At 34.5% G+C, this 72,089-nt stretch overlaps 1 protein-coding gene and 1 non-coding gene across 3 annotated transcripts; one reads left to right on the top strand and one right to left on the bottom strand.

The window, feature by feature from the left end:
- The first annotated feature begins 24,834 nt into the window (after positions 1 to 24,834).
- On the top strand, positions 24,835 to 45,380 carry LOC142342461 (uncharacterized). 2 transcript variants are annotated; one of them, XM_075393799.1, is made up of 6 exons: positions 24,835 to 25,065; positions 36,067 to 36,946; positions 39,490 to 39,662; positions 40,098 to 40,244; positions 42,951 to 43,146; positions 45,019 to 45,380. In XM_075393799.1, exons 2-6 carry the CDS (start codon positions 36,908 to 36,910, stop codon positions 45,283 to 45,285), a joined length of 822 nt encoding a protein of 273 aa, XP_075249914.1. In that variant the 5' UTR covers positions 24,835 to 25,065; positions 36,067 to 36,907; the 3' UTR covers positions 45,286 to 45,380. The 2 variants fall into 2 exon arrangements, with proteins under 2 accessions (XP_075249914.1, XP_075249913.1); XM_075393798.1 differs by lacking the exon at positions 24,835 to 25,065 and having other exon boundaries at positions 36,035 to 36,946.
- An 8,771-nt stretch (positions 45,381 to 54,151) lies between these two features.
- Trnam-cau (transfer RNA methionine (anticodon CAU)) lies at positions 54,152 to 54,223 on the bottom strand. The gene has a single exon. It is a non-coding gene; the product is annotated as a tRNA-Met (tRNA).
- Between the last annotated feature and the right edge of the window lie 17,866 nt (positions 54,224 to 72,089).

A 72,089-nucleotide genomic window follows, 5' to 3' on the forward strand; every position in this document is an offset into this window, starting at 1 on the left:
CAAAATAATTTATCCAACAAGATTTTGCAAGAAATTCCAGAACTTTGTCAGATATTTTTTTCCAACTAGGGCGGTTTCGGAAGAAAGGACTCGCGCAAAAGACCACTTAATTTTAAATAAGAGATAAACCCCTCAACGAGAAAAATATTCCCACAAATAAAGCCACACTTAGATTTGTAAGAGCTGCGCATTTATCGTGTTTTGCATGCATGAAATTCAATTTTGAAATGGGGGTTCAATTTTGTGAACATTTTTTCCTTAGGGCTTTTTTCCTGTATGAAATTAGGTGGATTTGGTTTATTTTTTATTTCAATACGAAAAGTCATTTTCGGAGTGAATCAAATAGGTCGAAGTAAATTTTATGAACGTATTTACAGATATCAGTTTTAAAATTATTATTTGCTAGAAAGTGGGTTCTTTTCCCTCGTTTTTTAAATATAAAAAGTCATTTTCGAAGTGAATCAAGTAGGTTTATGTACATTTTATGGACGTCTTTTAAGTATACATCAAACAGATATCAGTTTATGCAAATATTAGTCCCTAAAAAGCAGGTTTATTAATATTTTTTGATTTGATATTTGATTTTAAATTGACGTTAGGACACCATACTGTTTTCCTTTGCAACGGTAAAAATGAACTGTCGACTTTTATTTTTATTATCTAAACAAACTCAACCTGTAATGATTTTGTTTGTGATAATTCTGTTGGAGTCAACACCTGTTGCCCTGGGAGCTTCTGGAGTGTCTGGTTCTAACTGGATGAGTCATATTAGCGGAACCCAATATCTGTCTCAGGTAAGTTACACCAAGTTGGGATTTAGGGTCTTCCCATTATAGCCCTCCATGAAAATATAGCCCCCATTATGGTGTATTTACCATGATGGGGGGGGGGCTATAGATTATCTTACCACTAAGCTGGGGGGGGGGGCTATAATGGGAAAGGCCCGGGATTTATTTATAATCCGCAAGTTTAAAACTATCTCTGATTTTGAAAGCCGAACGAAAATAGCCATTTTTTTTTTGGAGAAAACTTAGTTATCTTGGGTTTCACATGCAAAAGAAAGATAGATATGATCAGTTTATTCGGAATTTTTGGGTCTTTCCCATTATAGCTTAGTGGTCAGATAACCTATAGCCCCCCCCCCCGTTATGGTAATTATACCATAATGGGAGCTATAATTTCATTGTGGGGGGGGTATAATGGGAAAGACCCGGATTTTTTGCGTCAAGGACAAAAAATAGATTGATCGCTATCAAAAAATTTGAAAACCACCGGTACATGCAGTTTTGCACAAAAAAAAACGTTTTTCCGTTTCCCGTTTTTGCCCCGTTTTTCGTTGTTTTACTTAGGATTGCGTGTGTTTAAAATCAGAAGTTTCTGAATTAAACGATGGTGTAAAATGAAAATTTACATGCAATTATATGGAAGGCTCTAAAAAAACGTTGTACAATAACTCTTACGATTAAACTATTTGCAGTTGATACAAAGATTCGCTCTTAAAAAACTGACTTAATGAAAGATTTGAACTGTTTTGTGAACAACCTGAACACAAAAAGTAGAGAAGTTTTATAAGTTAACACGTGATGAACATATTTTAGTTTTATTAGTTCTCAGAATGGCTGCATAAACTGTTAATAAATTTAATTTATAAAAAAATGTTTCGCAATTTTTTGCGAGTTTGTGATTTAATTACATCATTCAATTAAACAAAGTTTTATCATAATTGTGATTCAATTACAATTATAGCGAATAATTGTGTAAAAAATGTAAAATTATGGATGCCACTTGCGTCTGGGGATCGCAAATATTATGCTCCATTACGCTGTCCTCCAATATTATGCTCCAAGATTCAATAAACTTTTCTGAAAAAATTTAATTAGATGCGTTTCAGTTGTTTCCATGTAATAAAAACTAGATGAAGTGAATTTTTCGTTTCGTACTGATAACATAGTCAATTTTGAAATGCTATTGTACAGGAAATAACCAAATCATAATTAATTTTTTCAAAGGGAACTTTTTTAAGTATTGCATTTATTGCCATTGCAATATTTGACCCTCAAATTGCAGTTTGCATGCTGAGTTGTTTGTTTTTCAGGATCATTTGCGTTTGTGCCCCCCAGATTAGTGGGCGCATATTATTCGCACCCCCCAGACGCACGTGCCATATTTTTACATGATGATTTATGGTGTAATGGCACGTGCTCTGTAACTGGGGGCGCATAACGTACTGGGGGGCACAAACGGAAAAGATCCCATTTTCTGTACAAGTCCGCTTTCAATTGTTTCGAGTTCTGTAGGAATCTCCTAATAAAATAACTCATTTTGATTTTGACTCCTTTAAATCGTAGAAAAACTGCCAGATATGAACTTGTAATTTCAGAAGTTGGAATATTGCATCTGATTTTATTTGTTTGTTGGACGTTATATGCATGCAAAAAAAACAATTAATTACAAACAACGCCCAACAGAAGGCTGCGTAAGACTTTTGACAGGAGCCCCTATGAAAACCTAAAGCAAGGCTTGTGCAATCTTTGGGCTTTAATAGAACTTTTAAAATATCCAACTTATCTTGAATGTAGAGCGAATAAAGTTTTTTTACTAAACAAACCTAGAATTTTGTAATTACACTCGGTTTTATCTGATAATAGATTGTTTACGGACAACCAAGTGAGCATCGACTCAATTTGATAAATTAATGACATTCTCATGATATAGGTTGGTGTTTTTGTCTTTGTGATCATCCCTCTATCTTTAGATCTCGTCAATGGTGGGCGTTCTTCATTCGAGCGGATAATTGATTATTCCAGTGAGATTCGGGAATTCTATTGATTCAAAGTTTCATAGTTTAGTTGACTGGAGAATATACCATATGATTGTTCAATTTTTATCAAGATATTAAAAAGTCAGCTATTTTTATAGCTTTTTGGAAAGAAAATAGTCCACAAAATTTTTTTGCAATTTCGAAAAAACTTATTTAATTTGACTTTCGACGTGCTACTTTAAGCAAGCAAAGCAATTAATGGGAATGGGATTATCGTATGATGAATAAAGTTTCATGTTAATATCGTTTTGAGTTATTTGCAATTTTCATCAAATGAAAGATTCTGCTTCTAGCAGTTTCAGAAAGCTTCGCACTAAAATTTATGTGAAAGGGATTAAACACTTTAAATTCAACTGAAAATGTGAATTACGTAGTTTCACCGACGAATTTTTTAAACATTAAAAAATCTTTGATTCTGATCATTCCCAGATTTATTTATTTCCCAGATATTTATTTTGTTGTCAATTTATTTCTGTTTGGATTTTTTTAACTTCACTTGTGACTGGATTACGTAAACGCCTGTAGTTGTCCTTAATTTTCACATCACTCTTTTCAACCTATCGTTTTCTCATTTTCTCTCAAACCTCCATAACATAGTGATCACCGGAGTTTTGAGGACTATTCTATTTTTTTTCCAGTAACTGTCTTTGTTTTCAAGTGTGCAGAGATAGCGCCGATAATCCCTTAGCATGGCATTTGACGAGCCATATTCACCATCTGAGAAGCATATTTCAAATTTTGATTTTCCCATGTTCAAATGGTTTCCAGGACAGTAAAAAAATAACAGGAGATTACAATTTACTGCTTTGGTTACAGCCCTGTTTACACCTTATATATGTAGAAAATAATTTGCTCCAGTGACTCCGTGATAATGCATCAGCTTGTTTTGATAGAAGAACTAATTAGTACGAGGGTCCACGAGTTTTTTAAGACTACCACATACTTCGAGTGTTCTCTGTAGATTTTTCAACACGGACTGCTTTCAATAAACCAATACATCCCCTAAAGTATGATTCAGTGTTGTGTTCAACGAAATCAATCCTATCAACAAGTTGTGAAATCAGTCAATGCTGAAACTTAAAGTTTTAATGTATTGTACTTTACGAAGTTTTTTATACGGATATAAATGAACTTATAAAAATAACTCTTAATGTTAAGCTTCAATTTTTATTGTTCTTGTAAACACACATCACTCGACAGCTCCACTCTAATGTACTCGACAGGTGTTTGCAAAGTCAAATCTGATGTAATCTAGCAATGACGTTTCTTCGCTAAGGTGAAAATGTGGTGACAAAAAACATTATCACTACAATCCGAATGTTGAAAGCCGTAGTAGCTAAGAAAGTTGTAATGGCCGAGAAGGTTTTTAGCCGACCATCAAAAAATGAGAAATTTAGTAGACAATTCACATAAAATAAGCAGACAGAATATCACAGTTTGTCATGTGAGAAAGAATGGTGTATAACTGAGATAGGCAACGCATCAACTTGTTTTGACAAAAAGAACTAATTATTACGACGGTCCACGGGTTTAGAAATAAATTTATTGTTTTCAAGAGTACCGCATACTTCTAGTGTTTTCTATGCATTTTTCAACACGGACTGCTTTCAAGAAATTAATGCCCCCCAAAGTATGAGTCACTGTTGTATTCAACGAAAACAAATCCAGTCAACCATTTATTGGTTGCTAATTTAAGTTAATTTTTAAGTGCGTTGTCGGAAAGTTGTGGAGAAAAGAAGACAACGTTCAGAGAACCATTCCAACGTCATTGTGTCAATTTTTCTGCTCCATATCGTATTGCAAAAAAGCAAAAATATAGTTTCAGCAGGAGTCAAATTTTAAATTACTCATTTAGACGAAATGTACAAAAACTGGAAAAAATCTATTTTAAAAGTCTTATCTGGTCTTGGAAACTTCAGCTCAGCACTTTCTAGGATTTAAATCAGTTGTTTTCGAGCTATGATAATTTTCATTTTCAAAGGAATTGTCATAAAACTTTCTTAAAAAAATTAAAGTTTCTTAACAAAATTTTTTCATAGTTTTCCTTTTAAAAATTTTGAAAAGTTTTTTTTAAAGTTGTTCGGTGTGGATAAAAATCGTAGTACAATTAACCGAAGGGCATAATTACCCAGTATCAGTTGCGCGACTAAATCCAGACCAAATTGAGTTGCGCACTTGGGGTGTCAGACCAAATTGGGTCGCGCACTGGGGGGGGGGGGGGGAGTGCCAGACCAAATTGAGTCGCGCACTGGGGGTACTAGACCAAATTGAGTCGCGCACTGGGGGTACTAGACCAAATTGAGTCGCCCACTGGGGTACCAGACTGACTTCGGGGGGGGGGGGGGTGGGTCTTGCACTAGGGGTAACGCTGATCTTCAGTTTGTCCTTCAATAAAAAAAAGAGCGCCGATTAATTCAAAGGTTAAGCATTGTATCAACTATAACTAATCAAAAGTTAATCTAGTCTTTCAATAAATTAAGGAACTGAGTGATTGAATAACGTTTGGAAAAGTTTTGAGAAAGTATCACTTTTGAAATTGTCGTTTTTCTTTTCATGTCCAGTAGGCTTCAGTGTTCATTGTTCCTGTTCAAGTTTCTTTTTTCGGATGTTTTCCGTTTGCCCCCCCCCCCCTTACTGGGTGCATACTATTTGCACCCCCAAATGCACGTGTCATATTTTTACATAATGATTTAAAATGTAAATGACACGTGCTCTGTAACTGGGGGGAGCATAGCGTATTGGGGGGGGGGAACAAACGGAAAAGATCCCTTTTTTTCTTTTGGTATTTAGGTGACTATACTCTGGGGCATGGTGGGAACCTTTAAAATCCTTTTTCTGTGGACTTGGGTACTGTGCCTGCCAGAAGCTGACAATTGACAGCCAGCTCAAGGCCGGAGTTCGGTTTCTAGACATCCGTCTCCACCATCGGAACGACGAATTCAGAATTAATCATGGAATTGTTGACCTTGGCCTTAATTTTGATGACGTCATTCAATCAATGAAAAAATTTTTGAAGTCAAATGACAAAGAAGCAATATTGATGCATTATAGAGAGGAAGAAAAAGCTGATAATGTGACTCGAAGTTTCGTAGACACGTTAAAGGGAGGGCTGCTTTCTTTTTAACTTAAAGTAGATCTGAAATTCTAAACCAAAAATTGAGGTATGATCTCTGTAGAAAATTGATAAAACCATTAATATTTGGTTCTAGATATCTAAATGGTCGGAATACATAGATATTTCACACTTAAATTACCCCTAAATGGTAGGCTTATGGTAAATAAATGACATTTGAGGTATACTGTCTTGCATATATGAGTTTCCAATGTATTAAAAACTGATCGTAAAATTTGAAACGTAGGTCTTTGCTGTGTATTATTACACGATAGACCGGTATAATGGCACACGGCCAACCCGGAGAGTTTCGACAAACAATATAATCGGGCGATGGAAAAAAATCCTGCCGGAGATAGCACTGATGGCAGAGCACTTCAGCAACATCTCGCCCAATTGATTTATACAAACGAGGGTAATGATTATCTTGTCAATGCTGAAGAATTAAAGAGGAGCACTCAAGAAAAAAAATATCTACCAGCGACAAGAAAGCTTCATGGCTGTAGTTGAAAAAAAAACGTGCCCCAGATAAAAAATCTGTGTCCTTGACGGGTCAGTTTTGGGACCAATTTTTTCATGCTAATGATCTTCCGCTTTTGCACGCAAAGAACAAAAAAATCCCATTTGCCTTCGATAGGCTAAAAAACTGTTCTCTAAAATAAAGAAACCAGATATAGAGTTTGCGTCTATCCAGATATCCGTAGAGTTTGCGTCTGCATAGAGGAAAAATAGCTGTTTAACAATCCTGACAAACAAAAGTTTTTAGAAATCAATTATAAAAACCCTGAAGCGTCTGTGAAACTCTAAATTTTTCTATGACAAATACAGAAACGAAGCAATATTTAGGTGTTTCTTTTAACAATTTTTTATTTTGCAAAATATATAGAAGAGTTGACAGAGCAATTGAAACGGATGAAAATTTGTTTCTATTTTTTGCAAATTGCAAATTTTTTTAGTCGTGTAACTCCTGAAGTCCTGTAAGAAAACATATGTTAAGTCAATGCTGAAATCTGGAGTTTTAATATATCGCACTGCGGATATAACTAAACTTATGAAAATGAATCGAACACAAAATCAAGCCTTATTTTTGATCGTTGAAAATTTTAAAGCATATCAAGATCAAAGAAAACCTGAGAATTTTAAAAGCAATTAAATTTCACCTCTATGGACTAAATAAACTGTTTTCTAAGGATCTTAGACAAGACTCTCTACAGTTTTGTATTGTATAAGGCGATTAACAAAATTGAAATAGGAAAAATTTTATGTCCCGAAAAATGGAAAACGTGAACTCAAACTTTCATCGAAATTGACAAAGAAAATAAAACGGTTGCTAACGCAATTGCTTGAGTTATTCACGCGTTTTGGAGAACTGGACATTAACATAAATGCAAATATAAAAACGTTATCTGAAACAGAACGTCCAACTCTTTTAAATAAACTTACGGATTATTAGCGGACCATCAAAAAATGAGAAATTTAGTAGACAATTCACATAAAATAAGCAGACAGAATATCACAGTTTGTCATGTGAGAAAGAATGGTGTATAACTGAGATAGGCAACGCATCAACTTGTTTTGACAAAAAGAACTAATTATTACGACGGTCCACGGGTTTAGAAATAAATTTATTGTTTTCAAGAGTACCGCATACTTCTAGTGTTTTCTATGCATTTTTCAACACGGACTGCTTTCAAAAAATTAATGCCCCCAAAGCATGAGTCACTGTTGTATTCAACGAAAACAAATCCAGCCAACCATTTATTGGTTGCTAATTTAAGTTAATTTTTAAGTGCGTTGTCGGAAAGTTGTGGATAAAAGAAGACAACGTTCAGAGAACCATTCCAACTTCATTATGTCAATTTTTCTGCTCCATATCGTATTGCAAAAAAGCAAAAATATATAATTTCAGCAGGAGTCAAATTTTAAATTACTCATTTGGACAAAATGTACAAAAACTGAAAAAAATCTGTTTTAAAAGTCTTATCTGGTCTTGGAAACTTCAGCTCAGCACTTTCTAGGATTTAAGTCAGTTGTTTTGGAGCTATGATAATTTTCATTTTCGAAGGAATTGTCATAAAACTTTCTTAAAAAAATTAAAGTTTCATAACAAAATTTTTTCATAGTTTTCCTTTTAAAAATTTTGAAAAGTTTTTTTTAAAGTAGTTCGGATGATCCCGATCATGGGTGTGGATAAAAATCGTAGTATAATTAACCGAAGGGCATAATTACCCAGTATCAGGTGCGCGACTAAATCCAGACCAAATTGAGTTGCGGTTGCGCACTTGGGGTGTCAGACCAAATTGGGTCGCGCACTGGGGGGGGGGAGTGCCAGACCAAATTGAGTCGCGCACTGGGGGTACTAGACCAAATTGAGTCGCCCACTGGGGTACCAGACTGACTTCGGGGGGGTGGGGGGGGGGGGTGGGTAACGCTGATCTTCAATTTGTCCTTCAATAAAAAAGAGCGCCGATTAATTCAAAGGTTAAGCATTGTATCAACTATAACTAATCAAAAGTTAATCTAATCTTTCAATAAATTAAGGAACTGAGTGATTGAATAACGTTTGGAAAAGTTTTGAGAAAGTATCACTTTTGAAATTGTCGTTTTTCTTTTCATCTCCAGTATGCTTCAGTGTTCATTGTTCTCGTTCAAGTTTCTTTTTTCGGATGTTTTCCGTTTGCCCCCCCCCTTACTGGGTGCATACTATTTGCACCCCCAAATGCACGTGTCATATTTTTACATAATGATTTAAAATGTAAATGACACGTGCTCTGTAACTGGGGGGGAGCATAGCGTATGGGGGGCACAAACGGAAAAGATCCCTTTTTTTCTTTTGGTATTTAGTTGACTATACTCTGGGGCATGGTGGGAACCTTTAAAATCCTTTTTCTGTGGACTTGGGTTCTGTGCCTGCCAGAAGCTGACAATTGACAGCCAGCTCAAGGCCGGAGTTCGGTTTCTAGACATCCGTCTCCACCATCGGAACGACGAATTCAGAATTAATCATGGAATTGTTGACCTTGGCCTTAATTTTGATGACGTCATTCAATCAATGAAAAAAATTTTGAAGTCAAATGACAAAGAAGCAATAGTGATGCATTATAGAGAGGAAGAAAAAGCTGATAATGTGACGCGAAGTTTCGTAGACACGTTAAAAGGGAGGGCTGCTTTCTTTTTAACTTAAAGTAGATCTGAAATTCTAAACAAAAAATTGAGGTATGATCTCTGTAGAAAATTGATAAAACCATTAATATTTGGTTCTAGATATATAAATGGTCGGAATACATAGATATTTCATACTTAAGATGTCCATAAATGGTAGGCTTATGGTAAATAAATGACATTTGAGGTATACTGTCTTGCATATATGAGTTTCCAATGTATTAAAAACTGATCGTAAAAATTGAAACGTAGGTCTTTGATGTGTATTGTTACACGATAAACCGGTATAATGGCACACGGCCAACCCGGAGAGTTTCGACAAATAATATAATCGGGCGATAGAAAAAAATCCGGTCGGAGATAACAGTGATGGCAGAGCACTGCCGCAACATCTCGCCCAAAAAATTTTTAAACAAACGAGGGTAATGATTATCTTGTCAATGCTGAAGAATTAAAGAGGAGCACTCAAGAAACAAAAAGATCTGCCAGCGACAAGAAGGCTTCATGGCAGTACTTGAGAAAAACCGTGCCCGAGATGAAAAAAAGCTGCGTCCCTGACGGGTCAGTACTGGGACCAATTTTTTCATGCTAATGATCTTCCGCTTCGGCACGCAACGAACAAAAAAATCCTATTTGTCGACGATAGGCCGAAAAACTGTTCTCTAAAAGAAAGAAAGCAGATATAGAACAAAATATCCATAGAGTTTGCGTCTGCATGGAGGAAACCAGCTGAATAAAAACCATGACAAACAAAAGTTTTTGGAAATCAATTATAAAAATCCTGAAACGTCTGTAAAACTCTAAATTTTTATGTGACAAATACAGAAACGAAGCAATATCTAGGTGTTTCTTTGCAACATTTTTTATTTTGCAAAACATATAGAAGAGTTGACAGAGGAATTGAAACGGATGAAAATTTGTTTCTATCTTTTTGCAAATTGCAAATTTTTTTAGTCGTGTAACTCCTGAAGTCCTGTAAGAAAACATATGTTAAGTCAATGCTGAAATCTGGAGTTTTAATCTATCGCACTGCGGATATAACTAAATTTATGAAAATCAATCGAACACAAAATCAGGCCTTATTTTTGATCAATTAAAATTTTAAAGCATATCAAGATCAAGGAAAACCTGAGAATGTTAAAAGCAATTATATTTCACCCCTTTGGACTAAATAAACTGTTTTCCAAGGATCTTAGACAACTCTTCACAGTTTTGTGTTGTATAAGGCGAGTAACAAAATTGAAATAGGAAGACTTTAATGTGAAGAAAGTTTATAAATTGTATACTCAAAATTTCATCGAAATTAACAAAGAAAATAAAACGGTTGTTAACGCACTTGATTTTTTTATTCACGAGTCTTTGAAAATTGATCTAACCAATAATATTTGGTTCTAGATATCTAAATGGTCGGAATAGATAGATCTTTCATACTTAAGATGTCCCTAAATGTTAGGCTTATGGTAAATAAATGACATTTTGAGGTACATTGTCTTGCATATATGAGTTTCCAATGTATTAAAAACTGACCGTAAAATTTGAAACGTAGGTCTTTGTTGTGTATTGTTACACGATAGACCGGTATAATGGCACACGTCCAACCCGGAGAGTTTCGACAAATAATATAATCGGGCGAAGGAAAAAAAACCTGCCGGAGATAGCACTGATGGCTGAGCACTGCAGCAACATCTCGCCCAAATAATTTTTAAACAAACGGGGGTAATGATTATCTTGTCAATGCTGAAGAGTTAAAGAGGAACACTCAAGAAACAAAAAGATCTGCCAGCGACAAGAAGGCTTCATGGCAGTACTTGAAAAAAACCGTGCCCGAGATGAAAAAAAGCTGCGTCCCTGACGGGTCAGTACTGGGACCAATTTTTTCATGCTAATGATCTTCCGCTTTGCACGCAAAGAACAAAAAAATTCTATTTGCCGACGATAGGCCAAAAAACTGTTCTCAAAAAAACCAGATATAGAACAAAATATCCTTAGAGTTTGCGTCTGCATGGAGGAAAATCAGCTGAATAACAATCATGACAAACAAAGCTTTTAGAAAACAATTATAAAACCCTGAAGCGTCTGTGAAACTCTAAATTTTTCTATGACAAATACAGAAATGAAGCAATATTTAGGTGTTTCTTTGCAACAATTTTTTATTTTGCAAACCATATAGAAGAGATGATAGAGGAATTGAAACGGATGAAAATTTGTTTCTATCTTTTTGCAAATTGTAAAAATTTTAATCGTGTAACTCCTGAAGTCCTGAAGAAAACATATGTTAAAACAATGCTGAAATCTGGAGTTTCAATATATCGCACTTCAGATATAACTAAATTTATGAAAATCAATCAATCACAAAATCAAGCCTTATTTTTGATCAATTAAAGTTTTAAAGCATATCAAGATCAAAGAAAAGCTCAGAAATTTAAAAGCAATTAATTATCATCTCTATGGACAAAATAAATTGTTTTCCAAGGATCTTAGACGAGACTCTCCACAGTTTTGTGTTGTATAAAGCGATTAACAAAATTGAAATAGGAAGACTTTAAGGTCAAGAAAATTTATAAAAAGTATACTCAAAATTTCATCGAAATTGACAAAGAAAATAAAACGGTTGTTAACGCAATTGATTTATTTATTCACGCGTCTTTGAAAATTGATCTAACCATTAATATTTGTTTCTAGATATCTAAATAGTCGGCATACAAAGATCTTTCATACTTAAGATGTCCCTAAATGGTAGGCTTATGGTAAATAAATGACATTTTGAGGTACATTGTCTTGCATATATGAGTTTCCAATGTATTAAAACTGACCGTAAAATTTGAAACGTAGGTCTTTGCTGTGTATTGTTACACGATAGACCAGTATAATGGCACGCGGCCAACCCGGAGAGTTTCGACAAATAATATAATCGTGCGATGGAAAAAAAACCTTCCGGAGATAGCAGTGATGGCAGAGCACTTCAGCAACATCTCACCCAATTAATTTTTAAACAAACGAGGGTAATGATTATCTTGTCAGTGCTGAAGAATTAAAGAGGCACACTTAAGAAACAAAAAGATCTGCCAGCGACAAGAAGGCTTCATGGCTGTACTTGAGAAAAACCGTGCCCAAGATGACAAAATGCTACGTCCCTGACGGGTCAGTACTGGGACCAATTTTTTCATGCTAATGATCTTTCGCTTTGCACGCAAAGAACAAAAAAATCCTATTTGCCGACGATAGGCCAAAAACTGTTCTCTAAAAAACCAGATATAGAACAAAATATCCGTAGAGTTTGCGTCTGCATGGAGGAAAACCAGCTGAATAAATTTCATGACAAACAAAAGTTTTTGGAAATCAATTATAAAAACCCTAAAACGTCAGTGAAACTCTGAATTTTTCTATGACAAATACAGAAACAAAGCAATATTTAGGTGTTTCTTTGCAAGAATTTTTTATTTTGCAAAACATATAGAATAGTTGACGGAGGGATTGAAACGGATGAAAATTTGTTTCTATCTTTTTGCAAATTGCAAATTTTTTTAGTCGTGTAACTCCTGAAGTCCTGTAAGAAAACATATGTTCAGTCAATGCTGAAATATGGAGTTTTAATATATCGCACTGCGGATATAACTAAACTTATGAAAATGAATCGAACACAAAATCAAGCCTTTTTTTTGATCGTTGAAAATTTTAAAGCATATCAAGATCAAAGAAAACCTGAGAATTTTAAAAGCAATTAAATTTCACCTCTATGGACTAAATAAACTGTTTTCCAAGGATCTTAGACAAGACTCTCTACAGTTTTGTGTTGCATAAGGCGATTAACAAAATTTAAATAGGAAAAACTTTATGTCCCGAAAAATGGAAAACGTGAACTCAAACTTTCATCGAAATTGGCAAAGAAAATAAAACGGTTGTTAACGCAATTGCTTGAGTTATTCACGCGTTTTGGAGAACTGGACATTAACATTAACATAAATGCAAATATAAAAACGTTATCTGAAACAGAACGTCCAACTCTTTTAAATAAACTTAGGGATTATTGCATACAAGAAAACTATTTAAAAAAACAATTCTGGCAGGTTTAAGTCAAAGAGTTTTTTAAGGTTAAGCTTCTCTTTTTCAATGTTCATGTAAAGAGACATCACTCAACAAGTTCACTCAAGCGATGATCGTACCAATGTGTTGTACATTTTATACAGCATTGCAAAGTCAAATCTTATGTAATCTAACAAAGACGTTTTTTCGCTAAGATGAAAATGTGGCAACGAAATGAATTATAGGTACACTCCGCATGTTGGAAGCCGTATTGGCCGAAAGAGAGCTTAGCCGACCACCAAAAAATGAGAAATTTAATAGACAATTCACGTAAAATAAGCAGATAAAATTGCACCCTTTTCCATGTGAGAAAGAAGGGTGTATAAATAAACTAGGCAATCCAAAAGCAAATATTAGACTGAGATATTTTTTCACATTTGCTAAAATTTACCTAGTTGATTTGTTGCTGTTTTAATTGCTTTATGAGTCTTAGATCCATATATTGATCAACAGGTTAAGAATTGGGTTGAGTTTTTTGAAATTGAGGACGCAATTTTTGTTTATAGGTTTAAAGTGAAAACGGAGCTTGTGCTTCAAGTTCTGCGTTTTTTTTAAAAAATGAAAATACCGAAACAAGGATATAAGAAAAGAAAGCAGTTTGTCATTTAAAGACATACATTGACAAAATCAAAGATCTGTTCTACTCGAACATGACCATTTCTCGATTAGACGAGGCACGAGGAAAAGTTGTGCTTATCAATGGGAAGGGGAAGGGTTGTGAAGATGCGGAACTAGGACTGTGCAAAAAGAATGGAGCCTGGTCCAAAAAGACAGAGGAGAATAACTGGAAGCCAGACTGCGATCCAGACGAAGAGGGAGGAACTATTTCTGCATATTTTACTCCAATCAATAGTTTCCGATCGGCACTGTATTCTCTCTGAATATTTTCAAGTAACGTTCGTTTTTTGTCCCGACCCAAGTTAGTGTGTTTGTGTGTGTGTGTTTGTGTGTGTGTGTGTGTGTGTGTTTGTGTGTGTGTGTTTGTGTGTGTGTGTTTGTGTGTGTGTGTGTGTGTTTGTGTGTGTGTTCGTATGAGTGTGTGTGTGTGTGGGGGTATATATATATATATATATATATACTCAAATGTTTTTCTTTGATCAGTGAATTTTGGACGATCTATATATTCATCCTAAAGATTTGGGATTAACATCAGTAGAAAGCAGGTAGAGCGTAGAATACAGCCCAGGTTTTGGTCCAGACCCAAATTGAGCTATGATCAGACCCAACCGAGCGCACACCCCTGTGTTCCCAGACCGAAATTACAGGGTCTGGAAAGCGGTTCGAGCGCACAATAGTCTGGACCATGGTCTGATTTCGGTCTGATCAGAGGTCAATTCGGTCTGGACGGTATGATCATAGTCTTTATAGTCTGGACCATGGTCTGGGTTCGGTCTGATCAGAGCTCAATTCGGTCTGGAAGGTCTGATCACAGTCTTTATAGTCTGGACCATGGTCTGGGTTCAGTATGATCAGATGTCAAATCGGTCTGGAAGGTCTGATTTCGAGTGCATTATTTTTTCACTTTTTGTTTTTTTATTGAGGGATGTTGGTTCTGCCAAGAGGCAAGAATAAAGCAGCGTTCCGATCAGAGACTCATCTAAAGTCCGATGACTCTGATCAGAAACAAGGAGTCCAGCTGAGAGCAAATGCCGGTCCCCTCAAGAGGAAATTTTGATTAACTGAAGACCACGACGTTTCTTGTGGAAAGCTGTCTAAATTCATCCATTGAGTCAGAAATATGAACTTAGGAGTATGGTAAATAATATTTTTTAACAGATAGGTTTTGTTTTCATTAGCAATATTTTCAGAATTGGCTTTTCCTTAGATAATTTTAAAATGCAAACACCAGTTTTTATGAAATGAATATATTAGAGCAAAAATTAAGAGATTTGTTCATAATTTAAGTCTTTCTCTGATCAGACTATTTTGAGCTTACTTGAGTCTGATCATAGTCTGATTAAGGTCTGGGCAATGGTCTGAAATTGAGTCTGGACCATGGTCTGAAGATGGTCTGATCATAGTCTGTTTATAGTCTGGACAATGATCTTAATTTGGGTCTGATCATAAGCGCACTATAGTCTGGACAGTGGTCTAGTTTCGGTCTGATCAGAGGACATTTTGGTCTGGAAAGTCTGATGAGAGATCATTTTGGTCTGGAAGGTCTGATCAGAGGTAACTTCGGTCTGGAAAATCTGATCAGAGGTCATTTCAGTCTGCATAGTCTGATCATAGCTCAATTTGGGTCTGGACCTAAACCTGGGAGAAAAGAAAAGATTTTTCAAATATATTTCTTATTTCCTAGGAAGCTATCAAGCGTGAAAGATTTGTGAACATTGAAATAATATCCGTTGTCTTTGTTTACATTTTACGGGATTTTTGTCCCATTTTTCGTTAACATTTGCTAATTTTGTCAACAATAGTGCTATTGATTACGCCTAAAAACACAGAGAAATTTTTTTAGCGTTTGAACAATTGACAATTTTGGAAAATGTTTCTGTTGCCTCGTCCGATTTTCACTTAATTAAAAATTCACATGACGTTTGATTGAAAAAACAATTGCACATATAAAATATTTTTAGTGAACAGCGTTTGGCTTTAACGGCTTGGTAATAATTTTGTTGCAAAATTTAACAAAAACATTTGTTTTGGCACGTACCTGTCTGTCTTTTTTGAATTGCTGACCCATGTTTTGGATAATGATGCTTCTCCATGGCTTCCTCTTGAGACATAAATTATCATAGTTTGTGATTTTTTTTATTGGTTATGGTATTAATGACCACAAAGTATTTTTTTTTAAAAGTTCGATCGAATTTATGAAATCTGACCACTTCGGCTTGTCTTTTGAACAACCTTGTATCTGACTCATGGCAATTAATTTCCCAAATACTTTTGGCGGAGCCAAAAAATCATTTAATTGTTTTTGTTGGAGTTGAACTTTTATGGCCGTGAAATTATGTGGTTTCAGAATTTTAGAGAAACATTTAACACCTGTCATTGCTAGTGGTCTTTTTCGATGTCTTCTTCAGATTTACCATTTGCAACGAGGGCTCACTGATGTCCACTTTGATGTCGAGGAAGTTGCAGTTCTGTATGTACTCTGTGGTGCAATGGAAATCCACTAAAGTTGAATTTTCTTGATTTTTGATGGGTGAACACTTACGCTTGTTAAGGTTTTGAAAATTTTTGGTTTGCGAAAAAATCCAAATATTTTGAATTTCAGTGATGATTTCAATCTTATTTCTGACAATTCTCTACACAGACACTTATATGGAAACAGGTTACATATTCTTTCTAGTACAAAAACTTCATCTTTTAATTTTTTTGCCCTTAGTGATTTCGTGGCTCCAATATTTTGAGTTTTCCAATACTTTTTAGGTATCGGGAAATTCATTAATTTTTTTTATTGGTTTTTTGTCATATTGCTACCTTGATGACGGTATCCATCAGCTTTGATAATGGAGCATTTACTCATAGAAAATGGTTTTAATGAGTTTTTATGGTCTGATGACCTTTGCCACCGTTTTCGCCCAGAATTTAAATGATTTTTTGACTCTTATTTGTATCTGTTTGCTCTCGTAGTCTTGATGGAGGGAGATAGTCTTTTCTGGATAGTGGGAGATCCCAATTGGTCTCTCTGTGGATGTATGTATACCTTATGCAGTTTTTTCATTTGAGAGCTAATGGCTTTTTACCCTTCAAGGTAATCTGTAGCTAGTCTCATTACGAAGCGGTCCCTTATGTTAGCCGGAGACATAAAAGTCTTTTATCAGAGTTAAATGTTAACCGATGGTTTAATTGTTAGTACTTAGATATTTGTCTCGTATTTTCTACTGCCATTCTGACTTTTTGGTCGTAATAATAGCTATTTTTAGTAATTGGTTTTGTTGTTTATCGTGTCTCCTAATCTCAGCAATGGCAAGTATCAAAGGTTCTTCAAGGTGGCATTATTTTATCCACTGTCTCACCAATGACTGCTCCCATTGTCATTGTCTCCGACGATGTTACATAAGACTCTATCTAGTATTGTTAGTTGACAGCTCTTAGTTTCTAGGACTTTGCATCCTTTTATGTTTGTTCTCCTTCACTTGTTACAAAGTTTCGTTGAAGACAGTTCAGATCTGCTTTGAGGTGAAGTACAAGTTGAATTTTTAGTTGAGGCTTTAACTGATGCTATTTTGACCTTCTTTTTTAAAAAAGAAAAGAAATAGGTTTTGGGTTTGACATGAATTGATGTTTGGTTGTTTTTGTTGATTATCGTAATTTTTAAACGAACGGTAAAGATCCCAACAAAATTCGCTGAAATGGTGGCAATACCTCGACCTGTGTCTGAATAAACGCGGAAACACGCCTCCCTCAAAGAATTCCTGTCAAAAATACGTGGATAGTTTGATCAACAACATGGAAGAAACAAACAAGGACAGCAACTCCTCCGACCCGTCATTTTATTTCACATACACGAGTTCGAATCAATTTCTGAAATTTGGTGGCATTAAGAGTTACTCTAATTTTGTCAATCCAAAAATTGTAAAATTCCTGGCAAGGGCCGGAACATTTGGGCTGTATCGTTGTTAGGATCACAGAAGACTACACCCAATTGATTTATGCGCTCAACTTCGCCAACAGCAGAGACATGACATCTGATATTCGCAATCGGACAACTGCAAAAATTTTAAGAATGTGGAACTTCGCATTATAATAATCTTGAGACTTGCAAATTTGATCATTAGTCATTTTGGATCCTTTACGTTTGTGCCCCCCCCCCCCAAAAGGTTAGTGAGTACATATTATTTGCACCCCCAGAAGCACGTGCCATATTTTTACATAATGAATTACTATGTAATGACACGTTCTCTGTAACTTGAACGCGCATAACGTTTTGCGGCGGGCACAAACGGAAAAGATCCCTTATTTTTATATATAAATTTATGTAGATTTTATTCTCAACAAAAAAACCAAGTAACGAATACTCGACGATTAATTTAACTACTCTACAAAAAACTGATTTTTCTCAGCGACGTTTTTCAGTGCCAGCCAAAAATGGAGTATTTTTTCAGTTGTTGTACCGTTTATCCGATTTAGCGCCCGTTTAATTGTTCACACGTTTTAAAGATGTAACTTTTAAGCTTCGACAATTATGCGCATTTTTCGCTTGAGGGCATCTCGATCCAATATGTTTTATAGACTTAATCAGAGCAATTGAGTGCAGCTCTTAGAGTTCAAATTAATTCCCTCATTCCCTCGAAATGGGTGACTGACTTGCTTTTCCTCTGATTCAGAAAAATTCAGAGGATATGGACTCTGAATTATGCTCTGACTCTGATAGTATTCATAATCAATACAGAAACTTCTAAAAATTTTCTGAATCAGTACTGAGAGTTGATGTTACAATGAAATTGTTCTGAATCAGTTCTGATGCTGATGGAATGTTAGGCACGGGTTACTTGCTTACTAAGAAAGATGGCACTGACGACACTATTTTTTGAGAGCTGATTTCGTAAAAAAAACTGAACATTCTTTCATGAATGAGTATGCTAGCACATAAAAATCAATTAAATACCTTAATTTTTAAACCAGTTAAAGTAGAATTTCCGTACCTGTACTCTACCTGAACTTACCTTTACTTGCCTTTACTCCAGTAATTTTTACCTCCACTTTACCTGAACTTTACCTGAAAACTTAAGGCCTCGCTTCCTTAAGAAAGACCTTAATTTTCCCCTAACTTCCCTTAAAAATACCTTAAGTTATTACCCTAACTACGGCGGTAAATTTTTCAAAACTTAATTTTCCTGCCTTATTTTTCCTGTATTGTTTTCCCTAACTCTCCCTAATTTTAAGGTAAATTTCTGGTTTGGTTAAAACAAAATTAAGGGAATTTTTATTGTAATGTTAAGGTAATTATTTAGGGTAATTTTAAGTCAAGTTAGAGTAAAGTTTAAGGTATTTTTTAATGTAGTGAGGCCTTAACTTTTCAGGTAAAGTTCAGGTAAAGTTAGGGTTAGTTAAGGTGAGTAAAGGAAAGGCATATCTACCCTGACAGTTAAGGTGAGTTAGGAAGTTTTTTAGTTTAAAATACATTAACTTTATTTAGTGTGTAGAATTTTAGTGGTGCACAATAATGCGCCGGCCGCAAATTTTTGTTTTTATCTTATTCTTTCAAGTTTACTAATAACATGGCAAAAATTGGGAAACTCATTTTAGTATCAAAAACGGGAAATCATTTTTTTTTGTTGTTACACAGAAAGAAAAAAATGTTCATGGTAAATCATATGCACAAGTTCGACCTGAAAATTGATATTTTTTAACAACTTTTTTTAAGCACATCAGATAGTTTTTTATCTATTTTGTTTCTATTTATCAGTGAATAGTTAGATTTAAATTAAAGAGTAGTATTTTCTCAAACTCTGCATTTCCCTGGCAAAGAGATAGCCTGATCGAGAAATATGGAAATGAGGGGGAAAATCGCTTGACAAATGAGTTGAGTAAATTAAACTGCCGTAGAGGAATCAATTGATCTTTACAACTGTCTCCTAGTTAAACGCACAAATCAAATCTCACTGACATCAATTATTGGTTTTGCTTATTGCGCTCCTTTAGAAGCACATTAGCGGTTCTGAAACTCGGATCCAAACTTCGGATCCAAACTTCGGATCCAAACTTCGGATCCAGACTCCCGATCCAAACTTCGGAGTCCCGAAAACGGACTTTGCTAACTATGCGAAATATGCTTTCGATAATTTTTGGCTTTGTTTCTGCTGTTTTGAAGCAGATTGCCCGTGCATCCAATTCGGCAACATTTTTTTTGAGTGATTTGACGTGAGGAAAGCCTTCAATTTAGTACCCCATCATCATCATCTTACCTGTGCAACAATATAGAATTGACTAAAGTTTTATCAACCTCGTGGTCTCATTTAAATGAAAGATATCTTTTAAAAACTTTTTTATCTTAATTTAAATGAAAGTATTTAGAAGTTAATGATAAATTCTCCTCTTTTTAATGGCTCGTTTTCCTCAGGGAACATTTTCAGGGCCGTTGTTATTTAATATATTTGACAATGACCTCCTCGAATCAATTTCCAGCAACAATACAGAGGTCAGCCAGTTGCATTACGCCATTGCGTCGTAGATTTCATTATAACTGTGAAATATTTTCTTTTCAGAATTCAAAATTACAATTGAAAAATCTTGGTTCATAAACGATTCTTGTTATTATCAAAAGTTCAGCCCGAATCACCAATAGAATCACAATCCTTTCTTGACAAAGTTGTTGGAGGTAAAACTTCCTGTTCTTGCTTTCAGATTTTTTCCGCCACTGAATTAAAACTCATAGGATAAAGCATAATATTCCCACTTATTGAGTGAGTCGTCAAAAACTTATCAGTATACACTGTCCCCGCTCATGGGTGATACAGTTCTGAACGTCAACTCACCTCTTTACTGGTGGGATAAGAATTCAAGGATTTGCTTGCATTTCATATGTGTCTATAATCTCGCATCCCTTGCAAAGAGCATGATTGCTGACGCCCCAGTTGCTGTAACAGAGAGTTAACTGAGATAACCGCGACGGGTGAAAACTTCAGTTATCAGCCACAGTAATGATTAATTTGAGGGTTTTAGGAACTGTCTCTGAAAAGCTTCCAAACGACTCGAAAACTGGAGGGATTAGTTGAATTCCGTTTTCAAAACAATTCTGGGCGAGATGTTCGTACTACATGTCCTCAGCAGCTGACAGGGCACAACCACTCGTCTGCAATGCTTTTATAAGAAGGCATATATAAACTGTCGCCCGGTCTGGAGTTATTGTCAGGCTGCAAACTCTTCTGTTTACAGATGGTAGACAAAAGAGCTCCAAGCAGGCTGATATAAATTTGTCTTGCGTACGATCACGACGAGAAATGAAATCACCCCGATCTTGGCATGACCCGGCATGATTGCCCATTACGTCCGGATCCCCAGATTTACAGATAGGACAATTTCTCCTTTCTCGTACAATTTAACACCCAGGTATTTAAGGTAACACGGTACTTATTGGGAGACAGGTGTAGTCCCAGAAATAGAATGGGGGCTGCTGATAACCAAGCACCAGACTGCGGTATGGAAATATTTTGCTAATGAGCTCTTTCTCTAGTGAACATTTTTTCACAACAATTTGTCGTAAGCTGAGTTATCAAGTTCTTCCTTAAATTTTCTTCAAGATGGATGTGTCGTCGCAATTTTGCCCAATTCTCCAATTGCTTTAATAAATGGGATGTGTTCAGTTAGAGTATGACCCGCTAGTTACTCTACAAGAATAGAAGATTGAAAGACGTAGCCATCGGCTGCAGCTTGAACTTTATCTGCTGATTGTCCTATTCCTACAACGGGTTTTGTTGATTGGGAGGCATGCTTGGTCCCAAGAAGTGTATGGCATCAACCTTTCTAGTTTTCTTTCAAAAATTGTACGCTTAACAGAAGCAATTTTTTTTGTTGGATTTTCTTGGATTCGTCCTAAAGAGAAATGAGTAAAGAGTAGACCATTTTTGGGGGCTACAAGGCGAAATTGCAAATAACCAAGGGTACCCTGTGAATTGTCCACATATGCTCAATTTCTCCAGTTTTTTAACAGTTTTTTGGAAACAAGAGGAAACAAATGCATCAGATTCTACAGCAGCTCCTATAACTTCAATTCCATCTGCACAGTTCCGCCTGATCAAATTATCGACTTTCGTCATGTCTTCGACTGACCATAGCTCGCACCTATCCTTCCTGAGTTCCGAACCCTAATTTTCTTCTGACCCTTTGACAATTTCCAACGCTTCATAAAGTTTGGTTTTAGTAACAGCAAAAACTCATTCATCAAGATACAGAAATGTTGCGTGAAATTTGGTAATTTGCTTTAAATTTCTTCAATAATAGACCAGATGGTCAGTGAAAACAAAATTGGGCACAGTGGGTCTCTTTATTGCACTCCTGACTGACTGTTAACAGCTGAGCTGTTGATAAATATATCCCTATGTTTCGAGTGAAGAAATGATGCAAAAGACATTATTCTAGGCATCCAAGCGATTGTTGAGCCCAGCAAATGACTGCACTTTACCAAAATAAACGCATTTCTGAAATCAATTTGGAGTATGCCACCAAACTGTGTTCTGTTCACTTTTTCTAAGGTATATTTTCCGGCATGCACTATGCTCTCGGCTCCTCCTCTGAGAGCAATTCCCAACAGTTTTGCTCGAAACAACTGAGCCGCCTCGAAGATTGCTTCTTATGCAATGCATTTGGCAACTAGGCGCCAAATAACTTTACCCACAGCAATAAGTCTAATACCAATGCTGGCTAAGTTCAATAATTTGGTTACAGAATTAATTACTCGCTTGGAGTGATCAGAATTTGCTTAGTTGATTGCATGGATAGGATTCTTCCGCTGCTTCCGCTTTTCCTGATGTTTTTCATCCCCTTTCTTGGAAACACGCAATAAACAATTGCTAACAGCAAAAAACTTCTTCCAGATATCAACACAATCAAGATTTGAGGTGCAGTACTCTATGATTAACTAATAATCCCGGACAATGGCATACGAAATTTCAAGGAGTGCGAAACTTCGAAACCGAAGTGTTGAAATAATTTTGACTGCAAATAGTTCTCAAATCTGTTAGCTCATTTGAATTGTCACTCCGGTCTGGTGAATTCATTCCGAGTGTGTTGCAGTTTCAACCAACTCGTCTATGTGGGCAGATAGGACTTTCCGCATCTTTTTCACTTTCACAAAAATTGAGCGATTTTTGAATATGACCCATATGATTTCGAGCACATCCACTCATCGTAGTGTGAACACCATTTCAAGTACTCGCAATAGTGCCCCAGGATGGTGACTTTTTATAGATTTACATTTTGTCGGGATAAAAAGGATAGTTCCAACTGGAATCAGGAAACGAGATATGTCATCGTTAATTGTCAATTCACTTATCTGCTGTGGTACACCGATTGAGGGGTCTGACAGAGTAATTCTTTCTACACTGATAATAGTTTGTTCCTGTGATTTATTTTTGACGGGAGATAACGCAACTGGCACTTTTTCACTGTTATTCGGAGAACCTTGAATAGGGGAGTTGAATTATCGATTATTTCGTGGATTGCTGCAGACTGAACCAGATGAACCGAATGTTTTTTAGCTCTTAGTTTGAAGTTCATAGTCAAAACGGGAGAACGATTCAATAAGCAGACCGCTCCTTGAGTCGTAAGTTTCGATATCTGAAAGGTGAAAGGGACGAGGAGGGGGGCTGAGGGGGAGCCGTAAAGTTCGGATCCAACCGGTTTTGACAAGCTTCCACGGCCTCAACTCGATAATCCGACACATGCACCACAGAATGTAAATTCCAAAGACAAAAAAGAAAAAGGTTTTATGAAGGGTTCTAAAGTTGCAAAACTTAGATTGAAAATTTTTTTTTTCAAAGATGGTCTACTCAAAAAGTTGCGAATAGATCCCGAACACTTGCAAATTTTAAATTTTGATAACTGTGTATTATTATAACTCTGGAATCTTGTTTTAAACAGTTCTGGTGAGCTGTGACAGCTTTGTGCAGTGATTAGGGGTATTCTTAAGGAAAAATTTCAAATGCAGATATTAGCTTGCATCTACTAAATCATTAAGGTGGCCCGTAACTAGGGAAGAGATTGGTAAACTAATTGTGGAATCTTACACTTCAACAGGCAAACCGCTCCATGAATCGTAAGTTTCGATTTCTGAAAGGTGAAAGGAACGAGGAGGGGGCTGAGGGTGGGCAATAACGTTCGGATCCAACCGGTCTTGAAGAGCTTCAATGGCCTGAACTCGATATTATGCCTTCACACATCCACCACAGAATGGAAAAATTTAATTTAAGAATTTGGTTTTCAAAGATCGTCTATTCAAAAAGTTGCAAATACATCCAGAACACGTGCAAATTTTAATTTTTTATAACTGTGATAATATTATAACTCTGCAATCTTGTTTTAAACAGTTCTGGTGAGCGTTGTGCAATGATTAGGTGAGCGTTGTGCAATGATTGTTCTGGTGAGCGTTGTGAAACAGTTCTGGTGGCGTTGTGCAATGATTAGAGTTATTTTAAAGGAAAGATGTCATCTGCAGATTTTAGCTTGCATCTACTAAATCATTAAGGTGACGCTTAATTAAGGAAGAAATTGGTCCCCAACTTTTTATTTTGAGAGGTTTGCAAGAATACGACCGTTGGACTGTGTGGCGTTAAAATCCTCGATTGTACCAAAATGGCAGATTTTTGGGCCACTCAATTTCTTTCAATTTCTCTAGTGTGTTGCTCGACAAAAATAATTTTACCTCAAAAATTAAAAGTATTTTTTCAAGGTGCGCTCTCAAATTTTCCAATGCAAAAAATTTACCAGATAAACCAAAATTAGGTTTTTTCAAGGGAAAGAACAGCAAACAAATAACCATTGAATTGGCATGAACAGATTTTATCCTGTACTTCCCAAGTCTGCTATGTATATTACCGCCGTTTGCAAAAAATGCAACTTCCCACAATTGTTCCCTGTGGAAAATAAGCGGGAAAAGGTATTGTATTCCTCTCTTCACGCGCATATAGAGACATAGACCATTCCCAGCCGTATATTACAGACATTAAGCATGGGGCTATAATGCGCGTAATGCAATAAAATTTTATTTGCTCTTCAATTGACTGTTCTTAAATTCCTTCACTCTTTTTATACCTTTATACCGCCCCTGTGAAATGAACAAAATCGATCACGCTCAAAATATACAACCACATCCTTATCCTTGCCATAAATTATCATGTTTTTATGCAATGCCACCAAATTTATGCAACGCTTGTTATAAGAGAGAGTTCCCTATATTCGATTTATTATTTTTTACAAACTTAATTCTAATAGTTCGAAAGTGGGTTTATCAAAAGGAGGCAATAAACTTGATGCCATAATTAATTCAATATTTTTTCTTAGTTTTCCATACGATTAGGCTTCGTTGCTTCCTACCCCCGATAAAAATTTTGGAAACATAACTAACCGTCGGTTTTCGAGGAGTTCGTTTAACCAAAACAGACCATAGCCCGTGGAGAACGGTGAAAAAGATTCCAAGTTTCCCCTTCCTCCGTTTGAGCGATATTAAACGAAACTTGAGAAGATTTGTTTTCGACTTTTTTCAAACTTAAGAGACGTTAACTCTTTGGATCTATTCTGTTTCGACCCCCCCCCACCAGATTAGTGGGCATTTGCACCCCCAGAGAACAGGTGGAATGTACTTAAGGTATAGCGTTTGGGGGGGGGCAGAATTTTCCCTAGTGTTATCACTTTTCTTTTGGTTTGTTATTTTTATGTGAAAGAATAAATTATAACCATTTCACTGCGATTGAATTCTCAGTAAAAACGAACTGCAACTTCTATTTGATCAGATCCAACTTTTGTTATTTTTAACTCAAACTTGTGAAATCAGTTTTCAAACCGAAAGATTACATTTGCATACCAACATGATTAGCTGAACATACACTATAGTACCAAAAAGCTACATACTCCAAGAGAATTTTTAAAAAGCCGCTCAAATGACAAATAACACAACGTATCGAGTTCAAATCAGTTTTCTAGTAAGGGAAATTAGACTTCTACTTTTTCTAATATACGGTAGACAGCTTGTGAAGTTTTCAGACAATTTTTTTTAAGGAAATCTGAGTCAAGTTTCGACAATTTTTGTTCCTGTTTTTCCTAAAATTCTTTCGGATTTCGCAATTCTTGCTTAACAATCGCCCAAAAATCTTCCATGGGATTCAAGTCGGGACTATTTGTAACCCTTGCAGAACCTCCCGCTCCTCTTTTTTCAAGATTTTGTAATTTTCCGTAATTTTCCCAAGTGAACTAGGCATTTTAGTTTGTCTCATCAGCTGGCAAACAGTGTCCGCTCATCTGATGTATTGCACCTCACAAGATAATTGATTGCTTGTGCAAACTCAAAATATTGCCGAGAAATCTCGTTTCATTTCTCCGAACAACTCGCTCAATTCTTTCACTAGAGACCCCCTGAGCTTGTTACACTTATGCTGTAGTTTGTATGCATACTGTGTACTAGATCTTACTTGAAAGCTGAGTTTCTCTTGTTCTTTGACTATCAAAATTGGACATTACCAATCGCAACAGCGTGGCAAACAGTAAAATAACAAAGTAGATACCCCCTTTTTCTGTGTAAGTGGAGAAAATTAGAATGAGAACGCGTGTAAACAATTTTAATGTTTCGCAACTTCAAAATGATTTTGGTACCATAGTGTCATTTGAAATTTGCAATCTACGCGGTGACTCTCATTTGGTAACTTTAAACTTTTGCTTTTCTTTTGAATTTCCAGTAATAAAACAAAGAATAAATAGAATTTAAAAAGAATTGATAAAAAGTTTAAATACTAAGCAAATGGTTATAACTTGGAAACTAATTTTTTTCCATTCATTTTAGCTAATTTAGCTTAGCTAACTCATGGTTATATGACGAGTTAAATTCAATCGATTTACCAATTTGAAAACATGGATTGAAGGGGATTTTTATTACCTTGCTTCAAAGAGATTGTTTCGTTTCAGGTTTTTTTTGCAAGGATTTTGACTTGATAAATCGTTCCGTGTCGCCTTGCTTACTTTAGTTGAAGTGTTTCCCTGGCTGGAGTTTGGTTCGAGCCAGTTCAATCTGTTTCACTTCATTTTCTTTAATGTAAATTGACAAATTGTGATTTCTATTGATGATAATTCACTTTTTACTATTAAAAATCATAAACAAATGAATATAATAGCTAAAACAAAATAGCAGGTCAAATGGTACAATTTTAATGTACATCGGTTTTTGGAAGCCCATTCCTTTTTTTCCTATGGAATATGGCTCAAAATTACTTGTTGTTGTACAATTACTTGTTGTTGTACCTCGAACAGAGAACATGATTGAAGTCTCAAGATGAAATTTTGCCGGATTTTCTGTTATCATAATTTCTAATAAAATTTTCTAATAAAATATCAGGCCTGATAATTTGGGCAGTCTTTCCGTTATTGGTATCCGACACGTCTGTTTTTTATTGGTCAAAATTTTATCGAATGAGGGGAGTATGTTGAGGGCTACAAACAGGTCATTAACAACTATTATGGAAAGGTAGAAGAACAAAATTAAATTTACAATAGGGTTTGTTTTTCAGCCAAATTGTACTTCTGATCATATGCCTGATAATTTTATAGGATAACTAAAATTTATTGTTCCGACCCCACTTGTGGGGGGGAGAGAACTATATACTCAAATGGGTTTTTTCTTCAGACAATTTTGGCCGATCGATATATTCATTGTAGAGAAACGTGAGTGGTATGATTAGAAAGCTCGTCCAGCCTAAAATTTGAATTAATTTTTTTTGAATTTTGTTTTTCTCGAGGATTTATTGAGTTTTAAGATTTTGTGTGAATTCGTCTTATCTGCCATGATTTTTTTTGAAGTTGATTTTAGTTGATTTTTCGTTCAAATTAAGGTTTTTTTCTATTAAAACATTAATTAAAATTTACATTTACGCTACAAAATCAAACAAATTTGTGCTCCTAATAGACGAGAGGCAATAAAAAAGCTTGTTATGGTCCAATAGGGAAGTGTACTATTTAAAAAAAACATTTTTCTGTTCTATTTGAGATCATTTTTATAAACTAGTTTGTACTTTTTGTATTTTTTGTAGTTTTTATTTTTTAAAGAAAGACAATTAGAGACCTTTAAAGACAAACCTCACGTACAGTAAAATGATGCCCAATGAACAAAAAATTCGTTTATAAAGAATCGCTCAAGTTTTTTATGGCTTCGACCCGAGTTTTCGTAATTTTTGATGAAATTTTGATATTCTTAATGAGATTTTAAAATTGTTTTGTAGTCCAATGGCAGTCTCGTTGACTGAAAATAAAATAAGTTCCACAATGAGCAACAACTAAACATATCTACTGCTTTGAGTAGACAATTAATGGCTGTTAAGACTCCAAAAACAATTTTTCGATTTTTTTAAATGAATTGATCTTAAACTTATTTCTGTGTACTTGTAAGCCAGTCTCAATAATGACAGGAGCACTTTGTATTCTACTGCAACCAAAAATAATTTGGTTGGTGGCTATACTTTCTAACTATTGGTTTTATGACTTTTTATGATTTAAAAAAATTTGGATAATTTTCTCATATTTTTGGTTTTTTTTTGAAAAAATATCATATTACCTTAAAATTGACAGTTTCCATTGGCTTAGAGAAGTTGTTCAATTGATAATAATTAAAAATTTCAGAAAAAAATATGGTTTTAATGGCTTCAACTTTTTCTTCTCGCACTTTTCTAATGATTTGTTTGTTTTTGCCTTTATTTGTTGCGTTTTCATGGCCATACTTATTGTGATGAAGTAATGATGACTTATGAATGACAGATATCATTGCGTTCCCATTAATGCAGAATGTTGTCTATTCATTGAATTCGTTGACATTACAGGTTTTCTCAAAAATGTAAGATTTCTCATAAGCTTCTAATTGAGGATTGAATGAACTTATTCATTGCAGTCAGTCTAACGCTAAAGTTTTAAAGTTTCTGATAATTGTTTCCAGTTTTTATTTTTTTTTTAATTTTTTGTTCTTTCTGTCAGTTTGTAACTTAACCTCATCATTGAGAGGTCACATCCGCTTCCTAGTAATTAAACCTGTTTATTGGTATTATGCCGTAACTGTTGTTTTTTGCTTGACGTTATGCGTTTTCATATTCATTTTGTCATTGGTCAATTATTGTGTTTTTTTGTATTCTTTTAACAAATTCGTGTAACAACATATCCCAATTATTTTCAATTGAGGACCAGGTGGACTTATGTTACCTTTCAGTATAATTTTAAATGTATTAGTATAAATAACATTTGAAATAAAAAACAACATTCAGATAATGGCTAATGATTTTAATTACTATTGACTTCAAATTAAATAAATTGTATTTGCGCAAATTGATCAATTTTTAGTTATTCTGCACCTTTAGTCCGTTAGTATGGCTTAATTTAACCAAAAACAGATTCTTTTGGCTTCCTTATGATGTTCTCTTAAATTCATTTAGCATTTCGTTGTTGAAAGCCACTGGTTTTTCAGGCATTTGAATTTATTTGGTTTAAAAACTGTTGATTTAGTTTTAAGTTTCGCCTCATTTTTTCTTCTATTTCTTCTTTTTGTCGACTTGTTACCTAATCTCATGAAAACAAGTCCTATCTGCTTTGTAATTAAACAAAATTGAATTTGTTTAGCTAGGGTTTTGTCGGATTTGAAGTTGTAACTAGGTCTTTTCAAATTTAGATAATGAGTTTTTGCCGTAGAAAATAAATTGTGTTTTTGCTTGTTTTGTTGTTTGTTGTTTTTTCGTGGTCTTATTAATGGTAGATCTCGTGAGCGCTCTATTGAGCCATAGCATTATGTAATTCATTCAGTAGTTTTGCTTGTGTAGCGATTTCTGTAAACGCGAACATCTATCTTTGATTATCTCTTCATTTGGTTGACAATTAAGTCAAAAATGTAGCGCGGGTCGGAATATCATGCGCAGACGGACTTTGACTAGCCTCCTTGTGTGACAAAAGTGCACACAGTCTGACATATGCGGACAAAAAATCAAGTACACCCTCAAATTATCAAAAAATATATAGAGTAATGAGCACAGTTGATTCAGGGATGCGTTGTCAGACATTATCAGACTTTAACACAGTAGCTCATCCAAGTTAAAAAACAAGTTATTTTTGCTCATGTATTTTTTCAGCTCATTAATACAGTCTTAAGTATTCTAATAAGCTTCAAAATTTTGGATTCGCATTTCAGTTCCTATATAATTTGATAGTTCTGTTGAATTGTTGAAATTTTTGAACTCTGTTGAAAATTTTTCTTCGACCTCCTACTTTTTCACTAAGGATATCTGTTGGTTAAATGAAACCATAATGCAAGTTTTTGCTTGCATTATTAGCGACACCAAATTGACCTAATCGTCATTTACTTCATTTTCATGGCAAATAGTGACTCCTTATTAAAAAGTGAACACAGATGTCTTTCTAATTTTTTTAATGTAACTGTCATGTCTGAGTTCCCAAAAGGCAAAAATATTCAAAGGAATCATCTATTAAGCTAAACCCGATGTTTTAGGATGCCGACAACTAAAAATCATATCAAGATCACATATTCCTCTATCCTTGAAGATATTGTGGACATTTCCCCGATCCCGTGAAGATAGTGTGGAAAACATTATTTTCAATTGATCAAGCTTCTTAAAAACTTTATCTGTCCACGCATCCAATAGTTTTATACAATAGGGGACCCGATAATTAGCAACCCAATTATGTGGGACGCAATGTGAAGATAACTCTTCACAGAAACACGCCCCGAATCATTATTGAACTCACTCAATGAGAGTTGAGCCTTTTCTTAAGCAATGTCATCCAACAGCAGGGGACTTGTTCTCAATTCTATTTCAATAACGCGAGGAAATTAAAAAAACGAGAGTTGAAAAGCTGAGAGAGAGAGAGAAGAAGAAACATCGAAGATCGGAGAAAACATTAAGATTGGCAATAAGAAATAATCAGCAAACATTTGAATTTTAGATCAAGATAAGCCAAAATTTTTTAATAATGGAGACCACGCAGATTTAATAAACTAAAAGCTTAATAGTTTTATACGCTGTACACAGCTTAACAATTATTTCGAGTTCCGACACGCTACAAATTACCTGATTTTTTCATTCTTTTCTGTCACAAAACGAAAGAGGTATAACAAAATAATATTCTGTTTTGCAATATTCCCCCGTGCTTGCATGTGTGTATGTTTAATTTTAAAAAACATTCGTTCTTCAATTGGAAATATATTGGTTAGGATTAAATTGCACCAGCTATCCAGATTAAGTGCACATTATTGATATACGGTTTTGTATATTAGGCTGGAAATCCACATTTTTAAAACGATAGTTTTGCTTCTTTTTTACAATCAATGCTTTAACCAAGCAAACTGCTTTAAGTTTCTAAAAATTTAATTTTGAAATTTTAATTCTCAGCCTTAAAGCGGTCAATTTGTCTTCAAAAATTCAAATTTTATTTGTTGTCTTAAAAATTGTTCGAGCGTTTGCAATATCAATATTATCAAACTGATTTATAAAGCTGCATATTTGGTGTGGTTTAACTGTTTTCCGATTGCCGATAGTTTTATGTTTTCTTTTTTTTTGTCGGCAAATAATTTGCAAATGTTTTATCAAGCTTCGTCTTCACTTTTTTATCATACTCCTGACTATGATCATTTTTATAAGTTTATGAACCAGTTTCCGATCAAATTCATTGGTTTTCATCTCGCAGCGGATTTCGTTTTAACCACCTGTTTTTGATAGCTAACCTGTTTTTGGTCAATTAAAAAGACGAAAAAGAAATTTGATTGCAGGGCTGATTGGTTGGGCTGTCCAATGCAGGCTGAATTGCAGCTTACATAAGGTTTAATTTTTTGTTTCTTTTTTTGCGGCGATAAACTAGAGCCCCTTATCAGAAATATAGCATTAGCTTATGAAACTTAAAGGCTGCTAAACTATAAGAAAAAATTCACATATTATCAGCTGAAAGCTTCTAATTGTAGAAAAGTACAAAATTGGCGCCATTTCTTTCAAAAGACAAAAACCCCTTTCTCGGGGAGTATCAAGATAAGATCAATAACCGAGAATAATAATTCATGCATGGATAGATACATCTTGACGATTTCCAAATTAAACGACCAAAAACGAGAAGTCAAGCCGCCAATTCGAACGCACTCAAATTTTAATAGCTGGGCGTACTAGAGATAGTTTGACCAATCGGGTTTGTCGACAAATCAAAATTAGCTACTAGCTTAAAATTCTCATTTTCTTGTCGGCTAAATGCCCGGTCGGTCAAATATCATACCACCCTAAATGCTTTAATGCGGGTGAAAAACGGGCTGTCGGGTTGTAATACAGGTAATGCAATATAGATTATTTGCATTTCAATTGACTCGCTGCTTAACCTCAGTCAAATTTTCCATCACTTTATTACCACAATTTACCCTGAAAATTTTTTCACTTGCAGCCCATATTTTAGGTAGATGCTTTTTACAGCTCGTTTTATTTCACGCGTTTTTCAACGCTTTTTCACAAGCTTTGTAACTGGTTTCTTGCTATTACTAAGTACTTCTGTAATCAGCATGACCTTGACTCCACAGCGCGACCCCCAACAATGGTGCTTTGGATCAAGGGGTTTTTAAATTATTGCTTGGAATCATTCTTAGTTTTGATAAATCTCCTTTTTGGAGCTTATAAATGGGTTTTAACAATTTCTGAAAAATAGCTCATATCTCCGATGTTTTTAAAACAAAAATTAGAACCAGCTATCAATATATGGGCACATGCTTCCATAGAATCACCAAAAACTTTTGCGTTGTTTGAGATAAGATTACGACAGGTACGAACCATCAAACTATTAATATCAATTGTTTCCTAAACGGAAATTTAAGTGGCAACTTGAACTCGATTTCGATGTATATGCTCACATGGCCTCAAAAAATTTCACATAAACACACTAAAATTTTTAATCTTGGTAACAAAAAAAAACTTTGATTGAAACATCAAAATTTACAATATTTTTTGAAAGTTTGATTTCCTTGAAAACATCAAGTTAACAAACAAAAACAAAACAGCGGGTCAAAGAAATGATACTAACTTAAAGATGTTTGAAAGAAGAGAAAATTGTCTTCTTAAGGGCCCCACACTTTTGAGTTATAATAAGCGCACGAAGAAAAATAGGATCTTTTCTGCTAGCGCCCCCCCCCGCTTCGTTAGGCACCCCCATTTATAAATGTGTAAACATATTGTTAAAGCTAAGTAATCTTATACGTGAACATACATGAGCAATATGCATTTACTAAAAGCTAGCACAGCTATGGTTTGAAAGTATTACGTATTCAACCAAAATTTGTTGCATATAACGTAAGCATCAATAAAAATTTCTGTATTAGATCATTTTTGGTGTTATCGGCTACAATAAGGGCTTGATTTTTCAAAACTTTTAGGAAACTATTCTAAAAGTGCCTTCAATCTAACTAAACACTAAACACTCTTGTTTCAATGAAATGCAAATATCGTTCTTACAATTCACGAAAACTAGGTTTTTGGGGGGTGCAAATTTATCGGCCATATAAGGCTGGGGGGGGGGGGGGCGCTAGCAGAAAAGATCCGAAAAATATAAGTAAAATAAAAATAGTGTGACAGGTGATCTACCATTTTTAACAAGGTAATATTTACACCGGCTGGTGGTTTGCAGAGGTTTCGAATCTGTCACAATATTACGTTTCTGCGGTTAACTTTTCAGAATTTTTTTATCAATTATGTCGTAGATTACAATTGCATCAATTGGTACCCAGTTTTTCCCTAGAACTAATCGATTGGCTAAGGTCACACAACTACTATGACAAACTTAACCAAATATATTCAAGTTGAATTAATCCAAAGGCATTTCTTTTGAAAAATCAAACTATAGATCAAATTCGTAAACTCTAATTCAGACAAAATGTAGCCCCGTAACTTGGCTATATTACTGCATAATGTGAGCCTTATTTTTCAGATTACACGAAACCTCAAAATGACTGTTATTTTAATTCAACAACAAAAATTATTTTCTACCTTTGATATCTTATCAAGTGTCTTTATTGGTTTCAATATGAACAATAAAAAACTAAACAAAGCTTTGCTAAAATGGTTCGGAGAAACTTTCTCGCTGTACTTTGTACAATGTTGATTTCGTAACTTATGCTTACGTCGAAAGTCTGAGTTTTGGTAGAGGAGCAGATCGATTTTCAGTTTTAGTTTTGGGTTCCACTTGACGTATGACATTCAAATTCTAATAGTCTAAAGTTGCAAGGTGTATGAACAAAGAGCGAACAAATTGTCTTTGATTGAATGCAGAGTTCAATTTTGCCGTTCACGCTGTTCTCTTCTAGTTATATTATTTTGTGATTAAGTTTTCTTGAAAAGTTTCCTGAGCTCAGTCCAGACAGAAAGTTTAAGAAAAGCAAAATTTTATCGCCAGTAACAGATAGTCTGAGCAAAAATAACACAATCAGTTAATCAAACTTCACAGAGAACAACTATTGTTGAAAGTGTCTGGTTAAGGAACCAAATTTGTACTCAATCAGACCCATTTTGTATTTACATTATTTTCAAATCTCACTCAATAGACACCTCTCAATCTCCATAGAATCTTTCAATAACTGTTAGCAACCGTTCTTCATCATGCTCTCGTTTGACGATGATGCTTAGTGTTCAATCTGAGAAAGTATGAATTTTGGTTTGCTCAAATTTCTTGGTAATGGGCTGCCTTACCATGGTAAAATCGAATATTTTACAACAAAAAATGACGCCGCAATAGAACAAGGCCGATCCGATTGAAATAAATTTGGGTGAATGAAAATATTATTTTAGTGATTTGTTTTGAGCATTTTGATTGCACTAGTATTGACAAACAAATTATTTACTTAGTAGACATAGAACTAGATCTGCCATACAAGATCTTGCAAGAGACGTGAAGAAGCAGAATTTTAAAGTTAAATTTTAAAATCAGAATATTAATTTGTGGACTCTATGAAGCATCTGGCTTGAAAATATTTGTCTGTTGCAACACAGGAGGAAATCTAGAAAACTTGTGCAGGTATTTTAACAGATATTTTTGGGATACGGTAATAGTTATTCATATAAAATAGTTGCTACAATAACCCTGATGGCATCTAAAACACTGCTTCAATGCCAATTGTCGCGAGAAGTGAGAAAAAGCTTTGTATAAATTTGAAGGCTGAACAAATGAAAACGATGAACGTCAAAACGTCAACGCCATTTTCACTACAATTTTCAGCTAGCTGTACTGTTTTTAGTGGTCACAAAAAATTTTGGAGCTATAATTGGGAACAAAATTGCACTTGTGATCGCATTTTTCTTGAGCTTTGGTAAAAATTCTTTCGAAAATGAATTATTGGATTAAAAACCAAAAAAATATATAAAACACTGATGACCTTCAACTCTTCTGCGATATTGCTCACAATTAGCCTGTCACTTTTTTACAAAAATCTCGAAGCTCAACAAATTGTGACCGAAATTTTTATTCTGATATAATAAAAGGCCCCTCAAAAACACGCTTTGTCAACAGGAAAAATATGCTTTGCATTTGTATAATATTTAAATTGCTAACTGTTCAAAAATTATCAGCATTTCAGTGATTAAAAAGCAAAAAATTCTTTTTTCTTCTAGTATTTTTATTTTCATTTGAAGATTGCTTTCAGCATTTTTTAGAAGCAACTATATCTTAACAATTATCATTTTTGGTTCTATTAGTTGTTTATTGGACCTGAATTATAAAATAACCTACAAGTTAGGCCTTATTTTGAAAAAAAACGTTTGAAAAAAAATTTCTGGGCGAGAAGTTGCTCAATTTTGTAGGCGCTGAATGTGCTGAAATAGTGCTTTTTTTGTTTTTCAACGCTAGTTGATAAATCAGGACTTACTTTTGTGGGAATATTTGCTATAATTTTTTAAAAAATCTCGAACGCTAATTCAGCGCTTTTTCCGGTCAAAAACGTAGTTTTTTTGCCACAAGCAATTCTAAGGCTTTGTATTGTTGTTCCCACCAATACTTGGATGGATAATTTTTTTGCTTTCTTTCTTTAATATCGTACACTACAGCTTTGTTTCCTTTTCACTGTCTCTCATTTCTCTCCATCGAGTTTTTTTTCTAAAATTCTGCAGCTTTGCAGCTTTTATCCTTCCATCAGTATAACTTTCATTAATTTTCCTTTTTAATCTTTTGACGGATTTTTTCAAGGTCAATTGTAGCAAAATGTCTGCACAACATTACCCACTTTGAGGTGCAGAGATATTGCAAAAATTATTTCTCCTTTTTCGACTTTTGCTTGGGTTATCCTAGTGTTAATACTTGTCATTAATGGATGACCTAATCCATCTTTTTTCCATTTTGAAGTCTTTTTGAAGTTCCTACATGTTATCAGACATCGAAATCCTTCCAATTAGTTTTCCATTATTTTCCGTATCCTATAGAAATAGCCTTGAGTTTTTCTCAGAACTTTATTTTGAGTTCACGCTTACTAAAAAAAAATAATTTGCGAAGTGTTTTAGTTATCCTATTCTTAGCTAGTACGAACACATTAATGCTCGTTTTCAATAGCAGTGGTTAAAAACCACACCATTGGGTTTTGAGAGTTTATGATTCTTCACCAAAATTTGACTGTTTTTGTCTCGAATATTTTTTATTAAAATGTGGGGTTAAAATTATTGTCGGTGGCGAATGTTTGATCAAACTTCTATTCATGTCTTTCACGTTCTCGATTAGCATTGACTCACTTTCACTAATCTCAACATTCTCTGATTAATTTTGTGCATTCTTAACTTTATTAATTTTGTAGTTTCTGAACAATTATTATGTTTAGATCGTTTTATAATTCTACAAGTCATAACTTACCGTCAATCAACTTTCACATATTCTCTGCAGATACGTTTCATATTTTCAGTTACTGTTTACGTTTAGTAAACTTAACATGCACTCTAAGCATGATCGCAGTAGAATTTTAATCGCAACTTATGTTTACTATATTTCACAGATTTCACGTATATGTTGTACACATAAGGTTTACATAAAGGAGCTCGAAATGAATTCAATTTTATGAAGAAACAAATTTAATTGGTCGTTACAAACTGATGGAAAACGATACCAAAATCAAAGCGAGTGACGAACAGGTTTGATTTTTTTAATTTTGAAAATGATTGAATTGATGAAGCCCTGCTTAACTTTAGCGTAGTTAAACTACCAAACCAACAGTGATTATTGAATTTATTAAACTTTATTTTATCTTTTCCCCTCAAATAGCTGTTCTCCAATATGGTGATTCGAGGAGGGACTATTCCCCTCTCGTTGGGAGAAATCAAGTTGGGTGAAATAATGTAACTTGCTCTATTTGGGTTACCTCGTAAATTGACAAAAAAAATTCAGTGCAGGGCGAGGTAACATCGTGTAGCGGATACTAATGTCGTTCAACTGCTTCAGTGCTGTAACCTGACTTCTGAGGCCCATTAAAGACAATGTTTAGTTGCAGATAAGAAGTAACTGCGATAACAAGAGGGTCAAGATGGCTCAGCTTTCATTATGGTAGAAATTTTCATCGTGTTCCAGACTGCTATCAGCAGCAAGCTGCTTTTTGGTCGACTCATTTTTTGATAAAAATGAATAATAATAATAATTTGAAAAACAAATGCCAATCATTTTTCTCTTTGTAAAATTTAAAAATTCGACTCCATTTAATAACAAATACTGGTTCTGACCCACGTATATTCATTGTAGAGAGTTGTGAGTGGTATCATTAAAAAAAGCCCTTACAGCTTGAAATTTAATATTAAAAATAAATTTTTTATTTTATTGTTTCCAGGTTTGTTTCCCTTGTTATCGAGGTTTAATATTTTGCTAACATTAGAATGATATCCGTTGTTCTTGTTTACGTTTTCCAGAATTTTACTAAATTTTTTGTCAAGTTTCCTCAGGTTTTTTAAATTTTTTGACATTAGTGTTATTGGTTTTGCCTATAAATACAGAGGAGGGTTGCTGACCCGTTTCTACCAACAATCTTGGCTTCGTTCCTCATTTGGTAGACATTTAAGTCAAAAATGTAAATGAACGGGGTCAGAACTTTATGTGCAAACGCACATTGCCGAGCCTGCTTGTTTATGATTAATGAAAATATTAAACAAAAAAAATGTTCATAAAAACAGAAATCACTGTTCCAAACCATTCTTACAGAGAAGTAGCCTGTTTGTTTGAAATGTGTCTTTTCCCCATTTTTTAGAAACGTTTAATTAAAAATTGAACATGCTCCTGCTTTTCAACAAACTCATTGGGATAATTTCATATCTTTTTTCAAATGGTTTTGGTATTAAATGATTTTATTTAACTTCCAGAAAACATTTATTTATCCTTCGGCTCAAGTCAATCAAAACTTTGTAGAGAAGCAATGAAACATACGGCATTATTTATAGGCTGCAAAGCTGATAATCGTATTTTACCTGGAGTTTGAATTTGGCAAACATACAGCAAGACTTTTTAAACTTGCAATACATTTTTACTATTATATTTAATTCTTTCATCTGAAACTAAGGCAGCCTTCTCGCGCTAATTTTCCTAAAAAGAGTAATCTTTGAATATTGATAATCAGTTCAAGCGTCAAAGGTGTTCATGAGAATCTGACAGATTCTGATTCATAATTGTTTTTTTACGTATTCAGTGGGAAGATCTTTGGCTTCATTGGACTAACGAATCAACTATAAAGTAGTCAAGTGTTGCTGACATATGTCTTCGCCAAAAAATGAGTTCTAGAAAGGCACTAGATAATAACAATTCTCATCATTCGCTTGTTTACATCTTTCAATTTTTCTCTTAATTTTTTTTCAAGTATTATTGCCCAATAACTATACAAGTTAAATTAAAGCAATAAATACGTTATTTTACGCTTCCAAATCTTTATTCTTTTATTCTGTTCTTGCTACTGCTTTATCGGGTCTGAGAAGCACTTGAAGGTATCTGGCCAAATACTTTTTACTTGTACTTTTCAATTCATTTGAAAAGAGAAGACTAGGGACACTTGTCTACTCAACATTGTGGATTTTGAAGTGCTGATCTCAAGCGTTCTAATAAGTAAATTTGGTTTTTGCCCAATTTTCGGAATTAGCTTGCAAGTTTCTTTTCGCCTAATTAGGTTGTCAGGAGATTGAGACAAACTAAATAGGCAAAAAAAATCTCCTGACAACCGAATTAGGCGAAAAGAACTTTGCAGGCTACTTTCAAAAATTAGGCAAAACCAAATTTACCTAATTAGAAAGCTTGAGATCAGCACTTCAAAATCCACATTGTTGAGTAGACAAGTCTCCTAGCATTTTTCTTCTCTTTTCAAAAGAGTGGAATGATTGGATGGGGGGGGGACTGGGTAGTTTCAAAATTTTGCACATTTTGCAGCTACTTTTGATTTCTTAGAGTAAGGAAAAGAGATTCTACATTAACAATAAATTTCGCGTGAAGCAATCATCGCATTGTACAAACAAACTTTTTTATTTCTCTTTAATAATTTAATAATAAATTGTTCGTAGAGTCGAGCAAGAAAATTTTTAAAAATTACAAATGCGAAGATTACAAAAATACAGACAAAATCAACGATACCAGGACGCTGTTGACGTCGGAGGGGGGGGGGGGGGGGGGTTGAGAAGTGAGTAATGTCCAATCTTGCAACTGTTTCTAGGTTCGTATAATTCAATGGGGCACTTGGCGTACTCTGAGCTCGACGTTCCTCAGGTGTATGATGAATGCAGACAAGTCAGTCACATTCTGTGAGCCATTCGGACTTCCGTGGTACTTTGGAGAGGAGGCCAGGACTTCCAGAACACTCACTCCTATAGAACTACCTGAAGATTGCAGGGAAGTGTTTCCTTTCGTCCTCCTAGTTAAATTAAAAAATATCTATTGCGCTCTTTTCCACGACTTTGATAAAAAAAAACAATTTTAAATATAACCGCTATGCTATTGTTAGTCTGGATGACATTTGAAAAACTTTTTAACATAAAATGTGAAGTATTTCAGGGCCTTTCCCATTATAGCCCCCCCCCCCAAGAAATTATAAACCCCCGTTATGGTATAATTACCATGCTTGGGGGGACGGGCTATAAGTTATCCGACCACTAAGCTGGGAGGGCGGGGGTATAATGGGAAAGACCGTATTTCATTAGACGAAAAATACGCCCTTGACAAGAGGGCGCGCGGGCGGAGTGAAGGGAGGGAGGGGGGGGGCGTAATTGCCAAGTTTTACTGCTGGACTCAACGGAAAGGAAAGAAGTCCCTCATCAATTTATTCAGGACATTCGAGTGTGTTAAGAAGAAATACGAGGAGAAATATGAAGACAAGATGGTTGTGTTTGGAAAGGAATTTGCATTCTACGTGTCTCCTAGAGAGAATTACAGATACATTCCACGAGGATACAGACATTCATTCCTTATAAGGTGAACAAGTATTTCAATTACCCAGTGAAGCGAAACTTGATGATACACCTTGCCAAAAGACATGCAAGATCTTGACAGCCTTGACAAAACGTGGGTTATCTTACCAAGATCTTGATAGGACAAAATTTCTTGGTACATCTTGAAAAGACCTTGCCATGATCTTATCAAGATGTATCAAGAAAATTTCTTGATGAAACTTGCCAAGATCAGGGTAAAAATTGGCAACAAAATTTTCACTGAAATCGAGTGGCGTAATAAGTAATCAAAGTGTGGTGATTGCTCTTTTCCTGGACAGTATATTTTTAAATTGCTCTTTACAAGACTTTTCGCATTTAAACAAAAGTTCAATGATTAACTATAGTTATCATTGATCAGGTATGTGTCTTTAAACCTACCAAGTCGAGGTACCAGCTTGAAGTAGACTTTTATCAGATGTAAATAGATGCACATAGAAGTAAAAAGGGAGTTGAACAATTGTTACAAAAGTGCCTGGAGTGTAGTTATTTAGTTAAGTGAAATTAAATTACTTAATTCTTAGCTCGACCAAATATAATGTTGAATTTTTCCTTAATCATGGTTTAGTAACTTTTTTTGACCTGACAGATTTTCAGTCAACAGACCCATATATTATATAATGTTTGTTATCAGAAAAATGTTTTAAAAAAGTTTAAGTAGTTTAATTTGTTATCAAAGAACAGGTGTCTTTAAAATACCCAAATAGAAGGCCAAATTGAAGTAGCCTCTGATCAGACGCAAAACCAAGCAAAAAACAGTGAGTTTCGTGACAGAAATTATAGGGCCTGGACGTCAGTTCGAGCGCACGAAAGTCTGGTCAATGGTCTTATTTGAGTCTGGTCAGAGGTCATTTCGGCCAAGCGCTTTATGATCAAAGGTCAATTCGTCCTCACAAATATCTAATCAGAGGTCTATTTGAGCATTATTTTTTCTCATTTCCTGAAATGAGCTAAAAATGTTGACTCTGCCAAAAATAAGGAAAACGGATTTGTTCTGACTCATTTGGAGTCCCTTGTCTTTGATCAGAAAGAGCAAAGGAGTAAAGCCGATAGAAACTTGTCGGTCTCTTTAAAAAATAAAAAATAGCAACTGTAGATTTAGTTGTCTCTTATGAATAACTGTTTAAGTTTAACTTTGATGCCGGCAAAAGGCAGCAATTGCAAACAGAATTTTCAATTTACCAAATTTTGTGCTTTATTTGAATAACTTTGATTTTGAATTTACTTCACTGGATTTTCTGCTAGAGTCATCACTCTTTAAAAAATAAAAATATTTTTAGCGATACTAAAAGTATCGTACGCAATTAACTCTTTTGTCTGATCAGAGGACTTGTAACGCAGTGAAAAGGGTTCAGAAGTGATTTTGAGCACGCGTAAGTAACAGGTATCTGGGTTGAATCTGCGTCAGAGTTGTACAGAACTCTGAACAACAGTCTGGTTTATACTTGATTAGCAGTGGCTTTGGTCTGGAATGGTCTGATAAAAGATGATTTTGAGAGTGCTTTGAGCACTCTTAAAAGTTACCTAGATCGCTTAAGATCTCAAGTTCATATGATCAGAAATTGTTTCAGTATACGACCTAAACATGAGATCTAAAACAGATTGCCCAAGTAAGTGACTTGTTTTCCCCATCAACTGGTCATTATAAAATGTTAATTAAAAATACAAAAATGTAAACGCTAATGTATAACTTAAATGACTTTCTATTACAAGGGGAACCTCTGCACTGTAAAATAAAACCAAATTAGCAATTGAAATAAAAATTTGCCTTTGACAAACTTTAATGTGATAATGTGGTCTGTTTTTCTGGAAAAAAATTGTCAGGTACTACTTCGAAATTTGGGAACACTAACAAGCAAGACTTTAAATTCTGGGTGTATACACTGTGTCCCAATTCCTACATGCAGTGCCAGATTTCAAAAAATGCTAAGTTGGTATTTATATCAATGTTGTGTGATTCTGCTTGTGTCACCGGAAAAATCTATCATATCTCGAACCGCTTGGTGGTTCTCGGCGAATGCCAGATTTTCTCGGTGACTTCTTCACAGTCAGGTAATCTATACACCTTGGCAACTTGCACTTTTAAGAAAGCGTCAAAAGAATTTTTCCATTAGTTCGAAAAATAAAAATAAGAAAAAATTAATGACATTGTTAGCAACAGTGACATAAAAAGTCATCTATTATGCTCCCTCTCAGTTGGATAAAATATTAAGCCCGACAAACGTGCACGTTATTCTTTTTTTATTTAGCATGCAGTGATATCCCAACCTAGTAACGGGGTCATATAAGGCCTTGAGGATTTGAGATCCGTATAAATCCTTAATATGACAGTTTGAGAACTCTGAATAAATTTAAAATTATAGCCTTTTTGTTCAAGAAATCTATTATTATCTTGTGCACGATTTTCTGATGTCGAGCTCGTTGCTATCGAAGCCCATACCGACTCAAGACTTCATATTCATAAACTATGATCTCATTTAAGTTATAACTAGGATATCATTAAACATTATCTCTATAACATATTTAATCTTAGTCAATTGATACATGTGCATTTTACGATAATAATTTATTTCAACACTGAAACAAACATTAGCGCAGCAGTTTTCAGATAATTCAGGTCATAATTCGCGATAATTGCTGTGTTCAAAATTACCACCAGTTGAAAAGAAAAAAACTGCATTGGTTTGTTCAGACATCCGTACAAGACAGTGACGTCACTGTGGAAAGTGATGCAGAAGCAGGTTGACCCTGGATACCACCATTTCCTGCCAGAAGAGGTCAGATTCGAGGACATCTGGCACCTCTACAATTACGTCATCACTCACCTCGACCCACACGCCATTGTGATAGATGCCGACGATCTGGTCAAAAATCCAGAAGCAGTTCTCAGGGTTGTTTTCTGGAGTTAAATGTCCAAACTCGCAATTTTTTTTAACGAATTTGTTTTCCAAAACACAAAATGCTTACCTCAGCATCCTATTTCGTGGTCCAATTTGGTCTGATCAGAAGGGTCTTGGGTCAAGGATCTCGTCCTGGGTTTGACTTAGGTATTTCCTGACCTATTTAATGCAAAAAAATAAAGATTAAAATTGAGCCGAAAGCTATAAAAATGAAAGGAATTTGCAGAATTTGCTTTGCAAAATGAGTAGAACGAGCGCAAAAATATCATAACAACTTTGCCTTATCAAAAAACTTTTAGAAAATTTTTCGAACTTTTGGTAATTCTGTGGCAAAATAACTCAAATAAATTTACAAAATGTGGTACAGATTACGGTTAACTTATCCAATTTTCTACTATCAGACATTCGCCGGTTACAATATCATAATTACTTTTCTAAAATTGTTTATAAAAATGGTGAAATTTGGTTATCATTCATTTTGCATCGCATTCAAATAATGCCAGCCTTGGAAAAACTGGTTTTCAAGAAAAAGATTTTTTTCGAACAGGAGTCACATCAAATCCCAATGATTGACTCAACAAAATTGTAATGCTATTGTGAGCACAAGATAACAGTAATCGCAACTGTCAGTTATATAGGTTTCAAAAACGTCATCAGCTATTCAATTCGACTAAATAGGTTAAAGTTAAAACACTCACGTGCACGTTCTAAAATGCCGAAAGTCTGCAGTGCGAGAAGTTAAAATGCCAGAAGTTGCTACTTAGCCGGAAGTTGTATTTCGTTGACTTTCGTCATTTTAAAATGTGCGCGTTTCGTGTTTTAAGAATGGTTAAGTGACTCTGCAGAAGTCACTTTGAAATTCTGACTTAATATCACGAACCGTTTCGCGGTTCTCGATAAACGCCAGAAGCTCTCAGTGACTTCAAGCAGAGACACTTAACCATTAATTACTCATCCACGGCAGTTCACTTTAGGTCAATCTTAGTCGCTTCAAAACTTTTCAGTTTTTTAGTGCCCAATTGTATATACTTTTAGACGTTTTCCTTTCTTGTTACCGGCTTCCAACGTGATAAATTTTCGAGAATTATCGAATATAGTGGCGATTAAACCACTGCAAGTCCTGCATGACAAACGTGGTGTTTGTTTTCAGAAATTTTACCTACCTGTATAAGGAAATTTTAAAATCAATTCTCATTGCCAATAAAGCTGTTCTTCAAACGTCAAAATATCGTTGTAAATGGTTTGAACTCTTGTGATTAGGCTGTTCTACTTTGTTTTTCACTATTTATTCTCCTAATGATTAACAAACGGCATATAGAACCTAACATTAAAATCTAAATGCAGGTTAATTGGATCAGCAGCGAATTTTAATGCTATTTTGAGCCAGAGATTAAAAAAAAACTAGTTACCACAATCGTTCCAGTTAAATAGGTTCCAGATCTCACATAATGAATTAATAATTTTCATTACGATCTCTCAAATCCAGATGACAGGAACTACGTAGTTGGCAAGTTGAATTTTTTTCTTTGTCAAAACAACATTACTTGTTGTGGATGCTCCGTTTCGACAAAGAAAAAAACGCAGTTTGCCAGCTCCGTAGTTCCTGTCATCTGGACTTGAGAGATCATGTCATATAAAGCTCAGACTGAAGTCAGTTCTGTTCTGAGTATAATCAGCGAAAAATATCATTATGTTCAGACTATGTTCCAAATCATACTCTGAATTTTACCATTTAACTATTAAACCATTTTACTATTAGATGTCACGATCATAAGTCAAAGTGGTTTTGTATAAACATTAAGTTGTTTGTCTCCTCGTATTTAAAAAAAGTATCCAGAAAACACTCCTATTTCTGTTAAAAGACTCTACTGCAGTAACTACAATATAGAGTACAACCAACACATGCTGAACTGGGATGTTAACAGTCTGAACGAAGAAATGTTACTCTACGGAGAGAGTTGGTTCGGTGACCTTTTGACCTCTCACACAGTGAGGAGAGATCCGAATTTGAAGAACTTTCTAGAACATCCACCAGACATGTCTAGTTTGCCTCAGGAAGTGAGAAATTGCATCGAACAAAACTTACCCTTTTATGAGAAGTTATACAGAGTTAAAGCCCAATTTTAATAATAATACGATGACAAATGATTCAACAAAATTATACTATTTTTGTACTTGTAGCATTGTAGTTATTTCTTGTAACATTGTAGCGAAATCTTGTATCTTTGTTTTTGTTCGGAGCAAAATTAAGAAAAAATGAAGCCGTTCACCACTTTATGATAGACTCAACGCTACACTAAAAATTAAAGTTTAAAATCTCAGAAGCAAAAAGTGGCCATGGTCACCAAAAAACAATTTTGCTTATGAAAAGAATTTAAATTTAACAATAAAATAAAAGGCAGCTAAGAACTGACCGCGGTGGCCTAATTCTGTTCAGCTGGGTTACGCAAAAACACGATTATTATCATCATTATTATGTTTATAAACAAAGGAAATCGCATATCTGATTTTAGCTAGACAAGCAATGAATGGCCGTACTCTTTTTCTTTGGTATTGTTGTCAAATTCTGTTATCAAATAAAAGTGTGACGTATAATGATTTGATTCATCATAAGTGTACAGCATGTCTGCTACAGTTTTCAAAACAAAGTTAAACAAAATCATCAAATTTGCTCAACTACTTTGACAACGGGCGAAAAGAAAAATTTCAATATTATCAAATTCGACTCGGTCATTCTCAACAAGAATTGAGTATTAATTTTCCGGAGCGAGTGCGCTTTTACCATCTACTGAGCCCACTTTGCCCTGGAAAAACACCGCTAGTTTTATATACTTAGTTTCAAACGTTTGCTACAAGAAAAATTTTGACAACGGTACTAAAATTGCGAACATAAGAGAAAAGAACAACAAAAACTGAAAAGTTTGAAAAAAAAAACTACAATATGATTATCATAAACTTTAAGACTATTCGCTATGAACTGACTGCATCGGGTAACATCATTCATTCAATGCTCAATTAGAAGCCTATGAGAACTGTCAGCAATTTAGGGCTACCTAAAGAACAAAAACAGCAAATTCAAGAAAAATTTGAGCGAGAGAAGTGTCGAAGGCATTAAAAAAATGAACTTTTCACTAAAAACTCTTCTATTTTCAATCAATTTTTAGGAGCAATGAGATTGCTCTTATTTATCAATATAACTTCAAAAAATCAGCAAACATGAACAAATACATTAGAACAACGGAATTTTCGAGAAAATACCTATTATCAACGCAATTAATTTCCTTAGCCTTCAAGGCAAGCCAGTAATTACGCTAAATTACGCCTCGACGGGACAACAAGTTTATTTGACAATCATATTTCATGAATAACACCTTACAACAAGTTATTGACTATGAAAACGACAACAGAGACAGGCATAAACCAAAAATTCAGTAGAGAAGTGCCAGAGGAATATGTCGAAGCAATTCAAATCATAAGCTCTTCTCTGAAAACTTTATCTATGATCCGTTGAACTTTATTCCTAAGACAATGGGGACCATCAGCAGTACGATGTTGTAATAAGATTTCAAAAGGATCTAAAAATAAAATAAAGTACGCAAAAATTAAAAAAAAATTATGAAATCTCTTGGCATTGAAGACTTAAAACTAATAGGTAGAAGATAAAACCGCTAACCAGATTAAGTTTGGCTGAAGTAAAACGGAAAATGATTCCAATAGTACTGACATTGACCAACAAATCAAGAAGAAATAGTTTAGGATTGGTTACTATTCAAAAAAAACTCAAAAAATTATTTTTTAACTCAACAGCCATTAAAGTCAAAATCTTTCAACGGAGCCCAATATCTACGCTCAGATATAACCCGATGGGTTGAAAAGGATGTTTGTTATGTATTGGTAATTAACCTGACATCACAATAAGTCTTTTGACTGTGAAAACAATAAAAAAAAAACAGGCAAAACCAAAATTCGGTAAAAAAAAGTGCGAAAAGAAAGTGTCGAAGTCAATTAAACCATTAGCTTTTCTCTGAAAACTTTATCTGTGATCCCCTGAGCGTCCTCATGAAGCCAATGGGATTCGAATAATAATTGGATAATGTGTATAATGTTTAGATAATGTGATAACAGTTCAAAAGTTACCAATAATAAAAAATATCCAAAAAATTTTTTTAAAAATTGAAATCGTGTGTCATTGAAGTCATATAACCATTAGTTAGAAGACAGAACCGCTAACCAGAACAAATTTGGTTGCAGTAGGAAGGGAGAGCGTGCTGTCACTCCTGGAATGACTTACAGTTCACGATAAGTTTTATTCTTTAATGTTCAAAAAAACCCAAAAATTATTTTTTAAGTCTTAACAGCCATTAGCTGTCCCCTCAAAGCACTAGAGATTTTCACTTAATGCTCTTTATGGAACACATTGCACTGCTAGTCATTGAATCTATGCCAAAGGACTCCAAAAATTGTAAAACCTCAAAAAGAAATTCAAAATTTCGTTTAAAATTACGAAAACTCAGAATCGAAGCCAAAAAAAAACATGAGCAATTCCTTGAAAACGACGTTTTTAAGTTGACTGTGAAGGAGGTTTGTCACTATTAGAACCTTGGTACAAAAATTATTTGTCTCTAGGTGACTTTAAAAAGCAAAAAAAGAAAAGTTTTATAAAAAAAGAGCTCTCAATTAGAATTCGAATTTTTTTTGGTAGTCAATTTCCCAATGAGACCAGAACTAGTCTTTTTTATCGCCTTTAGTCTATTAAGAACAAAAAAATTGGTCCATTTTTTTGGCGTGAAATTTAATTTTGAAATACTATTATTAAAGAAAATATTTTAATTTGGAGAAAAATTACACTAAAAGTGAACAAATATCGCGTGTTCACACAAAACTTCAATCCTCGATAACTCCTCGAAAAATACGAAATTTGAAAAAATCTTTTTAATTTCGAATTCTACGCTGGACGAGCTTTTTAATGATACCACTCACATTTCTCTACGACGAATATATCGATCGGCCAAAATTGACTGAACAAAAAAAAACCCATTTGAGTGTATTGTTCCTCCCCCCACAGTTGGGGTTGTTTCGATCCCTCTTGAGGGAGTAGGAACTATATACTCAAATGGGTTTTTCTATTCAGTCAATTTTGAGCGATTGATATATTCAACGTAGAAAATTGTGAGTGGTGTCATTGAAAAAGCTCGTCCAGCGTAAAATATGGAAACAAGATTTTAATGAATTTCGTTTTCTAGAGCGAGTTATCGATGTTTAAATTTTTGTGAATATTAGAGATTTGCGTTATTTTTATTCATAATTTCCCATGTTTTTACTTATAATTTCGACAATTTTGCTAAAATAAGTCAACATTGTTAAGAATATTGTTGTTTACATTATCTTTAAAAAAAACAACGAAGTTTTGTTGACTATTTCAATTTAATTTTTTTGGCAAAAATTTTGAATAAAAATTTCAAATTTTTAGCCTTTCTGTCAAAAACTAGCACAAAATAAGCTTCTTTAGTCTATTTAATTGGATTTGCCGGAAGTACAAGCCCAAAACCACTAACAATAACGTTGTAAAATCAAAATGGGCTAGTTTTACTTCCAAGTCAATTGAGAGAGCTCTGTAATTAAAAAAAAACAAAAACTGATGTTTTTTGATAATTTTACTTGATTATCAAAAACGCAGCATTTAATTTTGAGTTTTTATTTGACAAAGTATCAAGATCCATAACGTTTGAATAATAAAAAGTTCCCAATGGACGAACGCAATTAGCAGGGCTAGTTTTGGACCAATCTTCGACTGTTACAATCCAAAATTAATTCGGATTGTAATCAGTCGGTCTTTTTTTTCAAAAAAAGATCTTTTTATATTAATTAAAAAACAGAACAAATCAATTCAAAGCTCACTGGTGAAAAATTCAATTGGCTGCCTAAGAAGCTCCCAATAAAATGATCTAGTTTTTTACTTGAAGCTTTTAGTCGTTTTGATTTTTTTTAAAAAATTTGATTTTGCAATTAAACATTGGCTTATTAAGATTGCCTATTTTTTTAAATTCGGTCAACTTATCGCTTACTGTCATTGGAGAAGTAATGCTATCTTTCTACTGGAAGAAAATATAACCTCAATTGTGGTTTCACAAGTTATTTTATGGTTTTCTGGCGTTGACTAGATTTCACTAATCATTACTAATTTTTCAAGGCACTTGCCCACTTTCACGTTTTTTTTTCTCATTTTTCACATTATCGCATTATTGACAGTTGAGTTATCACATTTTAAGGGTTCAAACAGACACAATTCAACATATCGAAATCTTTGAAGGCATATAGTTTTAACTGCTTCGACACCACGTTCTCAAAGAATTTAATTGAATTTCTGTTTCAGTCTTTATATGTCGTTTTTACTTTGTCCTTTTAGTCGTACGAACTTTCCTGGATAGTGAAGAACTTCATTGGTTCTTTTTAGACGAAAAGATGAGCCCATATTCTCATTTCAGTAGGTAGCTCGTGTCTTTCACGACTTTGAAAACACTTGTTTACAAAAGAAAAACATAACTTCACAATTTTGTTCTATTGTCTATTTGAGACGTTGTCTCTTTAATTACAGGTCATATATGACAGTTTTGGTCTCAAAGGTTGGTTTCCCAAGGGGTTGGTTTCAGATTTTTTGCTTTCAAAGAAATCCTTGACGTTACTGGCTTCGATACGAATTTTTTTTTTAGAAAAAAAAATTAGTTTTTGATTTTTGTCACATTTGACGTTCTTTTTGCAGACGTAAGACATATTCTGAATAAATACAGGCCTCAAGAGCTTTATTATGCCCGATAAACTAACCTATTTTTTGTTTCTCTCTGTAGCTAAGGGCTTTCATGACTTTGGGAAAAAATTTTTTTAAAAAACAAAAAGTAATACTTTAATTTGGACTTTTTTATTTTTGTCTACTTGTTACCCAGTTTCATTTAAAAAAGATCACATTATCGGCGTCCAAAGAAGGTGCAATTGAACATATTTTGAGGCAAAAAAGGCTTTACGGCTGCGACAGCGTTTTTTGTCAGGTTTTGTGTTTTCTTGTCTGTTTGTTGTTCTTTTTGCAACTGCATAAAAATAAAATAATGGCAGGTCTTAATGTTCTCCTATAGAAGCATAGGATATCACAAACCTCTGGAATGTTTTCATGTGATTTCTAATGGTTTTCATTATTTCGAAATTCATTGTTTTTAAAAACATACGCTAATTAGTTAACTTTACTGTTTTTGTTCTTTTTTGTATAATTGCCACCGAAGTAATGCTATCTTTCTACTGGAAGAAAATATAACCTCCATTGGTGTTTCACAAGTTATTTTATGGTTTTCTGGCGTTGACTAGATTTCACTAATCATTACTAATTTTTCAAGGCACTTGCCCACTTTCACGTTTTTTTCTCATTTTGTCACATTATCGCATTATTGACAGTTCAGTTATCACATTTTAAGGGTTTAAACAGACACAATTGAACATATCGAAATCTTTGAAGGCATATAGTTTTAACGGCTTCGACACCACGTTCTCAAAGAATTTAATTGAATTTCTGTTTCAGTCTTTAAATGTCGTTTTTACTTTGTCTTTTAGTCGTACGAACTTTCCTGGATAGTGAAGAACTTCATTGGTTCTTTTTGGACGAAAAAATGAGCCCATATTCTCATTTCAGTAGATAGCTTGTGGCTTTCACGACTTTGAAAACACTTGTTTACAAAAGAAAAACAACTTCACAATTTTGTTCTTCTATTGTCTATTTGAGACGTTGTCTCTTTAATTACAGGTCATATATGACAGTTTTAGTCTCAAAAGGTGGTGTCCCAAGGGGTTGGTTTCAAATTTTTTGCTTTCAAAGAAATCCTTGACGTTACCGGCTTCGATACGAACTTTTTTTTTAGAAAAAAGTAAAATTAGTTTTTGATTTTTGTCACATTTGACGTTCTTTTTGCAGACGTAAGGCATATTCTGAATAAATACAGGCCTCAAGAGCTTTATTATGCCCGATAAACTAACCTATTTTTTGTTTCTCTCTGTAGCTAAGGGCTTTCATGGATTTGGGAAAAAAAAATTTAAAAAAACAAAGGTAATACTTAAATTTGGACTTTTTTCTTTTTGTCTACTTGTTACCCAGTTTCATTTAAAAAAGGTCACATTATCGGCGTCCGAAGAAGGTGCAATTGAACATATTTTGAGGCAAAAAAGGCTTTACGGCTGCGACAGCGTTTTCTGTCAGGTTTTGTGTTTTCTTGTCTGGTTGTTGTTCTTTTTGCAACTGCATAAAAATAAAATAATGGCAGGTCTTAATATTCTCCTATAGAAGCATAGGATATCACAAACCTCTGGAATGTTTTCATGTGATTTCTAATGATTTTCATTATTTCGAAATTCATTATTTTTAAAAACATACGCTAATTAGTTAACTTTACTGTTTTTGTTCTTTTTTGTATAATTGCCACCGAGCCCTATAATTGACTGGTCTCATAACTTTTCTAAAGACGTAAGATTTATTTTCGTTGCTTTCAGTTTTATTTGACGCTGTTTTGACTTTGTTATTAAGTTTTTCTCAAATGGACAAAGTTTTAGACGTTTGGTGTTGTTTGATTTTGCTGTTCGTCTTGACTTGCTGTCTGAATAATAGCAGATCTCATCAATCTTATGCGGAATTTTTTACTCCACTGAGTTTTTGCTCTGAAAGCGATCTTTCTGTTCATGCCCCATTTTTTTTGAAAAGTACTTGCATTTTTGGGGGTTTTATATCTGTTCCTCAATTGGTAGACATGCCGAAAATGCGGATGAGCGGGGTCGGAACATTAGGTGCAATCGCACATTACCCAGCCTCCCTGTTAATTATATATTGCATGGTATTCGAGAATGAAATCATCTGAGCAGATGCGATCATTTGCTCATCATTTTTTAACCGATGAAATGTACAGAACTTCAGTTGAGGCCAACTAGAAAAACTTCTTATTACAGATTATTTTCTTTAATCATTAGTTTCTTTTCTAACCTGACTAAAGTGGGGGTTTGAAAGCGAATTGCAAGAGAGATTCGCATCACGTGTTGAGAAATTGAACGCCAATAAAGAATTCATTAATCTGTTGAACTGATGACCGTAGTTATGGTATAAAGTCAAATATAAATTTGATCCTCTCAGTGTCTAAAAAAACTGAATGCGACCAGTGTTTCACAGTAAAACACATTTAATAATATACGAAATCATTCTCAATTTGATTAAACAGATATTTCTTGGATCAACTCAGAATTAACAGAATTTGCAAATTGAATCAACTCGAAAAAATCAACGTTGGCCGTATTGTTTCAAGCAATGCTACAAAAAATGGAAAGTTACGGCACTTCATATCTCCAAGAAACGTTTTTAAGCGCAGCAAAATTAATAAAACGATTTCTGATTTACCGTTGAAACGTTTTATTTTTTATATGTGATACAATTAAAAGTTCTCTAAAGCATTGACCGATAACTCAAGCTCAAACTGAAAAATTCAAAGCACTATGATTCATCTTTTATTTCTTCGATGTCAGGTTCTTTTTCAAAATTGACCAATGATCGTTGGCGCTATACCTGTTCTCACACTCAATATTGTAAATAAGAAAAATCAGAAATTTTTCTTCGAGAAAAATTTTTCCGTCCAAATTTCACAACTTGCAAGCCTCGAGTTTTCAAGAACACACAAAATTTGGGGAAATCTTTTCTAGTTCAAGAATTTTGCTAGGATATATTTTTATTCATCAGTATAAGATAATGATCAGCCGAGGTTAGTTTTATGCAAAATTCAAATTTTGTGGTTAATTTTTTTACCCAATTTCAAAACACCCAATGTGCCAAACTGTTCTTAAGCCATGATAACTACTCAATTTCTTTTGGTTTGATGTCAATTAAAGCTCTTACAAAACATAACTAATTTACATCGGGCTAATTGCGCTCAAACGACTAGCGAGTGGCTGGCTTAGGCAGTAGCCAGCTGGGGCTTAAGGCTGCTAGCATTACGGAGGGTAACCAGTGTGTGTGTGTGTGTTGGGGGGGGGGGGCTCAAGCGATTGGAGTAGGGTTTTGAGGACTGGATGAGAGTAGGTTCAAATCGACAGGTGCAGGACGGTGGACAAGGGGAGTGTTGAGGAGGGGTTTTAGTGGGAGCGGGGGACTGAGGGGGTCAAACTTTTAAGACTAAGAACCGCCTTTCACACCAGTAGTAATATAGTGAGCTACACTCCCCGGGGGGGGGGGGGGGGGGGGGGGTGAGGTCCCCCATGTATTAAGATAGGGTATAGCGTATTTTTCGGGATTTGGGACCTCCCTAACGTATTAAGATAGGGAATGAATTAGCATGTATTAAGATTAGGTATAGCGGCGTTAATGTATTAAGATAGGGTATAGCCGCCATGTATTAAGATTAGTTATAGCCGGCGACATGTATTAAGATTATGCGCCGACATGTATTAAGATAAGTAATAGCCGCCGACATGTAATGAGATTAGTAATAGCCGCCGACATGTATTAAGATTAGTAATAGCCGCCGACATGTATTGAGATTAGTAATAGCCGCCGACATGTATTAAGATTAGTAATAGCCGCTGCCATGTATTAAGAGTAGTATAGTCGGTGCAAATGTGGGGGGTAGGTTCGGAGACGCTCCTGATAGGCTGAAATTTTGAGGGGAAAAAATCAATGTTTGTGTAGTTATTAAGTGTTTACTTGAGAACAATAGAATCGGCGTGGGTAATTAATTGCTGTAATTATGTGAGGGGTAATTATGTGACAGGTTGAATTTTGTTTACAACTTTTATGTTATTAAATTGTGAAATTAATTGGTGGGGGTTTTCAATTACCCTAGTTATCTGAGGGGTAATTATGTGACATGTTGAATTTTTGTTTACAAATTTTAGGTCAATTGCAAAGATTGTTCCCCTAATTGTTTGAATCAATTGTGTAACAAATGTCTTTTGCGCGCTCATTAATTGGAAAAAGTCAAGATAGCAAGAGGTAGTTTTGATCTACCGTCCTCTGGGTTATGGGCCCAGCGCGCTCCCACTGCGCCATCTTGCTAATTACATGCATATATGCATTATTTTTTGTACATTATTTGAAAAAAGATGTTAAATAAAAGAAAAAAATGAATTAAAATAGTATAAAATGACAGACACAGTACAAATTATGAGCATCAAAATGCAAAATTACTCAATCATTTACAATAAATTGTATAAAATTCAATGAACATCAAGGTACACTTAGCCGAGTGGTTAATAAAGTTCGATAAAAAAAGTTTAGAAAACTCACGAGAAACAGTTACGAGAAACATATACTATCGACTTTATTAACTTCAGCTTACTAATTACCAAAATGAACACTACTACATATAGTTACTTATAAAATTTAACACGTGTACATCATGAATATTGTTCAAGTTGGTTTGGAAAAACTTAAATAGTTGAAATGCTGCAAAAATTGCGTAGAATCCACACAAATTTTGCATCTTCTGAAGTGGTCGATGTATAATTTTTTGGTACTTTTTACCTAAAAATTTGTAATGTGTTACTGATCGAGCCAGAGAATCCGCATAATAGTAACTTCTGTTGAGTCGAGCAATCAATATCCAATGTTCACCGACTTCTTTACTCGAAGCAGTGTTAATGATTGCAAAGCTGAATTTGGGTAAATTTGGAATGAAATCTGCTGGAAACGATCCAACGTATTTGAATTTTAGCTCAGGAATGCGTTCAATAATTTGTTGAAGAGATTGATTATCCATGACAAATAATCTTCTGTTTCAATTCGCAAGCTCCGTTTGAACAGGGATTTCTCACATTACAATCAAGTTGAAATGATTCGTTCTTTTCAATAAAGCAACAATCTTTAGATTGGGGAATTTTACGTATCAGACCTCCTGTAGATTCACTTACTCTGTCTTCACTATTGCCTGTGACATCGGGATGAAAGATAATAATGATGATTAAAAGTCCCAGGAATACTGCACAAATAAGGTATACATATAAGTTTGGAGTAGGTCTACCCCAATTTTCATCCATTCCCTATCTTGATATTATAGTGTGGAAAGGGTTGCAACTGGGCGATGAAAGTACATATCCAACAAATGTTCCAACGCAGAAGGCAATAATATAAAAACCATAAAAAATTGAGAAGAAAATTAAAAAATCTTGATTAATGCAGAGTTCTTAAGACATTCTTAGCAACTGTTCCAAACTGATCAATTTTAACTGTTGAGATTCGTTCTCCGAGAACAATTAACTCGGTAACATTGGTTAGCGGACGTTCAAAGAACATTTCTAAACGAAGACTTTCCCCACTGAGTTCAGGATGATGAACATTTTCACCAGCGTCTTGGAGTGATGTGAGATCGAATACAAGCACATAATGATCTGTGAAGAAATCATTCGGTAACGCAGGAATTTCTTCGTTGAAGTTCATTGCCTTCATTGTTGTAACATAAGCTCTACAATTGTTGGTTGTATCAATTGAGACAACAGCTCTCCCCCCTCGAACAATTCTCAGCTCCCGCAGTCCAAACTTTCGATAATGAAAAGGATTTTCTTGAAAATGTCCGGTGAATGCTGAATTAGTGTTCATTGCTATTGCAATTCGTCTGATTGGGGCATTATTGAAAACATTTTCCTGAATAAATTGATTTTGTCCAGAAGGAATAATAAATGTTCGCGCAATTGTCTCCATAAAATTATAGCAAGCTGGTTGATGTGTTAGTTGATACTTGATTGTCTGGTGATAGACCTCATTAACGACAACACGTCTCGTAAAAAGTGAACAGTCAAGAACTCTAAGGGAAACATGTGGATTGTAGGAAATCATGTAAAAATTTGGTCTCGCTCGAATCAATTTGAGTCTAATTTTTGTATTTGGAAGTAATAATTTTTAACATTGAAATAAGTCGATTGCAAGTTTACCATATAAGGTGACCCCATCTTTCAACAAAAGCTCTTCTTCCCTATCTATGAACGGACTTTTTTCATAATCACTAGGATCTTTCTCAAATTCGTATCCATGACAAGCCAAAATTCCTTCATTATTCATTGTAGAAGCATTGAATTCATTGGATATCAGAGCTTTGTGGCCATAGAGTCCGTTAGAGTTGTACACTTGTTGATTGTTTAAATACACTTCGCAGTTGGAGAAAAGAGAGTGTAACAAGTTGTTGACATGAGTCAAATATTGTAAATCATCATCAGTGAAAGTCATACCCATATCTGGTTTTCCATGCTCCTCTTTTTTCATGAAATCGTCAAATAATCTTCCCTTTTGTAATCCAACTTTAATTTGTAAATGAATATCTCTCATATCGAGATAAATACTTCTATCTGTTTCAAATTCAAATTCAATGCTGCTTTCATCCAATGAAGTGCTGGGATAAACTTCTTGAATATGGGATGATTCAACTGGTTCCAAAACCGGAATTTTGTCAAAAATCTCCAAGCAAGAATTTGTAAAGTGTCCATAACGGAAATTACTGTCATTTGTTGATCTGGTATTCATTTTAGTTTGGTAAAAATATCCCTCCTAGTTCGACGACGTCGACTGATTTTTGGCGAGCGTTTTCGAATAATACGTCGTTTTCTAGGTTTTCCTCCTCCTAGTTGTTTACGTAAAGTTTTCTTTCCAACATCTGTGGCTGCAGATTTGAACTTTTTCCTTCCAGCTAATACATTTCCGATTTCTGGCGCAGCTAATTCAATCAAGTCAGCACCAACTCTTTTAGCTGCTGGTACAACATATCGTCTCAAAAAAGGAATTGCAGTTCTCCCAATTGTTTGTGCTAAAGCTCCAAATCCTCTTCCCCTTTGTCTTGAATAACCACGAAAATACGGTAAATCACTGTCTGCAACCATTTTTTGTAAACTTAATTTTAAAAATGATTGTCTGAAGCTCTTCTGAACATCAATACAGCTCTTGTTACACCTACTGAATTGAAGGGAACTTTTTCACCGTATGAGTCGCGGAGCTCAAGTTTAATGCTGTGGAAAGAATTTTTAAGAATTTTTTTAAATTGTAGATTTGGGAAGTTTTGATAATTCATATATTGTCCAGTAGATATTATGTCTCCATTCTTAATTTTAGAAATAAACGGAATACATCTCAAAAGCGCCGCTTTTGTATCACCTACAATATTGTATTCAACAATATCGCTGTATATCATGAGAGTATGAATTCGAACAATATCATAGGGAAATTTAGGAAAATGTGGTCCAGCACCACTCATAAAAACACCCATTCCGTAAACAGCTTCCTCACACCCAAATACGTGACAGAGATCAGTACTGAAGATAACTAGTAACGAGTTTTCATTAGGAAGGCTTAGGGATATTCGCTGTGTAATTCTGTTGACTTTTAATTTGATTGGGGTTTTCTCATACTTTTCTCTTTCCTGAATTTGTTTGTTCATTTCGTTCACAATATCAGATATTGATGGATATAGTCCTGCATCAATTGCATAATAATCGGAAGGTTTTGTATCTGGAGTTGCAGCATCTAGATAGAAAAATTTTCCATCTGTAATATTCTGGTACAAAGATGGATATGATAGTTCGGTTATTGCCACCTCCCATTCTCCTTCAAGGTTAATCTGTTCGGGAAGGAAATTGGTAAAAGAACTCAATGTATTATTTGGATAACAATCAAAGGATGCGTTGGAAACCAGCTCTACCGTAAAAGAGTTCATCACTAAATGATACACTTTGAGAGCTCTTGTTCATAAAATTTTCCTAGTATTTCATCACCCTGCTCTCCCTTGAGGTTGTATGTTGGAGGTTTGTACGTAGCAATCTTAACAATTTCAAAGATTTCACTCGTGAACTGTGACTTGTATCCTTTTCTAAAAGGAATATCGTATTTCGAAATTCGTACTTTATCCCCTACTTTAAACCGAGGTTTTTTGTATTGTCTGATCGGATTTTTGTAAAAAATTGATAAAAAGTCTTTGTTTTTTTACCTCTTTTGGAGCTTTACCTGTAGATCTATTTACTCTACTATTCATTGTATTTAGGAAAGATCCCATTTTTACAAGGTACTTATGCCCGTTTTCTTCCATGAAGCGATAAATAATGTTTTTCAAAGATCTGATAGCTCTCTCAGCTACGGCAGCTTTTGTTTCACTTCTCGTTGAATAAATTTTAATTTTCTTTTCTCCACAAAATTTCCGAAATTCGCCACCAAACTCTGTTCCTTGATCAACCCATACTTTTTGTGGGATGTTGTTTTTTCGTAGCATTTTTTTGAAAGCTGCTACAGCATCTGTAGAATGCTTTGATTTCATTGGTTGAACACGGACAGAACGAGAAAATACATCAACGCAGATTAATAGATACTTTACTCCGTTATTAAACTCTGACAATTTGTCCATAAAAGCTAAATCAAGACACCAAATTTCATTTATCCGCTTTGCAAATGCAGGTAATCGTCTAAAATGTCGATTTGCTTGACGGTATTTTGTATAGGAATTTTTAGTGTGGAGAAAGGAAATAACCTTGCCTCTTGATAAACCGCTCGCTTTTTGAAGATTTCTAACCGATCCAAATGCAGCTTTTCCTTCTTTGTATAATCGTTGAAGTTTCGCTTTTTCAGATTTTGAAAGGGATCCAACTCCCTCTGTCTTTGCTTTTGGCATCCTTGTTTACAATTTTGCTCGGACTTATCCCTGTAGCATCAAGTATTGTGTAATATATATCAGGAAACGCAATATTTTTTCTCTTCAATGCGTAAATAAAATCGGTAAACGCTACATTTGTATCTCTTCCATCCAGTAAAATGGAGTCACTGAGGGACAGCTTGATTCGAGGACATTTGAGTATTTGATCTACAACTTACTCGTTTTTGAATGATTTTGTGTTAGTGGTGATGTCCTTGTGAAGAGAATCTAAATTTTGTGGAACGAAGTTAACTTTTTCCTCACTCTCGTCCAATTTATACACATGTAATTTGAATTTTTGTTCTTAAAGCTGTTGAGGAATCAAAACAAACTGTTCCGTTTCAAGAAAGACGGTTAATGATAGACGGAGTTAGAATTGATATAAGTTCTATTCCTTTCCTTGAACTTAAAATTGCTCTCCTTTTATTTATTCCAGTTCTTTTTAGAATAAGCTGATGAATTTCGTCTTGATACTTTTTTACGTCTCGTTTTTGAATATCTTGCAGTTCTCCTCTGAGCATGTTTACGATGCACTCGTTTAGGAACTGAATAAATTCTTTCGGACAATTTTTTAGGTAAGTTCTTTTGAAGTTCCGGGAATAACTTTGGAACGTTGTCAGAGTAGAGAGATGTTGTGTGCTCATCACTCAAAAATGTGGTCTGCTGTTTATGTTGTGGAAGGAAAAAAATTGAAGGAATCGATCCACTATTTGTACAAAATCGAAGAGAGTCGACTGTTTTGGGAGTTAAATCAATAAGTAAATGACCATAAGGAATAGAAGTTGCTTTGGTATACCAATCTTTTAATTGTGAACCTAATCCCAACTGTTGGCTCAGAGTGTTTATTTGCAGTACATCTCTAGGAGATTTGAACAAGACGATATGAGTATTTTGTAACTCTATATCTCTTCCTAATCTACTCTGATGAAATAAATTGTGTTTGATGTATATTGTGCTGAGTCCTTTATGTCTTCCAGCTGTTGCAATTTTAACGAAATCTTTAGAGCTGGAAATCTCCTCACAAGAGTCGTCAAAAATTAACAGATACTTTGTTCCGTTATTTGGGAGGTTTTGACTAAACTCAAAGTCAACTCCTTCTATGAACTCAATATTTTTAACATCTTTAGACATTAAACCATAAAGAGATTGATAATGTTGATAGAAGTAGTAAATTTTGTCGAACTCTGGTTGAAAAGTTCCAATTGTTAACCATTCATGTATAAGATGAGATTTCCCAGATCCGCTTGGACCAACCAATGAAATAAAAATTCGTTCTTTTGTGGAAATTATCTTGTTCATAAATTAGGTGAAGGTAAAATATAACCAACTGTACTAGAAAGGATTGCAATCCAAACTGTTGTTTCTTCACACGTTGTAGCCAATGTTATTCGTACTATACAACAGACCAGAATTACGAGTATAACAAAAAATTGGGACAGAAAAACGACTAGAGACCTATTACAAGTCTGTCCAAAACATTTCCATGATTGTCGTTCCTGATTATTATCATCAAAGACAAAATTACCCAAATTTAATCCTTTATCTGTATGCTCAGTCATTTAAACGTAATCATTGAGACGATAGAGAAAATGTTTCAACTGAATTGTGATGTAAATATATAAAAAAATGAGATAAGCTTCTAAACATAAAAAAGAAACAAACAACAGCGACAGCCAAAACACTGTCTCTTCACAGGAATTAATAACAGAAAGCATAAAAAAGGAGAATAAATTCAAAATTAAGAAAAACGACAGAATTGAAATGAAGAATAACTGTGTAACGCTAGGACAAAATTTGTTCAACTTTCTCATTTTTGAAGCAACTTTTCTATGTTTTGTAGGCAAAAAAATGATTTTAAAAATTAATTAAAAGACAATATGATACATTACAATCAAAGTATATAAAAATTTTTACAAATATTAAATTTTGTCAAAAAAATTAAGAACCCAAGTTCCATAAGCATAAGCTTTCTTCTCTGCACAGTGCAATGTTTTCTTGTGTCGGTAGGGGTAGTTACTACATTCCCAGATTGTATCTTCGTTGGAAATCAACTTAGAGGCTTTTGGACATCCAAAATCGTCCAAATTTTCCACATCCTTTCACAAATAATTGGATAGGATTTTACATTTCTCCAATCCTTTGGCAAAGTATTCGGTTGTAGGAGAACAATGTTTGATGAATTATGGTTGGAAGATCTGAGTAATCAACTTTTCCATTATTCCAGTTTATTCCATGTAAATTCTTTGTGTCCACTTTGCTTGAAATGTTGGCTTGTAGTCATTCGGTGGGAGGAATGTATATCCTAACACAATTCCGTCCTTGAAAATTCCCAGCTCCTTGACAACTGTTCCCTCCAAGCACTCAATATCAAACACAACGAGAGTCATCCTCTTTTTAGCTGAGATAATTGACAAATGATTAACAATCTAGTATTTTAAAAATATGAGGATGACAAACTTTGATGTAGAGACAAAAGAATAATCCAGTTATATGACCTAGAAGACAGGAGCTGGGTAATTGCGGCAGCATGTAACAATAACCTGGTCCTTCGTCTGTTGTTGTTTTCACAGCTCCAGCAGAATCATGTAAAATTGCATGTAGACGAAAAATTTTTGATCTAGCTAAGAAAAAGTCCAAAAGAGAGTTTCCATATCCAATTCTTCCTCCGTGAGGAAACTTTTGATCAATTTCGTCCAAATCGACATTTCGGTCCCAAATTTTACACGCTGCGAGAAAACAGTTTTTACGTTTTTCGTTCGTAGGGAACATTGAAAGTATGCTTCCGTAACAATTGAAAATGTTTACCAGAGTAACAATATTCATTAACTCTGAGTTGTTTCGTCCAAAATAATGCAAGTCTTTTTGTAATTTTCTATATAGGAAAGAAGTGTTGGTAGATGATCTACTAGATTTTTATACTCCTCTTTTTTCAAATCAATCTTTGTAAGAAAACTCCACTGATATCCGTTCCAGCGATGTTGAGAAATGGAAATTTCTTGTTTGTCGGAACGATATGTTAGAGTTGTTCTGCGCAGCCCATTATGAATAACCCACTTGAATTCAGAAATTTGGGACTCTACGTCTAAATTATCCAAATTGGGAAAATTTTGCGCTTCAAGAACTGTATATGAATACCTTTTAAGCTCGTGATGTAACCTGACGTGAAAAACTTTTGATTTATCTCTGAGACTTAAGAAAATGTTTCTAGAGCATCCAATATCCCAACTCATTCTAAGAAGAAAAAAGTTTCAAATGAAAAAATGTTTACTGAAAGTCAAATACATATAATCACCAAATATTCATCATTCAATATAAAAAACATCATAATATTGCGCAGCAGTAGTTATTGAAATGTACATTGTTCAATATTAGAGAAGTCTTTAAGATTTTCAATGAGTTCCTTGAATTCTTCCATTTTATAGCTGACGTAAGTCACTTGCTTGAACTCATTGCTCTCTTTGCGACAAAATAGTCGGATCTGGACATAAACTGAAGCTGGATTGTCCTGAACGTACTGTATAAAGGTAACGTAGAGTCTTCGATTTTTTCCAATGCTGATCTCTCTTGCTTTGTGACATTGTTGCAGCACGTCTTCCATTTTTGGGTTCTTCTCAAATTGAGCTGGATTTTCTCGAATTTCCCAGTCTCCATTCAGCAGATCGTTCTTCAGAAGACAAAATTTCTTGAATTCGTAATCTCCAATTCTCAGTTGTTGGTACTTTTCAAATGTTCCACGTCTATCTTTTTTAAAGACTTGAAAAGTTGGTTCCGAGTAATTTTGTCCATTTCTAAATATTTGGGACACAGTAAATCTCCCAAATCTGTTTGGATGAGAACCAAAGTCAATATAAAATGGGACGGAATCAGTACCCAATTTAGGTTGTGAATCTGTAAACATTGATGGAGCGCTCGAGTAACAAGGAGATACTTTGGAGAGAGACATTTACGTAACTTGAGTAAGCTGCGAGAAGTTGATTAAATGATTTGCTTAAAAAATTAAGGGCCTCTACAACGCAGAATTTCCTTTTATGCTAACGACATCATTGTTTTCGCACAATTTCCTAAAAAGGAAGAGAAAAATGTGTCTATTTAGAATTCTTCCTTAAAAGGATTTCTAATCAGAAATTTTCAATAAAGAAAACTTTTGAATCATTATAGAAAAAGAGTCTTTGTGTTTAGCACGTCTGTGTTGCATTAGAGAGAAGTAGTGACGAAAATATTTTGAACAAGTAAAACATCGAAATTTATTAATCCGCTGTTTCTGGAATTGATTCATAGTTCAAATGAGATTTTATATTGCACATAACAATTTCATTAGTTTCCTTATTTGGAATTTGAATTCCTTTATAATTTATAAGTTGATTTCCTTATTTGGAATTTGGTTTTATTTATAATAAATAAATTAGTTTCCTTATTTGGAATTTAAGTTCAAATAAGGAAATCAATTTCTTTAGAACTAAATAATATTACAGAATGGCAGCAGTTATGTGTCAGGTTTTACCACACTTTTACAAAAAATTCTGTGAAAAGGCGTTGTTTATATCTGTATCTGTCAAAGATTATAGACCATATATTCTTACAAGTGAATATGTTGTTGCTTCACACAACAGTTTCTGTCCCCTGAAAACCTGTCGATATCACATTGTTCTCATTTCTTTCTCCATCGGAGACTTGCTTCAAAAACTGGAAGATCTCTCCTATTTATATCAGACAGTTGATTGTTTATATACATTATATAAACATCAATTTTTTGGCAATATTTTGGAAGAATCGGGACTTGTCTTTACTCAGTTAGACAGAGCAGTACAACACAATTATGAGAACAAATATGTTGAGAAGTTACCTAGTGTGTCTAAAAAAAGATTGAGTAGAAAGAAGTTCAAGAGACATCTACTGCGCGCTGAACAAAGAAATGTAAGCACACAAACAATGGGATCTTCTTTTCTGGACAGAATTCAATCTCTTAAAAACTCAAAATATGAGGGTGAATTGATAAAAATTGTTGACTGTTTGTTAGACGGCCATGGCTTAATTGATAATTCTCTGTTATATCTTGAAATTAGAAAGTAATAAATTTGTAATTGCATCACAATTATTTACATAGTATCAGTTTTATGTTTGGTTTAAAAATCAAGAAAATTCAATTTCTCTTTTTTTACAATCTTTTTCTTAAATGTTTAAATTGATACCTCTAATCTGTTAAATGTCAAGTTTTGTAACAAATTATTCTTTTAAAAGTCGAGTTTTCTTACAAAAATTTTTGTTAACTGTTGGGTTTTGGAACAATTTATTTTAATAAAAGTCGAGTTTTCTCAACGAAATTTTTGTTAAATGTCGAGTTTTCATTCAATCTTTTTGTTTAAATATCAAAAAACAGTTTCCAATTGGATACAATAAAGCGCAAATTTTTTCCTGATTTTCACCAGTTTACGGTATAATTTAACGCAAAAAAGGAAGAGATTTTTAATTTGTAAAATGACAAGTTTTCTTTTTCTATAACAACTTAAAAATCGAGTTTTCATACAGGTTTTTTTCTTAGAAATCAAATTTCTGCTCAGTTTTTTTTCTTAAATATCAAATTTTTGATCAAAAACTTTTGTTAAATGTCGAGTTTTGATAATGCTATTTCCGTTAAATATCAAGTTTTGTAACGAAGTTTCAAAATTCAAAATTTTGTTTGATTATATCCTTGTGAACTGGTTTAGAAAAGAAAGCTCACATGAGAAAAATTATATTATAAAGAATGTTTAAATACATCACCAGGAAAATGTATAAATCAACATACAACTTTTCCGTTAAGAACGATTACAAATGAAGCCGCAAAATTGTACCAACTCGAATCTATTCAAACAGAGTTCTCACAACATACTCTGGTAAGTTTTGAATCTCATTCCCAAAAGGTCTAGAACGTTCAAATATTACTGGAGGATCAGTTGGTTGAACGCTGATTGAAGTTGTTGAATTTTCATCAGTCAGCAAAATTGGATTGTGCGCCGTTCCATCCTCTATGGAAGGTGTTGTCATTGATGGAGTAGTCGACATATCAGTAGAACCATAGTACTGTGCCGGATCAAAGTTCTGCTGTTCATTTGCTGTCCAAGTGCTAATATCAACACTTAGCTCGCTCCCATCAAAGCTTGACACAGTTTGAAGCAAATTCCCTGACTCCTCCACTGAACTCAAAACTTGATTTACATCCGGGCTAGAGAACCAAGAGTTGGGAATTTGCCCTTCTTCCCAAGGGAAAGTATATTGAATGTTGCCAGCGACGTAGGTAGGTGGAAATTCTGTCCCAGCAACGTGGGGATAGTGGTGCCCACTAATAACAGCAACCTCGTGTCCCATCGCTTGAGTTCCAAGCTGATTCTCCGTAATTGGAACCTGACCCTGATGATAGGTGTCGAACTGTTGTCGCTGGTGTTCAATAATATGCCACACAGTGATGGGTAAAGTCATTACAGTCTCATATAATCCGTTTGATAAGTCTTTAATACTTATCCGAGCAGTCTCCTCAGTGAAGGAAAATGAGTACAGAAGACTGTTGTTTTGCAGAGTAAACTCCATTTTGTTCAGATGAGTTGATAGAAGTGGATTTTTTAGAAACAAAAGCAGTTTGTAAATGAACGTATTGAAAACTGTCAAGTAGAGAGTAAGTTAGAAAACAACAAATTTCACTTTATAGTAGGACAAAAAGAATATCTAAGTTAGAAACAGATAAACGTTACAACTGAAGTAAGATCTGTAGATAAGAAGAATGTGAATGTAGGAACTCAATTGTATAAAGTTTTGAAGAATAGTTAGCAGGACGATGAGGAACAGAGGTGAAATTAATTTTGAAGAAATGAAAGAGAATGATGAAATCTAACTTTGTCGCTCCTATTTATAGTGAATTCCGTCCAATAAGAACAAAGTAACCAAAGAAGGAAATATTTTGTAGAAAAACTGACGTTAGTAACCGAAACAGGAAATTGAAATCATTTAATGTATCCGAATATGGAAGAAGTTGTTATAAAATGATGCTCGTATACGAAGCAGGAACATCAATGCGTGAATAGAAACCAAATATGGTTTTTGAATAATACATGTATCACATGATACGACTACTTGTTTACTAAATAAGGATAGCTCATTGGGAACGAAGTGACATAATTTACCAAAAATGTTAAGCTCTGATAAATTTGTTCAACTTCGTTAAATTTTAAATCAATCTCGGAAAGTATTCCATTTTTGGAACAGAACTTTTGCATATATATATTTGGGAGCCGAATTCCAAATCGAATTTTTACTCCTTCAGAATTGTAATCTGTATAATAATGAAAAAACAACGCGCTTTGTACAGATGAAGTGATTGCTATGGGGTCAGGAATTGGAATACAGTTCGCTTGTGCTAGATTTCTGTACTGTTCTAAAATTTCGGGAACAGAATTCAAAATAAATAAAATTTCGTACTTGTTAATGTGTAGCTCTGACGATAAATCAAATGATTGTTTCGTTATATAATCATCATATTTGAATTTTTTAATGGAAAATGTTGCATATTCGAATCCTTTACTAAATCGGATTATTCTGTCATTTTGAACGCAAATGTCCAAGAAATTGTAGAAAAAATAGGAATCAACATCAATCTCGTCAACTTTGTAAGCATCGGCAATTCCTTCTTTCCTCTTATATATTTTTTCCAACAACTGTAAATGATTTTTGATTAACATTTTTCGCAAATGAGCAAAATTTCACGCAATACTCTGTTTATGTAAAAGAAAATTAAAATTAAGAAACAATTACACAAAATAAAATCGTTAATCTTCAGAAAAATTTCTTTAACACGCGATTTCGATTGTTTGAGAGGTTCCAAGACAATAACGTTAAGTTGTAAAGTAAATATTTGTTCGTGAAGTATGGATGAATATTTGTTTTCGACATCTTTAACATTGTTGTAAAAGCACATTCATGTGCTAATTTCAATTTTCAATAGGACTAGATTTGTTTGCAAGCACCGAATTCTGTCAATTGCGGATAGACACAAATTTGAATCACAGAGTTTGTTAAGATTGGAACAATTTGTTTGAATTTGTTGTGAGTCTGTTTTTGGATTATGGCTGGATGAAATATGAAAACTTATATAAAATGTAAAAGAAATGATTAAGAAGATATATAAGAATGATTTGCTATTTTTGAGTTTACTCCAAGGAATGAATTCACATATTTAAAAAGAGTGTTCTTAATTATTAAAGGTATTTGTAAATGGAAGAATCTGATTGGTTTATTCATTATGTTCTAGAATGTTCGGTTATGACAACAAGCTTCTTAAAATGGAAATGATAAATTTCCATATATGGAGTGATGCGTCATAGCTGCGTTCCCTAAATGTACAAAAATAATTTCTTTCATTCTCACTTTGTTATTGTCACAATTAGTTGCTCGTCACAATACCCGAATTTGTTTCATCTTGTACCAAAACAATGCCTTCTCTCGATAGAAGTCTCCCAGTGAAATGCACAAAGTGCAACAAAATGGTGGTGAAGAAGAATATGGCAAGACACAAGCAGTCTTGTGATAGTGGGACTCTATTTTGTCCCAAATGTCCACATTTCAGTACAAAGAAGAAAGAAGACATGAATTACCACATTGGTAAGCATCACGCTCCTAAGGATACAAAGCTAAGCACTATGTGTACTGTATGCTTGGAGGAGTTTCCGAGTTTCTATTCTCTTCAACAACACAAGAGGAGAAAGCATGGAACTTCAACAAAAGTTGGAACAAAATCGAGTGAAAAGCTTAAAGAAGTTCTAGAATCAGAGGAGCTGGAAAAGGACAACGAGCAGCTACAACAAGAACTTAGTGCTTGCCAGCACTTTTTTGACGACACTGAGATGGAAAATGGAAGACATCAAGTGTTCAACTTCAAGCTGTCCAAGCTCGATCCTCATGAAATTAATAAAAAGTTGAAAGAAGTATTCGAAAAACTCAACTGTGCAGCCAAAGTCAACTTAGCTCTAGGATTTATATAAAGAAATGTGGATACGGACGAGTATCGATACTTCTACGCTCACGAGAACAACACTTTCTTCGAGAAATCTCATCTACTCTGTTCCAAAGGAGACTTAGTCTCTCTTCAGGACAGGATTGAAAAGATGGATTTAGTGGAGACGTGTGCTCAGGAGCGGGAGAATACAAAATGGCGATTTGCTCTGACTACAAATGTAACAATATTTTGCGCTCTCCTAAAATCCATTCCAATGGGATGTATCGATGCTGTTCTTCCTGAACAGTTACTCAGACGACCAGATGTGAATTGTCTCGTATCGAATGGCTATGGTGAGACTTACAAAGATTATCTTTGCTTATTCCGAGCTATAGCTGTTCACTTATATGGATCATCGGAGCTTGAGATCAATGCAAAAAATTTGTTTAGTGTATTCCTCCACGAATCTGGACAAGACGCAATCAATTTCAGAGGGGTATCGATCGATCATCTTGTATTTGTTGAAAATGCGATAAAGCACAACATATTTATTTACGATATTGACATTGTAGATGGAGATTTTGTTGGTGAACTTGCGAGGAGAAGTATTGAAATGTATGAGAAAAATATTAATTTATTACGTTACAACAACCACATATGCTATGTAGATGATATCAACACATTCTTTAAACGATTCCGTTGTCCCAGTTGCGATACGTTCATTCAGAAAGCGGGAAATTTCAACCGCCATGTTAAAACGTGTAAAGATAGAGTACAGCATATTTACCCAAAGAGTGTGTATACATTGCGCGAGACCTTATTTGATAAGCTTGACGGCTTTGGAATTTCCTACAACGAAGATCAAAAATTGTTCAAGAACTTGGCTATTTTTGACTTTGAATCGATATGTGTACCCTCCGACCAATTAAAAGATACAAACACAACCACTTGGATTGGAAAGCATGAACCAATCTCTGTCTCTATTTCCTCCAATTTAATTGATGAACCTGTCTTCCTATGCGATAAAGATCCGAAAGCTCTCATTATATCTTTTGTTGAAGCTATTGAAGACTTAGCAAACAAAAGTAAAACTGAAATGTGGACAAAGTTTTCCTCTATTGAAGCAGTAATCAGAGCACGAGTTAACGCAATTGGTGAAAATTTAATTAAAAGAAAAGATCAAAACGCTTCAACATTTGAGTGTGAAGATGAACGTACCGAAGATGATGAAGCTGATATGTCTACGCAATTTCTCCAAATGCAGAAAAACCAGCTTTTGGACTTACAGCAGCACTTTGAGCGTTATGTGAACACTTTACCTGTGTTCGGATTCAATAGTGGAAAATATGATTTAAATCTCATTAAGTCCTATCTCCTACCCTATCTTATTCATGAGCGCGACATTCAACCTACTGTTATTAAAAAAGCAAATCACTTTGTTTCTCTTAAGTTTGGTGATGTAAAATTTCTCGATATCCTCAACTTTCTCGGTGGAGCTACATCACTTGATTCTTTCCTTAAAGCATACAAGACAAATGAGACCAAAGGATTCTTCCCCTATGAGTGGTTTGACTCTCCCGAAAAGCTCGATGCAACTTTTCTCCCTCCTTACGACCGTTTCTTTAGCAAACTGAGAAACTATAATCCACTGGAGAAGGAATTTACTGATTTCACTAAATTGCTTAACAGTGGATTTTCTCAACAAGAGTCATTAAAAAAGTTGAGGTTGAAAAATGTTCCTCCATCTGGAATTGACAATTACAATTACCTGAAAGTGGTCTGGGAGCAAGAAAAAATGGCTACATTCAGAGATTTTGTCAAGTGGTACAACAACAAGGATGTTGTTCCAACACTGGAGGCAATGCAAAAAATGATGGAGTTTTATCACAACAAGGGCATCGATATGTTAAAACTCGGATGTACACTTCCGAACTTGGCTAATATCTGTCTTCACAAGTCAACAAACCACAAGTTTTTTCCATTTGTTGAAGCTGACAAAGATTTACATGACAAAATACGTGAGGATATGACTGGTGGTCCATCTATTGTTTTTACTAGAAAAGCAGTAGTTGATCAGACCTTCATACGAAACTCTGAAAACCTTTGCAAGTCTATCGTAGGTATTGACGCTAGCCAACTCTATCCTTTTTCAATGTGTCAAGAAATGCCCACTGGACTTTACACTCGATGGGAATTTGATACAGATTCTCAAAAATTCAGGGCTCGAACAAACAGATGTCGAACATTTGATAACATGGTTATGTCATATCTTCAATCACAACGTTCCGAATGTAAAATTGAGAGCTACTACACAACCGGAAAACAGAAGAAGATTGATTGTTTTAGCGTAGACGGATTTTGCACACATTGTAATACGGTGTTTGAAGCCATGGGTTGTTACTTTCATTTCTGTCCTTGTCAGGAAGCTAAAGCAAGTCTCTCGGAAGAGGAAACACAGAGAGGGATTAGAAAAAGAGAACATGATGAATTGAGAAGAGATTACTTAAAAAGTAAAGGATATAAGATTGTTGAAATCTGGGAGTGTAAATGGTGGGAAAGTGTTAAAGAAGAAGAAAATGTCAGAAATCACGTGAGAAAGAACTTTCCTTTCAAATTACCTTTGAAGCAAGAGTCTTTACTAGCTAAAATAAGAGATGGGGAGATGTTTGGATACGTACAATGTGATTTGGAAGTTCCCACAGGTTTGAAGTACAAGTTTTCGAATTTCCCGCCTATTTTTAAAATTTTCAACGTTAGTCGAGCTGATATTGGGGATTATATGAGAGATTACGCTGTCGAAAAGAACTTACTGAAGCAACCTCAGCGAATGCTAATTTCAAGTTTCAATCTGGAAAATGGAACAATTATTACTCCCCTACTAAATTTCTACATCAGCCTCGGTCTGAAATGTACAAGAATTTATAGATTTGTACAATACACGCCGCGCAAATGTTTCAACACCTTTGTACAGTCAGTGGTAGACGCTAGAAGAGGTGGAGATGAAAATCCTGATTCCAGCGTTGTTGCTGAGACTATGAAATTATTGGGTAATAGCTCTTACGGTTATCAGATTATGGACAGAAGCAAACATACAGAAACCAAATATTTGAACGATGAGAAGACGCACAAAGCAATCAATGGGAAAATGTTTAAGCGGTTGAACAATGTCTCAAAAGAGCTTTACGAAGTTGAGCTAGCAAAATCAAAAATTGAACACCGCGAACCTATAATAGTTGGATTCTTCATACTTCAGTACGCTAAATTACGTATGTTGGAGCTCTACTATAACTTCTTTGACAGATTTTGCGACGTGGATAAATTCGAGGAGTTAGAGATGGATACAGATTCCCTCTATTTAGCCTTAGCTCATGAGAATTTGTATGATTGTATTCGACCTGCTAAAAAACAAGAATGGGAAGAATTGAGAAAGCAGGACTGTAACGACTCTTTCCAAGCAGATGCTATTCAAAATTTCTTCCCTAGAACATGTTGTTCTAAGCATAAGAAGCATGATAAACGGGAACCAGGACTTTTCAAGGAAGAATTCAGATGTACGGAAATGATTTGTCTTTGTAGCAAAACTTATTGTTGCTACGATGCACAGTCTGACAAATACAAGTTCAGCAGTAAAGGTCTCAATAAAAGAACACTAGAAGAGAACGGAGATGGACCGATGGAGAAATATCGACGTGTGATGGATGAAATTATCAATCTTACTTCAACAAATAGAGGGTTCAGAACAATAAACCATTGTGTTGCTACGTATGAGCAGACAAAGAAGGGACTGTCCTATTTCTACCCTAAGCGCATTGTTCAGTCTGACGGTATTCATACAGCACCACTCAACATATAACTTAAATGCTTTTACTATAGCACAATTCTTTAGTATTCTCTATTACATTTATACTGTGTCTGTAATTTTATACAATTTTAATTCATTTTTTTTCTATCATTGAATTTTTTCCAATTAATGAGCGCGCAAAAGACATTTGTTACACAATTGATTCAAACAATTAGGGGAACAATCTTTGCAATTGACCTAAAATTTGTAAACAAAAATTCAACATGTCACATAATTACCCCTCAGATAACTAGGGTAATTGAAAACCCCCACCAATTAATTTCACAATTTAATAACATAAAAGTTGTAAACAAAATTCAACCTGTCACATAATTACCCCTCACATAATTACAGCAATTAATTACCCACGCCGATTCTATTGTTCTCAAGTAAACACTTAATAACTACACAAACATTGATTTTTTCCCCTCAAAATTTCAGCCTATCAGGAGCGTCT

Source organism: Convolutriloba macropyga, chromosome 7, assembly GCF_964194025.1.
Source record: "Convolutriloba macropyga chromosome 7, txConMacr16.3, whole genome shotgun sequence".
NCBI classification, from domain to species: Eukaryota; Metazoa; Xenacoelomorpha; order Acoela; family Convolutidae; genus Convolutriloba; species Convolutriloba macropyga.

Bases quoted from the DNA above. Each gene is read 5' to 3' on its own strand.
- LOC142342461 (XM_075393799.1), top strand. From the start codon at position 36,908: ATGGAAAACGATACCAAAATCAAAGCGAGTGACGAACAG. The intron at 36,947-39,489 runs GTTTGATTTTTT...AACTGTTTCTAG, and splicing joins TCAAAGCGAGTGACGAACAG to GTTCGTATAATTCAATGGGG. The intron at 39,663-40,097 runs CAGGGAAGTGTT...CATCAATTTATT, and splicing joins ATAGAACTACCTGAAGATTG to CAGGACATTCGAGTGTGTTA.